We start from the raw sequence: 72,089 nt of genomic DNA on the forward strand, positions 1-72,089 counted from the left end.
GAAGAAGCCAAAGAAAAATTGGCTCCAGATTGGAATGGTTCATTCATTGTAACAAGATTACTGCCAAAAGGGAGCGTTGTATTGGGAGATATCGAAGGAAATGTCTCCGAGACTACTGTCTATACAGACACTACCAAAAGGTATTATGTTTGACCCTTTTTACGCATCTTTAATGTTTTCTGATTGGGATGACGAAGGCTTTCATTCTCGCTACCCAAACTCTATCAACCCTTTGCAAACCCTCTTGAGCCGGATACTTTTTTTTGATTACCCTCTTTGGATCCTAGAAGTTTTTATGAAAAAAAAAAGAGAAAAGAAAATTAAAGAAAAAAAAACAACAAAAGAAAATCAAAACAAAGTGAATTGAACTACGTTCGACTTGATTCTGAAAGGATACATAGGCAGCCTCTCTCTGGGGTTCAGTCACACCAAAATAAAAATCAACATTTCCAAAAAAAAAAATGAAACTAGGGCAGTTGTTATAGATGGTCGAAGATGGTTTCGCTTTAAAGGTTCCAAAGTTGTAATTCAATCCAAATCTTTTTTACCCAAATCCTTTTTAAGTCCTTCCGATCAATCAACGAGAATGTTCAAGAATTGGATGATACAGTTACTTGGATATGATACAACCAAATGAGAGAAATAAAATAAGAGAGTCTTATTGGTGAAAATCCTCACGGCCATCGTAGGGCATTGCAGAGCAGAGAAAATGAAAATGAGAGAGTCTTGTTAGTGAAAACCTGTAAAGGGCACTATAAGGCGATGGTGAGAAGAGAAATGAGAGAGATTAGCTTGTGAAAACCCGGAAAGGGCACTACTGATCGAAAAGAGGATCTTCACAGCCATTGGTATTAATAGTCCTGGGCATTGTTTCTCGGTTTCGAGGCAAAAGTTTTGATGAATTTCTGAGAGTCAGACAGTTTACACAGATCATGCATCCAGCCCAAAAAGTATGTCATGTTCATTGAAATCTGCATGTACTCCAGATAAGTCCTTCTTTCCTTTCCCCGAAAGGGATACCTCTTGTTTAAATTCATTCTACATTCTAGTGTTTGTTTTTCCTTGAATCCCTTTTGGTCTAACTCTGTTTTGAAACTAAGGCAAAGAAGGGATAGCAAGACTGATTTACAGGACTCTGGTTTGATACAAGCTAATATGCAAAAAAGGCACCTAGTCTCGGCACGGGCATCAAGTTGACCCCGACTGGCCATGGCGGCCGATGCTTCAAAATCAAATTAAAAGTGCCTACAAGGGCAAAATAAAGTTGAAAAGGTTAAGTCTCAAGTGGCTAACCGTTTTGGCAAAGTTTGAAAAGCCAAAGGTTCCTCCAATGCTCTGAAATTGAAAGTGTTGAGGAAAGAAGTCGAAAGTGAAATGCCACAAAGTAAAAATAAAGTTGAGAAGGTTAAGTCCCACGCGGCCAACCGTGGTATTCAGGAAGTCATCATAAAAAAGATAGGCATAAAGCCAAGATACCAAAGACATCAAGGCCACAAATCGACCACCACTTTTTAAAACTCACATTTTTTATTTGTTTGCAGCAGGAACAATACAGTGCAGAATGTCGATTCCTAAAGGACGAATGTCACCAAAGGTAAGTTTTTGCAAAATCTCCCTTTTCTTTTATTTTCAGCATGCATCATTATTGTTCATACAGATCATTTTGGTAGCTTAACCCAGGTAGAACCTTTTCCCCTTAGGGGATCCAGCTCACAGTTCCGGGTAGAAGTACTCTTCGCCCAGGTTGTTTTTTCGTAGCTTAACCCAGGTAGAACCTTTTTGCCTAGGGGGATCCAGCTCATGGTTCTAGGTAGAAGTACTCTTCGCTCAGGTTGTTTTACGTAGCTTAACCCAGGTAGAACCTTTTCGCCTAGGGGGATCCAGCTCACAGTTCTAGGTAGAAGTACTCTTCGCTCAGGATGTTTTATGTAGCTTAACCCAGGTAGAACCTTTACGCCTAGGGGGATCCAGCTCATAGTTTCCGGGTAGAAGTACTCTTCGCTCAGGTTATTTTACGTAGCTTAACCCAGGTAGAACCTTTTCGCCTAGGGGGATCCATCTCATAGTTCCGGGTAGAAGTACTCTTCGCTCAAGTTATTTTTTCGTAGCTTAACCCAGGTAGAACCTTTTCGCCTAGGGGGATCCAGCTCATGGTTCCGGATAGAAGTACTCTTCGCTCAGGTTGTTTTACGTAGCTTAACCCAGGTAGAACCTTTTCGCCTAGGGGGATCCAGCTCATAGTTTCAGGTAGAAGTACTCTTCGCTTAGGGTGTTTTACGTAGCTTAACCCAGGTAGAACTTTTTTGCCTAAGGGGATCTAGCTCATGGTTCCGGGTAGAAGTACTCTTCGCTCAGGTTATTTTACGTAGCTTAACCCAGGTAGAACTTTTTAGCCTAGGGGGATCCAGCTCGTAGGTCCAGGTAGAAGTACTTTTCGCTCAGGATGTTTTATGTAGCTTAACCCAGGTAGAACCTTTTCGCTTAGCGGGATCCAGCTCATATTTCCGGGTAGAAGTACTCTTCGCCTAGGTTGTTTTTCGTAGCTTAACCTAGGTAGAGCTTTTTCGCCTAGGGGATCCAGCTCATAGTTCCAGGTAGAAGTACTCTTCGCCCAGGCTTGTTTTTCGTAGCTTAACCCAGGTAGAACATTTTCGCCTAGGGGGATCCAACTCATAGTTCCGGGTAGAAGTACTCTTCGCTGAGGTTGTTTTACATAGCTTAACCCAGGTAGAACTTTTTCGCCTAGGGGGATCCAGCTCATAGGTCCGAGTAGAAGTACTCTTCGCTCAGGATGTTTTACGTAGCTTAACCCAGGTAGAACCTTTTCGCCTAGGGGGATCCAGCTCATAGTTCTGGGTAGAAGTACTTTTCGCTCAGGATGTTTTATGTAGCTTAACCCATGTAGAACCTTTTTGCTTAGGGGGATCCAGCTCATATTTTCGGGTAGAAGTACTCTTCGCCTAAGCTTGCTTTTCATAGCTTAACCCAGGTAGAACTTTTTCGCCTAAGGGGATCCAGCTCATAGTTCCGGGTAGAAGTACTATTCGCTCAGGTTGCTTTTCGTAGCTTAACCTAGGTAGAAACTTTTTGCCTAAGGGAATCCAGCTTATATTTTCGGGTAGAAGTACTATTTGCCCAGGCTTGCTTTTCGTCGCTTAACCCAGGTAGAACTTTTTTGCCTAGGGGGATCCATCACATAGTTTCGGGTAGAAGTACTCTTCGCTCAGGCTGTTTTTTTTGGCTTAACCCAGGTAGAACCTTTTCACCTAGGGGGATCCAGCTCATAGTTCCGGGTAGAAGTACTCTTCGCTCAGATGTTTTATAATAGCTTAACCCAGGTAGAACCTTTTTCGTCTAGGGGGATCCATCTCATATTTTCGGAAAGAAGTACTCTTCGCCCATGCTTGTTTTTCATAGCTTAACCAGGTAGAACATTTTCGCCTAGGGAGATCCAATTCATAATTTCCGGGTAGAAGTACTCTTCGCTCAGGCTATTTTTCGTAGCTTAACCCAGGTAGAACCTTTTCGCCTAGGGAGATCCAACTCATAGTTTTCGGGTAGAAGTACTCTTTGCTCAGACTGTTAAATGTAGCTTAGCCCAGGTAGAATCATTTCGCCTAGGGGGTTCCAGCTCATATTTTCGGGTAGAAGTACTCTTTGCCCAGGTTTGCTTTTCGTAGTTTAACCTAGGTAGAACCTTTTCGCCCAGGGGATTCAGCATCCTTTCAGTAATACAGGGTGCCAGCCCCTGGTTACACTCCTTTCTGTAATACAAGGGTACCAACCCCTGGTTACGCTCCTTTCAGTAATACAGGGTGCCAGCCCCTGGTTATACTCCTTTTGTAATACATGGTACCAACCCCTGGTTACATTCTTTTCGGTAATACAGGGTACCAACCCCTGGTTACACTCATTTCGATAATATAGGGTACCAACCCCTGGTTACACTTCTTTCAGTAATACAGGGTACCAACCCCTGGTTACATTCCCTTTTCCATAATACAGGGTACCATCCTCTAATTCCATTTCCTCTGGTAACATAAGTTACTTTCCCCCGTGGTTGCATATCCTCACATAGTTAGTTTATACTACTCTCGTTGTCTTCATTTCAACAAATTAGATACTTTAGCTTTTTCTAACTCAACAAATTGTAACTCTTAGTTTCCAGACATATGTAGTTCTTTCTTTTTTCCTTTTGATGTAAGCAGCAAGTAACAGTAATAGCAACAACAGTAGCAACAACAGTCTTAAATCTAGTATTTGGTAGTCCCAGCTACCAAATTTTTTCCAGAACTACACTGACCTGATTCCTCTAAACAAGGATATGTAGGCAACCTCGGAAGCAGGGTTCGGTCACCATTAAAAAAAATGCTTTCATTGGAGTGATATGTGAGAAAATATTAGCCATGGCATTCACTTTTCTTTGCACGAAAACTCTTCATGTTCTCGAGCAAAGAGGGGCAGCTGTGAATACCTAATTTTTGTACTATTTTAACACCTCCTAAGTCATTAGTGTTTTGTTGCTTTAATTATATTTCCCAATTTTTGTGTCTTTGATTGCATATTTCCTATCATAAAAATATCAAAAAATAGTTCTTTTTTTATTTGTGCATTTTAGGAATTAACTAACTATTCAATTGGTGAATTAATCTAGTTAATTGATTATTTGAATAAGTTGCTTAATTAATTTATTTATTTGTATAAATTTAGTTTAATAAGTAGGATTAAGAAATAAATTAGGCCAAATTTGAAAGAGAAAATGGCCAAAAGTGCAAGATAAGGGGCTGCCCTTGAAAGGGTCCGAAACGATGTAGTTTTGCCTCAAAACTACGTCGTTTCATTAAGTGACCCAAGATCAAATCTCACCCCTTGATCTAATGGTCCGTATTTTATCTCTCAAGAGGTATTTAAAGCCTCAAAAATCTGAAAAATTACCTCATTTCCCCCATAACTCTTTCTCTCTTCTCTCTCTCTTCTCTCCGCCGCCGCCGCCGCTGTTGGAAATCACCCACCTGCGGAGGCCAACCTCCAAACACCCCCAAATTCACACCATGTAATCTCTACAACCTCCTCTTTCCATATCTCCAAACCAAATCCTTCAAAACCCCCTCAAACGCCTTGAATTTTAGATCTAGGAAACTTTAGCCGCCACTTTTTTGCCCAAAATCTTGAAGTTCCGGCCACTACCACCCCCACAATACCTATATCAACAGATAGAGCTCATCAAGACCTACCTATTGATGTCAATTCCCTCCCGAAAATTCGGCAACTAAAAATCTGGCCAAATTCCGGCGACCACCCCGAACACCCTCGTTTGGTATACCCCTATTCTCATTTTCTTTGTCTATTTTTTCTAATTGTATTGTATTTAGTTTATGTCTAGCATAATTTCTGATTTTTTTTATGTCTAGCATAATTTTTATTATTATTATTTATACTTTTATTATTAGTTGTGTTTAATCTATGTTAGCTTAGTCGTTCATAGTTATTAATCACTGATAATTAGTTATTCATTAGTTTTGAAATAGCTATTTGCTTAGTCATGATAGTTTATGATAGAAGTTTCAAGTGCTTAGTGAATTTGTTTTTATTGGATTTGAGTATTTGAATTTTTGTGTTGATAAAAGCTGAAATTAAAGAAGGAATAGTACAAGTTTGATTGTTTTTACTGTGCAAAGACTTTGGAGTGTAAAACTCAAAAGTCATTGTGTGGTGACAAGTATAATACTTTTTGACAGCTTTTGAACAGTGTTTAGCACACAAAGTCAGTCTTTTGGACAGACTTTTGGTGAACTAAAATCTGTCCAAAAAAAGCTGATTTATTTGCCTATTTAAAGGGCTCTTTACTCAGTGAAAAGGAGGGACACTCTATTACACACTCTATCTTATACTGAGACATATCTTGGAGAGCTGCTTAAAGACATATATCTTTGAGAAAAATCAGCAGCTTAATACATATAACAAACTGAAATTTCAGAGTTTTGTGAGGATTATTTGAGTGCAAAAACCTCGAGAAAAATAGAAAGATCCCTTAGGCAATTTGTGAAGTTGATAGCTACCAGTTTCAACCATCTTTGTTGAGTTTTCTGGGTTGTCTTAACACTTGAGTTGCTGTTGTTTCTACTGTATTTGATGCTGAGTTTTTTTTATTGCTGCACTACTGTATTTTATTATTCTACAAATCAGGTAACTTTCAAATTCTTATATTGCAGATTCTTGATGATAATAAGAAGGATTTGATCCCGGTTTGGTTGATGGAACATATTAGATCTGATTTTGTTTCAAGATGAATGTTATATTAGTGTTATCATCATGTAAATCTGTTAAAAATTAATTAAAGTATCGTTTTCTTCTTTATATATGTGATTGAAATTGCATTCTGTTAAGATTACTTAGTTTAAGGAAAAGATAAAGACCCCACTTTTAACCATGTTTGTTTAATTTGGGCTCTTTTCCGTGAGTTACTCTCATGGTTCATGTATAATTATCTAAGAAAGACTTCTAGCTTCAAATATTTTGATGCTTTGAATTATAGTCAGCATAATGTTATACTTAATATAGTTCTTCTCTTTAGCATTGAAGTATTACCGTTTTTTGTAGTTTTTATATTTAGTCGTATTTTTTATGTTGTTAATGAGTGTAGTTTGATTAGTGCCATGATTGGTGTAGAGGAGTAGAAATATTATGTTAGTCCTCGAGAAATAGTTAGTTAAGAAGATAAAAGATAATAATTAGCATGTAAGTTTCTTTTATGAAAAAAATAATTTTTTTAGTTTGGACATCAATGTAAGAAGCAATTTGGGCTTAGAAGAATACTTGTTATTTTGTGTTGTCTTGGTCATCGAGGCTCTTAAGCAACATGGGCCAAATAAGCTAAAATTTGTAGGCCCAATGACAATAGAAAGTAAGATGGACATTTTCTTTAAAACCAATAAATTATTTTTTGTTAAATAAAATAAGTGGCCCAATACCATGAAAGTTTAATATAAGCTTACCATGGTTTAATGTCTTGCATTAGTAAAAATTGTTTTTAATAATAATATTTTTTTTCAGTCGAACAAGTAAATAAAAAAGAAGCGTTTTTTAATTAATTTAAGCGATAGGCAATTTTAGGCACGTTTGAGATGTAGACCATGTGTTCATACATGGTCCTTGATCAATATTTTTTTTAATAAAGTAGTCATGTGTGCATTCCCGCTCCTTGACTTTTCAATATTAATTGTATTTAAACCATGTGTACCGACACGTTCTTTATTTTAATACATATAATCAAATAAGGACTTTGTGTGCTTGCACGCTCCTAGGCCAAAATTATTAATTATTAAGCAGCACTAGACAATAGTAACTTAAGGCAAATAATACACACTTTATCTAAAAATAATTCAAGCCAAATTTTAGTCAATAAAAGCGACCGTGCTAGAACCACGGGATTCGGGGAATGCCTTACACTTTCTCCCCGATTAACAGAATTTTTTACCCGGACTTTATTTTCGCAGACCAATAATAATAGAGTCAAATCTCCCTTTGATTAGAGATTCAAATAAAAGGTGACTTGGAACACCAACAAAATCAATTCCAAGTAGCGACTATGTAAATAAAATAATCCTTACTCAATTTTGTCACTTTAATTGGAAAAACCCTTTAATCCACATAATATTATTTTACGGGTAAAAAAAGGGGTGTGACAGGTGATTCAATTCGCTAGAAGAAAGAGTACTATATATATACACACATACATACTTAGAGACTATTAGATACATCATACAATAACAAGCCGAGTAGCTTTATTTAGCATACACGTGCTACGAAAAACTAGCACTATATTAAAAGTAAAAACCCTAAAATTTAAAAGTCAAATTACCTAAATATCCTTCTTATTAAACAAAATATCTTATTTAATAAAAATAAAAAACTAATGTCTACCATCTATACTATATTAAAAGCACGAAGGTCCTTAGTGAAATGTCGTTCGCATTTTTTACCATTTATAATATGACTTCACACTGGACAAAATAGACATTTAAATATTTTTTTAATATTTAGGATATTCTACGTAAGAAAAGATCTAATAACCAAAGTTAATTTTGTCCTAAATATTAAGAAAATAATTATTACCTTTACCTACTAACTAAAATTTTGAATTCAAGTTATTCAATTATGATTTTGTTCCTTTAAAACTTGAATTCAAGTACGTATATTTTAATTCAGTAAAAAACGACAATCTAATAGAAAATTCGTCCGGGAGAAGGAAACTACAATTAAAAAAAAAAAAAGAACACTTCAAAAAGCTATGTTTTCTGATTCAAACAGCTATTGAAGTCACAACCGTCCTATTTTTTTATATTTATGCTACGTCAAATTGTTTGGATGAACTTATGAAGATCATCGAGTGCAAAAATCAACGAAAGCAAATTGCCGTAGGGTTTTGTAAGTTACTATCTAATCCTTATGCCTCTTTTGTATTTTAGATTATGGTGTTCTGAGTTGTTAGAAACTTTGGTATTTCATCGAAGTCAACACCGCAACACATAGTTTTAATAAGTTTTTATTTTTAATTTTATTTTATGTTTCACTCCTCATAATCTATGTTTTGCAGCTACATATATGCCTTTTTTTTAATTTACAATATGAAATTTACCAGACTTTGTTTATTAAAACGACTTAAAATTACATAGTAGAATGACAGTAGTACATAATTGCCAGACATAGTTATCTGATATTTAGTCAATTTTATATACTCCTATTTGTTTAGTAGGATCATCACCTTTAAGCACAGTAAATTAAATTAAATCTTAATTTCAAAAGTTTTTCTACTTATATAAATAGTTTTGAAACATTGATAAATTGAAGTATGTCAAAATTTCATTTCACGTCATAGTACTTTATAAAGAATATTATAAACTCTACGGACAGAGCAACAAAAGTGTAATTTATTGAAAACCATGAGGGATTTTGTCTGAGTTGGAAAAATTACATGTAAAAAAGAAAGTTTTTTATTATCTGTTATATTTCTGATTGTGAAAAACAAATAGTAATTTTCAAAGAATAAGGTGTTGTTTTAGAAAAAGATGAACAAAAATAAAATAAAATTAAGTTTTAGAAAAGAAACCTAGCAATCGTAAAATTTATTTATATAAATTTATTTGCAAGAAGTGGGGGGACATATATTCTAATCGAGGGAGGAATCAAAGATTCAAATTTGTACTATCGTTCTTTTTAACTCCTTACTGTTGAGTGCCTTTTCTTCTTTTTGGGTATAATATATAATCCCTTGCAATTGATGCATAATTTTTTCTATGTTCACCAATTGAAGGCTAAAGTAACAATAATATATATTGGTTACTAATTTTAAGTATACACTGACTACCATAAAGATAAAAAAAAAATACAAGACAAGACAAATTTATTGATTTTAGTTCATTTTTCCTTTAAATTTATTTTTAACTAGTATCCGTACCTACGCATTGCGCGGAGAATGTAAAATATAACATTTTAAAAGAAAATATTATTTGAAAATACGGTAGACGAAAAGGAAACACATTAATACATTCAAATCATATGGAAATAGACTTATCCCTTATAATACAGCTAGTGAGAAAAGGACCTAGAAGCTTTCTTGTGCAGACCATAGGCAATGGCAGCAGCTAGCTATAAGCTAAGTAATAATACGCATAACATTCAGCCCATAAATTGTAGAAGCGAAAATTGAAAATAGGGAGCAAAATAAGCACATTCAGATCTTTAGAACCTTATGAAAAGTTTGAATACAAATTCTTAAACTGAGTAAAAGCACTCAACCATTACAAAGTTGTACCTTTAGTCTCCTTTCAACCTCATTATCAATAAGAAAATGCAGCAGATGTATGACTATGACATAACCTTTAGTACTACATGGTTTCACTCTAAGTCCTTTTCTTGTCCCTCCCTTTTCTCAAATTTTGTAAGCACCGCAGGACAAAATTATATTTTAGTCATTGCTGAACTTTGTCCATAAGCAATCAACTGGGAAAAAAGTCATAATTGAAGTTTTGAATTCAATTATATTTTTGAAGCATACCAACAGCTACGCACTGAGTAATTACCTATGAATAAAATAAAAAAATTATAAATTATGTTGAAACTGTTTATCAAATATAAATGTAACTATTGGAAAACCTCAATATTTTTGAGCTTTCATAAGTTGAAAAACAACAATCAAAGGATCAGCTGTAGATGCATTCAAGTGAGGTTGAATTTGATCCACAAGTTCACTCCATAAGGTTGCCGAAATCTTGTTCCTCCTATATGTTTCACAGAAAAAGTACAATAAAAAAAATCCGTTTTACTGCAAAGTATAGTTTCTATTTGTGAATGACTTACTTATCATCTTCAAGTTCAATATTCATAAAGACACTTTTGTTGTCTCCTTGCTTGTAGGTCTGAACAGCTTCATAGGTCACAACCTGACCAATGATATCTACAAATATAAAAGTTAATCACATAATTTTAATAAACGTAGTATTAGAATTAAATGGAAAAGAAAAATTACCGAATAATTCAGCCTCATCGACATCATGTTGATTCGTGAATTGGTCAAAAGGACGCAAGTTAAAGATGTCCATATGAAATAAGTAAGCAATTATCAATCAGATGTTCACAAACAGAAATAAAAATAAGACTACACCACATAATCACTTCAAGTGGGTAGTTTCATCTTTTTGAGGATTGCTGGAAACTAATAAACAATTGCATATTGGAAAATCTATGAACCATAGCAGCAAAGAAGAGGAAGAAAAAAGTGAAAGCAATGATAAATATGTTACCTTTGCATCTGGTAATACCAACTCTATCGAATAAGGTATTTCAGGTTTGTAGCGATCCGGGATTTCTCACATTCGAACTTCTCTAACTTTTAAATTCCATTGCATGGAGTTGCTTGAAATTTGTCTGATGTCATGAAGTTTTGTAACCATATTTGCAAAGTTCGTATGTTGACCAAAGCAAAAAGAGAATAGAAAAGGAATTAAAAGGAGCCGCATAAAATTGTCATGTAGTTATGGAGAAAGTGGATAAGTTATGGAGTTAGGTTGGGATACCCACATTTGGGAAGATGATTGTGGTTATTTTAAAAAAAAATATGTTTCTTCCGGTTTATTTTTGAAATCTATCCATATTGCACATTATCCAATTCCAAACGTGGGAGTAACTCCAGACGTGGTTGAAGTAATTTGTTTTTTAATTTACAGGTTTAACAAATTAAAAAAATTATACCAACAAACGTGGGAGTCAAAGTAGATGTGTACTAAATTGGGAGTTTTAAAGTTTGTGAACTTTTGTAAACCAATTAAAGAAGTTTTAAACGTTTTGAACTTCTTTTAACAAATTAAAAAAATCGCAGAACACATTAGCATATAAGTTCAACTGCATTAGCATATATTTAAATTTCTATTTTAAATTATTTTTGAACCTCCAAATTAGTTGGACGTTTGTCCTAAAATTAGACACATGTTTAATTTATATATTGACACTTGGCACAATAATATGGCTTTGCTTCTCCTATTCTATATAGATAGAAGATTCCACATAGTTTTTATTTATGTAAACTTTTTAAAACTTATATTCATTAATATAGGGATTCACGCATAACGTTCATATTCTAAATCTAGTATTTTTAAAAGTCACAACGGTTACTTATGATAATAGCTAATGGCAAAAAAGAGAAGAAATAGACATCTGCACATTCTTATATGAAATAGTGGCTTCATCATGATATGGAGCGCCGATTTTCAGCATATGTTTCATTGGAAACTTTACTTGGTTTCATGAACTTTAGAATGAGAAAAGAAATTGGTATCATATCTCTCTCAAATCAACTAAGGATTTGTTTTGTAATATAGTTTTTCTTATGATTATCTAACAAAAGTGCATTCGGATTTTGTTAATAATTGTGAAAGGGTCTGCTGCACTTATAACGAATTATCATAGAATTATTTTATTATTGGTAAAATGCCGAGAAAAATATGTTGGATAGGAAGAAAAATTCAAACAGAGTAGATCAGGTTGTTGTCTTGATATCCTCTAGAAGAGATCTTTTTTCTGTAAGGGTGCATTAAAATGTTCCACTTTAGATGAGTCAAATTAATTATAAAGACTGAAAGCTTTGCCTTTCGAGAAGTTGGTTGTGATTTGCTCTAGAGAATGAATTATTTTTCCTTTGCTTTGATGCTGCAAATTCAAGTCAATAAATTCCAATCTAAGACCTGTGATGACCCAAAATGTTATCTTTAAATTTAATAATTAATTCTATGTTCTAAGACCTCAAAAAATACTATTTATCATTACTCGACTTGCGTGTGCAGTCCGTAAAAATTTTCAGAAAAGTTTTTAGGTGAAAAATGAATTAAAATGTGAATTAGAGCTTTAAAACTCAACTGAGTTGACTTTGGTCAACATTTTAAGCAAACGGACACGGATCAGTGTTTTGATAATTTTGGTAGGTCTGTATCGTGATTTGGGACTTAGGCGTATGCCCGGAATCAAATTCCGAGGTCCCTAGCCCGAGATATGGAATTTTGATAAAAAATTAAAAGTTTAAGTTCAAATAGTGACCGGATGTCAAATTATGTGCAAACGGCCCCGGAATAGAATTTTGATGATTCTAACAGCTCTGTATGGTGATTTTGGACTTAGGAGCGTGATCGGAATTTTATTTGGAAGTCCGTAGTGAAATTAGGCTTGAAATACCGAAAGTTGAATTTTTGGGAAGTTTGACCGAGAGGTTGACTTTTTGATATCGGGGTCGAAATCCGATTCTGAAAATTTTCATAGCTCAGTCATGTCATTTATGACTTGTGTGCAAAATTTAAATTCATTCCGAATTGATTTGATGTGTTTCGACACAAGATATAGAATTTGAAAGTTCAAAGTTCATTAATTTTGATTTGAGGTGCGATTCGTCGTTTTGATGTTGTTTGATGTTGTTTGAAGCCTCGACTAAGTTCGTATGGTATTTTGGGACATGTTGAAATAATTGGTTAAGGTCCCGAGGGTCTCGGGTGGATTTCGGAAGGTAAACGGAATGGATTTCGGACAAAGTGCTGAAAATTTCTGTTTGCAGAAATTTCTATTGCAGAAATTTCGTGCGTGGAGCCAATTTTGGAAGCTTATATCTTGCAATTCATAAGGAATCAGAAAATGTTCAAAACATGAAAGTTGTAGTCGTTTGATTATAGGTTCCAGAAAGTTAAACTATGCATTATTTGGACATTTGTACAGAAAGTTATGATGGATTGAATGAAAGCTGGTAGAGCAGTTTTGCCAGAAATTTCGCCAGAAATTCTGATGCATGTAGCCGACTTTGGGAGCCTATATCTCGCAATGCATAAGGAATCAGAATAATTGCAAAACATAAAAGTTGTATTCGGTGGATTCTAGTTTCATTTGGACAATTGAAGTTAAACCATTTATCATTTGGATATTTGTACATAAAGTTATGATCAATTGAAGTAAGACTGGTAGAGCTGTTTCTGGTGGACTTTTAGTGACGAAAAATGGATTTTTAGTGACTGATTGGCAGAAACTTAAGGACCAAAAATGGTCATTTCATTCATTTCGTTTTGAATTTTTGGAGCACGGTTCTTGGGCGATTTTTGGGCGATTTTCACGGAAAAACATTGGGGTAAGTGTTCCTTATCCTATATTGATTATATTTCATGATTCCATACTCATTTACATCATGAATCCGTGAATTTATGGAAGAAAAATCAAGATTTTTATAAAAATCTTCCAAAAATGAAAATTTAAGATTTGGAGGTCGAGTTGTTATCGGATTTTGGTAAAATTGGTATGGGTGGACTCGTAATTGAATGGGTTGTCGGATTTTATAAGTTTCGCCGGATTCCGAGATATGGGCCCCACGGACAAATTTTGAGCTAATTTCGGATTTTAATGAAAATGTAATATTTTCTTATGAAATTGATTACTATAATTTTTGTTGACTGTATCGAATTAATTATGACTAGATACGAGTCGATCGGAGTCGAAAAATCGAGGAAAAAGCATAATACTTGGTTAAATTGGAGCAAGTCGAGATAAGTGACTTGTCACGACCCCAAATTCCCTCCGTAGGATGTCGTGATGGCACCTAATCTCTAAGACTAGGTAAGCCTATCAATGCGGAATAATAATAAATATCTGAAATAAATAAACTACAATTCAAACAATTTCAACTCCCAAAACCCGGTAGAAATAAGTCACAAGCTTTTAAGAATTTATTCTCAATGTCTCTATATGTCAAGGTCTAGATAAAATATAAGAAAGCAACATAAAATGATGGAAGGGGACTCCGGAGTCTGCAGACGCTGGCAGATATACCTCGAAGTCTCCGTGCGCAGGTAACTCAATGACGTCTAGGCTGGTAAAATGTACCTGGATCTGCACAAAAAGATGTGCAGAAGCGTAGTATGAGTACACCACAGCGGTACCCAGTAAGTGCCAAGCCTAACCTCGGTAGAGTAGTGACGAGGTCAGGTGAGGCCCTACTGGAATATAATAATGGCATGGTAAAATGTTTATCAATGTAGTAAAATAAAATGACATTGAAAATGAATCAAATAGTATGTCACATTTAATGACACCAAATAATTGCAAATAATATCTCGTGGAAATCAAAACAGAATTTCCTTCAACTTTATGAAAATCACAATAATAATCAAAGGCAACTACGGCCATAAATCAATATCAACAAGGGCACTCCCGAGGTACCGCCTCGTAGTCCCAAATCATAAATAAATTCACAATATCTCATTTCCTTATATCACCGCGGGAGCCTTCACAATTTATTTAAAGAAAATATTTTTCACGAAATAGCATCCCGCGTTTTAGCCACCCTTATCACACCGTATGACTTCTAGTAGTTCCCCTACTAGCCACGCATATCAAGCCACCCTTATCTCACCGCATGCGTTTCAATACCCAGACCTTATACCACCGCATGCGTATCAATATCACAATATATTATGAAATTCTGTTTTGATTTTCACGAGATATTATTTGCAATTATTTGGTGTCATTAAATGTGACATACTATTTGATTCATTTTCAATGTCATTTTATTTTACTACATTGATAAACATTTTACCATGCCATTATTATATTCCAGTAGGGCCTCACCTGACCTCGTCACTACTCTACCGAGGTTAGGCTTGGCAGTTACTGGGTATCGCTGTGGTGTACTCATACTATACTTTTGCACATCTTTTTGTGCAGATCCAGGTACATTTTACCAGCCTAGACATCATTGAGTTACCTGCGCACGGAGACTTCGAGGTATATCTGCCAGCGTCCGCAGACTCCGGAGTCCCCTTCTATCATTTTATGTTGCTTCCTTATATTTTATCTAGACCTTGACATATAAAGACATTGGGAATAAATTCTTAGAAGCTTGTGACTTATTTCTACCGGGTTTTGGGAGTTGAAATTGTTTGAATTGTAGTTTATTTATTTCAGATATTTATTATTATTCCGCATTGATAGGCTTACCTAGTCTTAGAGACTAGGTGCTATCACGACATCCTACGGAGGAAATTTGGGGTCGTGACAAGTTGGTATCAAAGCACTAGGTTCATAGGTGTTATGAGTCACAAGCAGGTTTAGTAGAGTCTTGCGGATCGGTACGGAGACGTCTATACTTATCTTCGAGAGGCTATGGAACTGTTAGGAAATATTCACCTCTTTGACTCCTTATCATGCGGCATTGATTTAGCTTGAAACATATATCTTATATTCCTTTGTATCCACTCGTGTATGACATTGCGCACTCGGTATCAATTGTGCGTCGACGGTTCGTAATGTCGTATATGGACTATGAGGGAGCCAAAGATGCTCAAACATTGCCTCAACGTGTGGTTCCAACTGAAGATGCGGACGTATTGAGAGATCACCTAGTGAATCATGTGGGGGTGCAACGGACGTTGGCGTCTGGTTGATTTATACAAGCTGTGAAGGTTATTATTGAGGATCATTGGACGTTGTGACCTATGACTTCGCGCCGAGTGGGGGGAGTCCACTACCAATGGGTGGATTGCGGGGCCATGTATTATATCAGTTTTGGCCTGAAATGTATATATGTGGTACTGAAAGGTTCCCTAAAATTTACACATGTTTAAGACCTGAGATTTTGTGGAGGATAAGGTTAGGACTTGCGGTATGTATGCCTCCTTAATAATCATATACTTCAATATTAAAGGAGTTATAGAAACAACTCTAAATTTGTAGAAGGTCTACTCAGCGTGGACGTCACTGTTGCGGATTTTGGGGTGCTTCGGAGTAAGTACACTTGTTGACGAGAGTCTGGACTATGTGGTTCATGACAAGATTTGTCTGTATGGAGCTCTACTTTTGTGATCGTTGTGTATAAATAGGGGTAAGGGTTACCCCAAAGAAGAGTCGAAGAGTATGTTAAGAAATTGGTCAGCTCAATAGTGTAGAGTCAGTATAACAAAAGAAGAAATTTTCCTTGGGAGAGATAATTCTCCGCCGGTGTTCGTGGCAAGCCTATGAAGAGAGCAGACCAGCCAATGCAACACCGCCCACTTGGCTAAGTTCTCAGAAACGCTTTTTAAAGAATTTGTTTTCTGGACTCTCCGTAATGCGTGGCGCATAGGGTTTGAACGGTTGCGTCATGTCACCATTGACGATGTCAAAATATGCCATCAAGTTCAATAAGTTAGCCCGTCATACTCCTACTTTGCTTCCTACAACCAGAGGGCGAGTCCACAGACTCATTAAAAGACTTAATTATGATCGTAAAATTTTGTACGACTTGGGAGCTACAAGGTGATACTTCATTTATGCTAGTTGTACAAATTGCCAAGATATTAGAATGTGTTCGGGGTGAAAAAAAAAAGGAAACTAAGGAGACCAAGACGTCTCAAGGTTCTGGGGGATTCAGTAGATTCTACTATGCAAGTATAAATCATTATGGAGGGGGCTCGGGCTGTCGGCCAGCCCAGTACTCACATCGGATTACTCGGGGTGCTCCAGTAAGTTCTTTTAATGTACTACCGACATGAGTTCCTACAATGGTTATTCCAGTTATCTGCACAGACTCAATATGAGCAGCCTAATCCGCAAAAGGGTTGTTATGAATACGGTGATACTAGGCTCATCATGAGAAAAATTGTCAAAAATTTGGGAGAGACTTATTTCATCAAAGCACTCAGGCTACGTGTTCCATTGCAGTTACTACACCACCCACACGACCAGTTAGGGGTGGAGGACAGACGGGTAAAAGGGGTCCTAGAGGCGGAGACCCAGCCGTTGATATATTTATTTTACGGTATGGCGGAGGTCGCTACATCATATGGTGTCGTTACAGGTACGACCTCGATTTAATATAAAGGAATAATTTCCTTAAGTTGATTCGGTTCTCAATATCGAAACGAGTCTTCCTATTGTGCTCCACTTATGAGTGAGCTTCATAATTCTATAATCTACTTATGTGTTTACCCCTGTTGGGAGATTTTATGGAGATAACTACGCCTATCATTTCGTGTTGGTCACTAATAAGAGCTGCGAGGCTAAATGTGGCTTTCTGTTACTCATTTCGGTAAATTTTTATGTAAATTCCAAATAATTAATTGCAAATTGTGAATTATATGCCCTACCGGTGTGGGGTTCATTATGTGTTGTGATTTGGTGTAACCGAAATTATTTAAAAGGAGAAAATGGAAATTTTCAATTGGCACGATGTGCATATTACTTGTGATTCAGAACTGAGGACGAGATCCTCACATTTTTATATAAATTGATATGTTTAAACCGGGCTACGAGCTACGGTGGAAGTTATATAAGGACGAGATCCTTGTGAGGAAAATTCTTGTGTTTAAGTTCTCCCTTGTGAAATTAAATTTGTACTATAGTACTAATAGGGAGTCATGCATGTTAGGCTTATTTGAAAATTCTTATATGAAATTCTTTGGGCATAGTTGTCAAATTCGTGTTGTAATTATTAATTTTTAACCTACGAGATAGGTGCCCGCCTAGGTGGCGTTAAATGTGACTCGTTAATTCGAGTAAATAATTATGAAGTCTTTATGCCTCACATCTAGTTATCAGTATTGTGAAGGTTTGCAACGAGATTTTTGTTAACATGAGGTTAAATGACGATTCTGTAATTGATTATGAACAACTATTAAGACCAAATTGATACAAGAGGGTGCCTCATTTACAGGGTCAGACGAGTGTGAGTTAAGCTTTCAGAAGCTCAAGATCACTTTGACTCCGACACAAGCGTTGGTATTAGTTACATATTCAAGGTCTTATACTGTGTATTGTGACGTATCGCATATTGGTCTCGGTGCGATGTTGATGCAAGACGGTAGGGTGATTGCCTACGCGTCCAGACAGTTAAAAGTGCATGAGAAGAATTATCATGTACATGACGTGGAGTTAGCAACTATTGTTCATGCCTTAAAAGTTTGGCGGCATTATTTGTACGGTGTCCATTGTGAGGTCTACACCGATCACCGAAGTCTATAATATCTATTTAAACATAATGATCTTAATTTGCGGCAGCAGAGGTGGTTGGAGTTACTTAAGGATTATGATATCACCATTCTCTATCATCCTGGGAAGGCCAATGTGGTGGCCGATGCCTTGACTCGTAAGGCGGAGAGTTTAGGCAGCTTAGCATATTTACCGGTAGCAGAGATGCCTTTGGCCTTGGATGTTCAGGCCTTGGCCAACCAGTTTGTCAGTTTGGATGTTTTCGAGCTGAATCGAGTTTTGGCTTGTGTGGTTTCTCAGTCTTCTCTTTATGATCGTATCAGGGAATGTCAGTATGATGACCCCCATCTACTTGTCCTTAAGGATACAATTCAGCACGACGATGCCAAGGAAATCACTATTGGAGATGAAAATGTATTACGGATGCAGGGAAGGCTATGTGTGCCAAATGTAGATGGTTTGCGCCACTTGATTTTTCAGGAGGCTCATAGTTCGCGGTACTCCATTCATCCAGGTGCTACAAAGATGTATCAAGACTTGAGACAACACTATTGGTGGAGACGGATGAAGAAAGACATAGTGGAATATGTATCTCGGTGCCTAAATTGTCAGCAGGTGAAATATGAGCATCAACGACCGAGTGGATTGCTTCAGAAGTTGTAAATTCCAGAACGGAAATGGGAGCAGATCACTACGAATTTCGTTGTTGGGCTCCTACGGACTCGGAGGAAGTTCAATGCAGTTTGGGTGATTGTGGATAGATTGACTAAGTTAGCTCATTTTATTCCTGTGATTACTACTTACTCTTCAGAGCAGCTGGCTCAGGTATATATTCGCGAGATTGTCAGACTTCACGGTGTACCGGTATCCATCATCTCTGATCGGGGTACACAGTTTACCTCACGATTTTGGAGGGCTTTACATAGAGGGTTAGGTACTCGTGTGGAGTTGAGTACAACATTTCACCCTCAGACGGACGGGCAGTCCGAACGCACTATTCAAATACTAGAGGATATGCTTCGTGCGTGTGTGATAGATTTTGGGGGTGCTTGGGATCAGTTCTTACCACTTGCGTAGCTTGCTTACAACAACAGTTGTCAGTAAAGCAGTCAGATGGCTCCGTATGAGGCCTTGTATGGTAGGTGGTGCCAGTCCCCAGTGGGTTGGTTCGAACCGGACGAGGCTAGGCTATTGGGTACAGACTTGGTTCAGGATGCCTTGGAAAAGGTTAAGTTGATTCAGGATTGACTTCGTACAGCCCAATCTAGACAGAAAAGTTATGCGAATCGGAAAGTTCATGATGTTTCATTCATGGTTGGTGAGCGGGTATTGCTCCGGGTTTCGTCTATGAAGGGTGTGATAAGGTTCGGGAAGAAGGAAAATTTGAGCCCTAGGTATATTGGGCCTTTAGAGATTCTTTAAAGAGTTGGAGAGGTGGCTTACAGACTTGCGCTACCACCTAGTCTCTCTGCAGTTCATCCGGTATACCATGTTTCTATGCTTCGAAAATATCACGGGGATCCGTCTCATGTGTTAGACTTCAGTTCGGTTCAGTTGGACAAGGATCTATCTTATATTGAGGAACCAGTGGCTATTTTAGATAGGCAGGTTCGAAAGCTGAGGTCAAAGAACATTGCTTCCGTGAAAGTTCAGTGGAGGGGTCATCCGGTCGAGGAGGCTACTTGGGAGACCGAGCATGATATACGTAGCCGTTATCCACACTTATTCACAAGCTCAGGTACTTTTTCTAACTCCGTTCGAGGACGAACATTTGTTTTAGAGGTGGAGAATGTGATGACCCAAAATGTCATCTTTAAATTTAATAATTAATTCTGTATTCTAAGACCTCGAAAAGCACTATTTATCATTACTCGACTTGCGTGTGCAGTCCGTAAAAATTTTCAGGAAAGTTTTTAGGTGAAAAATGAATTAAAATGTGAATTAGAGCTTTAAAACTCAACTGAGTTGACTTTGGTCAATATTTTAAGCAAACGGACTCGGATCAGTATTTTGATAATTTTGGTAGGTCTGTATCGTGATTTGGGACTTAGGCGTATGCCCGGAATCAAATTCCGAGGTCCCTAGCCCGAGATATGGAATTTTGATGAAAAATTTAAAGTTTAAGTTCAAATAGTGATCGAATGTCAAATTATGTGCAAACAGCCCCGGAATAGAATTTTGATGATTCTAACAGCTCCGTATGGTGATTTTGGACTTAGGAGCGTGATCGAAATTTTATTTGGAAGTCCGTAGTGGAATTAGGCTTGAAATGCCGAAAGTTGAATTTTTGGGAAGTTTGACCGAGAGGTTGACTTTTTGATATCGGGGTCGAAATCCGATTCTGAAAATTTTCATAGCTCAGATATGTCATTTATGACTTGTGTGCAAAATTTGAATTCATTCCGAATTGATTTGATGTGTTTCGACACAAGATATAGAATTTGAAAGTTCAAAGTTCATTGATTTTGATTTGAGGTGCGATTCGTCGTTTTGATGTTGTTTGATGTAGTTTGAAGCCTCGACTAAGTTCGTATGGTATTTTGGAACATGTTGGAATAATTGGTTAAGGTCCCGAGGGTCTCGGGTGGATTTCGGAAGGTAAACGGAATGCATTTCGAACAAAGTGCTGGAAATTTCTGTTTGCAGAAATTTCTGTTGCAGAAATTTCGTGCGTGGAGCCAACTTTGGAAGCTTATATCTCGCAATTCATAAGGAATCAGAAAATGTTCAAAACATAAAAGTTGTAGTCGTTTGATTATAGGTTCCAGAAAGTTAAACTATGCATTATTTTGACATTTGTACAGAAAGTTATGATGGATTAAATGAAGGCTGGTAGAGCAGTTTCGCTAGAAATTTCGCCAGAAATTCTGATGCATGCAGCCGACTTTGGGAGCCTATATCTCGCAATGCATAAGGAATCAGAATAATTGTAAAACATAAAAGTTGTATTCGGTGGATTCTAGTTTCATTTGGACAATTGAAGTTAAACCATTTATCATTTGGATATTTGTACATAAAGTTATGATCAATTGAAGTAAGACTGGTAGAGCTGTTTCTGGTGGACTTTTAGTGACGAAAAATGGATTTTTAGTGACTGATTGGCAGAAACTTAAGGACCAAAAATGGTCATTTCATTCATTTCGTTTTGAATTTTTGGAGCACGGTTCTTGGGCGATTTTTGGGCAATTTTCACGGAAAAACATTGGGGTAAGTGTTCCTTATCCTATAATGATTATATTTCATGATTCCATACTCATTTACATCATGAATCCGTGAATTTATGGAAGAAAAATCAAGATTTTTGCAAAAATCTTCCAAAAACAAAAATTTAAGATTTGGAGGTCGAGTTGTTATCGGATTTTGGTAAAATTGGTATGGGTGGACTCGTAATTGAATGGGTTGTCGGATTTTATAAGTTTCGCCGGATTCCGAGATGTGGGCCCCACGGACAAATTTTGAGCTAATTTCGGATTTTAATGAAAATATAATATTTTCTTATGAAATTGATTACTATAATTTTTGTTGACTGTATCGAATTAATTATGACTAGATACGAGTCGATCGGAGTCGAAAAATCGAGAAAAAAGCATAATACTTGGTTAAATTGGAGCAAGTCAAGGTAAGTGACTTGTCTAACCTTGTGGGGGGGAAATTTTCCCTAGGATTGGTATTGATGTGATTATTGAAATGTGTTGAAAGTCATGTGCACGAGGTGACGAGTGTGTACACGGGTTAAATTGTGAAAGATTATATTTTTAAATTGTGTAGATCACTGTTGCGCATTTATTAAATTATTTTATCTTGTTATATTCTTCATCATTGATGTGAGATATATACTTCAAATTTGTTTGATCTTTTCTTACTAATTGTTTTACCTGTTTAGTTGAAACTTGGTTTCTTTTATTCTGTGCATTATTTGAAGGTTGATTTTCTTTAAATTAAATATTATTAATATGACGTATTTGATATTTTAAAACTTGATATTGAAGCAACGTAGTAAAAATTTTTAAATATTATTTTCCTAAATTATTTACTCCTGAATATTTTTATACTCATTGTGAGGGAGCCGTGAGCTCTTTATTGTGGAAGAATATTATTGATGAATTATTTTGACATGAGCTGTGAGCTCTTTATTGTGGCAAACTATTATTGATGATTTATTTTGGCATGAGCCGTGAGCTCTTTATTGTGGCAAACTATTATTGATGATTTATTTTGGCATGAGCCGTGAGCTCTTTATTGTGGAAAAATATTGTTGTTGAATTATTTTGGCAAGTTAAATTATTTGAACACTTGAGGTGCAAATTGTGATATATTGTGATATTGATACGCATGCGGTGGTATAAGGTCTGGGTGTTGAAACGCATGCGGTGAGATAAGGGTGGCTTGATACGCGTGGCTAGTAGGGGAACTACTAGAAGTCATGCGGTGTGATAAGAGTGGCTAAAACGCGAGATGCTATTTCGGAAAAAATATTTTCTTTAAATAAATTGTGAAGGCTCCCGCGGTGATATAAGAAAATGAGATATTGTGAATTTATTTATGACTTGGGACTACGAGGCGATACCTCGGGAGTGCCCTTGTTAATATTGATTTATGACCGTAGTTGCCTTTGATTATTATTGTGATTTTCATAAAGTTGAAGGAAATTCTGTTTTGATTTCCACGAGATATTATTTGCAATTATTTGGTGTCATTAAATGTGACATACTATTTGATTCATTTTCAATGTCATTTTATTTTACTACATTGATAAACATTTTACCATGCCATTATTATATTCCAGTAGAGCCTCACCTGACCTCGTCACTACTCTACCGAGGTTAGGCTTGGCACTTACTGGGTACCGCTGTGGTGTACTCATACTACACTTCTGCACATCTTTTTGTGCAGATCCAGGTACATTTTACCAGCCTAGACGTCATTGAGTTACCTGCGCACGGAGACTTCGAGGTATATCTGCCAGCGTCCGCAGACTCCGGAGTCCCCTTCTATTATTTTATGTTGCTTCCTTATATTTTATCTAGACCTTGACATATAGAGACATTGAGAATAAATTCTTAGAAGTTTGTGACTTATTTCTACCGGGTTTTGGGAGTTGAAATTGTTTGAATTGTAGTTTATTTATTTTAGATATTTATTATTATTCCGCATTGATAGGCTTACCTAGTCTTAGAAACTAGGTGTCATCACGACATCCTACGGAGGGAATTTGGGATCGTGACAAGACCATAAACTGATCTTTCCATAAGGTGTGGTTCATTAATATTATATGCTGGAAGTTGCAGGCGCAATATCTCAATCGGAACCAACAAGAGAGAATGGAGTCTCTGCATTTTGTCATGTCCGTAGCCTGTAGACATGGCTGCTATTTTTCTCTTTATAAATAAAATTGGTGTTGTCACAATTTGAACATGTTTCAAGAGCATTGACAGAAGATGATGGCTTTGAACTTTGAAGTATTGCGTATGAAGAAAGAGACAAAAATATCACGATGTGCATCGAAAAAAGCAAAAAATTTAAAAATAATCTGATTTACAAGTGATAATTGAAAAATAGCTACAATTTCAAAAGTAATCGAAATTTAGTCACTTTTCATGTAAAGATAAATCTGAACGAAAACATTATTCAAAATTCAGAAAATATTCCAGCAAAATATACTGGAGTTCGAATTTTTTACATATGAACTTCCAACATAACATACTGGAGTTCTAGCATAATATACTGGAAGTTCATACACATGTGCTCCAATTTTCAGTATATTATGCTGGAACTTTTCGTGTGCTGGAGTTCCAGTATAATATGCTGGAAGTTCATTAGGTGCACCAATCTCCAATATATTATACTGAAACTTTCCGTGTTACAACAAAATAATTACTATTTTTCAATGACTTTGCACATGATGGCTATTTTTCAATTATCATTCGGAAAACTAGCTAGTCCGTGCTATTTTCACTCGAAAAAAAAAAAAAAAAAAAGCTTGCACAATGGATCTGACTATGCACTTAAGTGGAGAAATAGGAAAAGAGAACAAAGGGCCCCAAAATTTGCACAAATTTAGCAACTGTCTGATATAATAAAATTACTAAACAAATGAAGGAGAAAAGGCATGGACAAAGGGGGAAAGTTGGTGGTGAAATATTACTCCTGAGAAATATCCTAATACACCAAAAAAAAATGAGTAAGAGAGTAGTATATATCTCATTACCACCCTCAAGTAAAGAGAGTAGTATATATCTCATTACCACCCTCAAGTATTACAAAGCCAATATATTTAAGAAATGTAAAGAGAAAATTTGAAAAGGCCATGATACAACTTCAATGTTGTGCATGTGAGAATTTGAAGAAACATTACAATTGAGTTCATGATTACCAATTATAAAACATCTATTCCGAAAGCGTTTGATTCCTGAGAGCTTTCAACTTTTTATAATCCTTCTCCACATAGTTTTTCTCATGGTTAAGTAAATCTCAGAAACCGATTGAAAACAAAAAAAAAAACAAAACCAAAATTTGAAATTAGAAAGATTTTGTGTGAAAAAAAGAATAGAATAAGTTGTTAAGTTACAACAGAGTTGGTTCCGGAGGCACTGCAGATTCTTACTGTTGAAGGAGCCTTTCATTACATAAAGGCGCAATTTACTTATGTCTTCTGGGCCTTTTCATGTAAGAGACATATATTGTTTTAACATTTGTAATATAAATACTGATTAACATTTTGCTCATAGTTTTTTAATTACAAAGCGATCACTTTTGAGGTTATACCATTTATTTTTCATGGACATCACAACTTTTTATATTATCTTTGATATAACACTCCACCACGGAGGAAGAGCATAATAAAATAGACACGCGTGCTTGCTCCGGTATTGTACATACTCGAAATCAAAATACAACCACAAGAGCATCAACAATTCAAGATGTTGATGTAACGGATGTGAAGCATCAATAATTCAGGAAGTTGATATAATAGATGCCGATTGATGGTTACTTTTTTCCAACAAACTTGTAATATAAGACCATAAAATATTTTTGTGAAAAAGAAAACTCAAATATAAGAGCATCAAATTTGAAATACTAACCTTGATCAGACTCGGCGTACATGCGGCAAAAAATAGTAACAAAAAAAACTTGTAATATAAGGCCATAAAATGTTTTAAAGAAAAACACAAATATAAGAGCATAAAATTTAAAATACTAACCTTGGTTCAGAGTCTGTGTATGCGGCAAAAAAGAGTAACAAAGACTAGTGTGTAAATTGTAAACCAACTAATAGAGATAATTTAGAGAGAGAAAATAGTAAGAAAAAGGCTGATAATAACTTAGAAAAGAATTAGAATGGTGGTACCCATGAATATGGGATGATAAGAAAGAAGTGAAGTAACGTTTTTGGGAGAAAGACGAGGAAGAGAGCAATGGCAATAAAGGAAATTTAGGACGTGACTTTTCAGGTTTTGGTGTAGAGCACATAAATTGAAAAAATTGAAGGAAAAATAAGAAAATGTAGAAAAAAGATAAATTCAGATAGTTTGAATATGAGAAATCAAATTTTGATATGTGGGGCATATTGCTTTTGCTTTCAATTATTATATTAGGATAAATAATTTTTTTTTATTATGTATAAACTCCACTCACATAAAAATGCAAATACAAGATAGTAACCTATGCTACTCTGCTTTACCACCATTAACAATGGAGTTAATGAAATAAAAATCTTTTTATGTCCTCCAATCATATTAGGTACTCTTCTACTGATTCTAATTAGTTGAATCTGCACATTACCGACTGAGTTCTGTTAAATTTTAATGTATGTCATCAGAAGAGTGTAGTGCATGACTCCGCCTACACGTGTTTGAAATTTTCCAGAAATTTATTACTCATAGAGGAAGAAGGAATCGAATTCCAAAACCAGGAAGGAAGCAAAAACAGCAGATAGAACAAGTTCCAAGAATGGTGGTTCGAAAATTCGCCGTTAGTCACAACGACTCCACCTTCGACATCGACTACGACACTGACGATGGCTTCGAAGTCCTCTTCCTCCTCCTCTCATTCTCATTTCTTCAAATTCATCTTAACCTTTTCATTTACAAACCTTTTTCTCTTCTCTCTTCCTTTTTTTCCAGGTCCTCAAATACCAGCTCTTCTCTCTCACTTCTGTTCCTCCCGATCAACAAAAGGTATAAATTTGTGATGACTTGTAATGTCCACATATTTTGCATTTGCTTGTGAATTTTAGCGTTGATTTTATGTGAGATTGGAACTTCGAGAAGAAATGGGAAGGTTCCGGTGATCTGATTGTATTCTACGATCGTGATCTCGTGTTATGTGTTTGTTTGTGTTTTGGTGTATTTTAGTGTTCGAGTTGCTAAAAACTGAAAATGATGAGAAGATATTGGGAGGAGATACTGATAAGATCTTTATTGGATAATTCTGATCTCTAGTCAATTATGACTGTGATCTCTAAAATTTGAATCTTAAAGAGAAGCGTTTCAGCGAACTGTGTTAATGCAATGTGTGTGGTTCTGTATTTGCCTGTGAATTTCGAAGAGAGATGATAGATTGTATCATATGACCCTGATCTCGAGTAAATCTCTTGATAAGCTTGATAAAAATTGAATTGAAGAGATGTTTTGTTATGCATGTGTCCATATGATATGTAATTGCATGAACATGCTAGCGAATTTGAGTATTCGATTTGTTAAAATTGAAATGATTGTGAACTTGAGCATGTTAAAATTGAAATGATGAGAAGATATTGGGAAGAGATGATCAAATTGTATCCGACGAGTCAGATCTCGCTTCAATATCGGATAAGCTCCGGTTGGTATCACTTGATGGAGATGCAGAAGAAATATCAGCTCAGGAGAAAGAAAGTCAGAAATAGCGATGTCAGATGAAGAGTTGGCTCGGATTCTTCAGGTTCTGCATTGAATTTTTTGGTTTATGTTGTCAAACATTTGTGTTATTTGATGTCAGATGTTTTTTTTCGATCTGCCAATGTGATTGCAATATAAGTAGTTTTGAGCTATGTGCTTCACTTTGAATAAATATAACAAAAATGAATGTAATGATGGTAGTGGGATTCTAAAGGAAAGCAAGAGATGTAAAGGTGGAGCTATAATTAGCTAGAGCATTTTGAAGTCGGAAGTAATTTCTAATTATCAATATATGTTCTGATCATATACCATAAAACACTATGTATCATGTTATGATGTTAACACTTATTTATTATCATGTGATTGTGCATCTAGGCAGAAGAAGAAGCTCTTATGATGCAGCAGTTTGTTGCTAGTGAAAATAAGGAGCAAGTTGAACAGCGGATACGGCCATATGTTAATCAAGTTCTAATGGTATCTCTTGTTGGGTCTGGATTTCTTTTGATCCATCTTAACTTGTGTTGCATAGTTGTTTCTCCCTTTTTAGTAGATGGAGTATGAGATGGTTTTCTTTAGGTATTCTAATTTAGAAGCCTAAAAAATGTGATGCTTTTCCATAAATAATATATTTTTTAAAAGAATTTGAATATACCATAAATACTAACTACTCTATGCACTTTTTTGATGTTTCAAGAATTCAAATGTTCTGCGATTCAACTTTGGTATGCTTCTTGATGCCTTTTTGCAATACCAACTTTGCGCACAAAATCCTATAATCAATTTGTTATTATTTTTTTTCTCTGAATAGGAAGTGTGTAAATTATGCCATATCCTTAATCTCACTTTTCTCTTAATTCTGTGCATGGAGTGGGATGGATAGAGTAATTCATCATTGACTTTTAGGCTGGAAAAGTGGAATGCAGTAGAAGTTGTGGATTGGTTTTGTTTCCCTAGTCTTAGGATAACTTATGCTCAAATTATGAAATAATTTAAAACTAGTTTCCCTTGATAGATAATAAATGTCTCTCCTCATGTTGTAGTATGAAGATCCGCATCGGCAAGAGATGGCTCGAAAGACGGTTCCTGTGGACAAGCTTGAGGAGAAAGCATTGATTTCTTTGGGAAGGGTTGGAACTATCATCTTGCAATTTATTTTTGTGCAGTAATTGTGTTCAATGAGTATAATATTTAACTTTGAAAAAATTAACTTATGAGGTGTGTTGTTTGGTTGGAAACAGATTGAGATGTTGACAATGTATTCATCATGTAATAAGATTTACTGCCCTTTCTTTCAGTTAAAAAAACATTCTCAAGAGTGGCAATCATAGATGTTACTATCTCTTCTGGTGTTTAAGAGAGAAATTTTGTAAGAAATCAATGTTGCTTGATCTGTTGTCTCTGACAACCATTGATGAACTGATTCATGTGCATCTTTTAGTAGGTTGCCTTCTTTTCTTTTCTTCTTTCCTTTTTCCTGAAAGAAAATTAAGTTAACGTTGGCTGTGAGTTTTTACTTGAAACTGAGTTTTGTTACTGACAAGAAGATGATTGTCAATTCAGTTTGAATATGTTATTATGGGCCTCAGACCAGATATAGCTTGTTCTCAAATAATTAGATTTATTTTTGAAATGAAATATAAATAAAAAAGATGTAGTAACAAGAAGAACATGTTTTATTCATACAAATTTTAAACCAATTCAGAATCTACGATACTTCTTACTTGGCATAGCTTGTCACATGGGTAATGAGTGTGAGCTTAGTTTCAGTCTAAGTATGAGATTTTGTAGGTTGACATCTGCCAGAATTTCTGACATCTGTACTATATCTGCTTAGGAGGGAAACTTGAGACCATCAAAAATTGAACAAGATAATGCTTTCCTATTACAACTGCTATTCTGGTTTAAACAATCATTCAGGTAATTTCTTGACTTTGCCGTTAATTCAGATTTTCATCACTAAGGAATGAATAAATTTTCATTTCATTCTACTTCTGTGCAATGGCGTTGTTGTGTGTATCTATATGCTGAAAATGCAGTACAAGAACTAATATGAGTTAGTACATCATGGGCTCTAAGTCATCTAAATCTTATGTTTTAATCGAAGTATTCTTCCAACACTTCTGATCTGGTTGTGGATTTTCTTCTATTCCTTTAGTTTTCCCCGAAGACCAAGCCTACAATGAGCCTCTAACCGGGACCTTGACTTCACTATTCATAGTGAAACAAATGATTTCACCTCATCTGAAAAGCTTAATTATTTAAGAGGAAAGACATTTGGATATTTCTTATAATATCTTCTCTCCGTTGCTTGAGCTTGAGTACTTAGCTGGCGGAGGACCAATACCCTATCTATGGTTGCAGTCATTGAAGTCATGTCTCCTTGGTGGCTGTGTTGAACCTACTTCACCCAATAACTAAATTATACTGTCCGTAAACACTTGACAGTAAATATTTTTCACCTGATGGCCTCAGAGCTTTGGTCTAGTGGTAAGAGCGCAACCCTGTTGCAGACAAAAGCCTAGTATTTAATTGGAGAAGGGTAGATGGAAAGGCCCAAGAGTTTCGAAACTTGCGCCACTGGTCCTCGGCGATTTCTCGGTTATCCAAAGAATAAATATTGTCACTTGATTTAAGAGACTTTCTTTCCTTGCCAACATTGCTTTTTGAGAAATCAGCTATTAAACCCGACTTTATTATTTTAAATTTAACCAATTTGATGAATTACTCCTAAAGGTTGACATTAAGCTAGTGCTGACTCACCTCAAACTAGTGCTAGTTGATGAGAGTTACTTCGGCATTGGAAGATCGGGGAGAGAGTAACTCTGATCCGTGCCCGTATCGGATACCTGCACCCGAGTCCGAGCAACTTAGTCGTTGTCTACTCTCTCCCCGCCTAATCAATGAATTGCTTTTATAAAATGGCTTTGATACGGAGCAGCTGTATGTTGCTTTTTAAAAAATAAGAATCAGCCAATTAATTATGCATCAGTCCCAAACTAATTGTGGTCAATTATATGAATTCTTTTATCAATTTCGCTCTATTCAAGCCCATTTCGTTTCAATACTAAATACTATCTTTTAGGGTAAATTTGGGGTTCATTTTTTTTTTTTTTAAAGAATGGAATTTTGGTGTTATGTAAGACAAGAGGTTCTCTAAATCTCACATTTATCCTTACATGGACATAGAAGTCTCTAACCCTGACAAACAATGCACTAATGTAAGTGTAACAACAACTAAACTGAGCTTGCAACTCGTTGCTGTTGGCTTTATGTACCCTTTGCTATGTTGTGTTCTACTCTTAGCTAAGTTTGCATTGATTGCAAGAGCTCATAAGCCTTTCCAGATTATTTCCTCCACATGATTTTGGGTTATCTTGTACCCTTTTATAATCTTAAATTGTCATAGTACTGCACCTACGTGTTAGTGCACATGGAGGTTTATGTAGGATCTGATCAGACCATCTCAGGCGAGCTTTCGTTTTATCCTCTATGTGTGTCGTGTACTACTTGCACCTTTTGCCGGACGTGATCATTTTTTATTTTGTCCAAATGACTGCACATCGATTTAGCATCCACTTTTTAATGACTTCATCTTGAGGATATGTTGGGCCTTTAAGGCCCAATGTTTACCCCGCAAATGACACTAATCTCATTTTATTTTTCATTGTCATTGTAGGTGGGTAAATGCGCCTCCTTGTGATAGTTGTGGCAATGAAACCAGAAGTCAAGGCATGGGAGTTGCAAATTCTTCTGAAACACAATATGGTGCTTCTCGAGTTGAACTTTATCGGTATGTCTGGAAAAGATATTTCTTCTACATTCTATCTGGTGTTAGATAGGCTCTTAGGAAGATTATCCCTCATTTCTCTCGGTTTCTAGTAACTAGTTGGTAGTTCTAAAAAGAAAAGTATATTTTTGTAACAAGCTAATTAATATCAGTGAGTTTCTTCCAGGAATCCTTATCAACTTTTACTAAAATCGTGGTCTTTTGATAAGTTATTGCTCAAAGTGTATTTCCCGTGATATAGTATAGTCTCTCAGAGTTCTATGCTGGTTTTCTCGGTTGAAATCTTTTGAGACCATTGCTAGCTCTATACGACTAAAGGGGTAAATGTAAGATTCCAATGCCTATTCCAGTGATATAGTAATGCTCTTCGCTTACAGTTGACAACCCAAATGATGCCTCGTTTGAACGAAACTCACATGTGAGGATCTCTTGGAGCTCTGCTTTGCTATTCTGACACCTCTTTAAGCATTAGAATTTTCTCTCTGGAGGGATATAGGCTTCCCTCTTCTCTTTGATTAACCGGAAAATAGCAAAGTTGTCTTATAACATTTATCTCTGATGTTCGCAGCTGCAATTCATGTTCAAATATCACCCGTTTCCCAAGATACACTGACCCATTGAAGGTACTAGATACATCTGCCACTGGAAGAATTCTTATCACAAATTCTGACTGACATTTATGCAGCTTCTGGAGACGAGAAAGGGGCGGTGCGGGGAGTGGGTCAACTGCTTCACGCTCTATTGTAGGGCTTTTGGTTATGATTCTCGTTTGGTAAGTCTCTTCTCCAAGAAAACATATTTGATGTCAAACATGTTTAGATGCTCGCCATTGTGCTCTACTTCACTGCATGTTGGATTCAATTTTCATCAATATTATGTAATTGTTCAGTTCTTAGTTATGTCTTGGAAGCATAGTGACTGGTGAATTACTCATTATGCATAAGATTAAAATTAGGAAATTGACAAATATGCAAATAAAAATATTGAAGAACCTGCAGCAACAAAGTGTCATTTTAAAATGATGATAAGAAGACCAAACTTCTATAAAATGAAGAAATATTAACAAATAGCTGGATAAAAGGCGAATAAATTTGGAACATATGTTATTTGTGTGAAGAGCTTTAGAGAAGCCTAGAGCTCCTTCCACCCAGAATACTGATTCTCTAAAACAGAATTCACAAAAGACTTGCATCATATCTTGCCACCAACTTCCTCAGAAAATACCGCCAGCACTTTTTGGTTTTTAATCTTTTTGTGTTGGTATAAGAAGCTTTACAAAATACAAAGAGATACTTAACTCGAGAACCAGATAGGAGTGCTATCTCTATTCTTTATATCCGCCTGGGTGGATTTAATCTTTTTCCTTTTTCTGTTCAGAAATCCAAATTAGCAGTAGATAATTAAAAGATGTATTCAGTTTTACCAGTGGGAAAGAAAAACAAATAAAATGGGTAACAAACTCCCTTAAAATGCTAGAAGAGGCGTGCAAGGAGGGACTACCCTCGACTATGGCTGTCCAACGGGACGGGACCAAATAAACGGGACGGGACGACATTTAACTGGGACGGGACGATATTTAGCCGGGACGGTGGCGAGATGGGCCTAAACGGGACGAAACGGTAGGCCCATCCCATCCCGCTAACAAACGGGATAGGACGGGACGGTTCGCGGGCCTTAAAGCGGGCCTTTTTTTATAAAAAAAATTAATTATTTAAGCATTAAGTTTGGCGACGGCTAGTTTTTTGACAATGACTAAGTTTTTAAAGTTTGCAACGGCTAGTTATTTAATAAACTTAAAACTTAATAAATTATAAAGAAACTAAGTAAAGAATTATAAAATATTTTAAAAAAAGTCTTGTAATGAAATATTTTAGTAATTATAATAGAGTTGTAATATATTTAATATAATTTCAAGCCATTAAGTAACTAAGTAAGAATGTAAGACAATTTATAAAAAAAATTCAAGGCTTAGAGCCTTTTATTTTATTAATAGAACTTTCAAATTTCACATACAAATATAATTCTTTTGAAGAGCACCTAATCTACGCAGCCACCTTCTAGGAAGGGTTCTGTTTGAACTAGGCCTCTTGTAGCCAATTACAAATCATCATACTAATATTTGTAAGCTCTTATATAGCTTCGTTATAACTTATCTATAATTTCTCTTGGACATTATTCTGGAATTGGCAATGTTGATTAATGTTCCTTGAGTTCCATGCCGTCATCGCTCCCAGTGCTAAGTATCTCATTGTATTCCTCTTCTTCCCTAGTGGTTAATTTTTCAAAACCAAGATTTTTTCTTTCTGAATTAATCCAATCTCTGAATAATACGGAAATCTCTAGGCTGTCCTCCACTAATGAATGTCTATGATCTCCGATTTGAAATCTTGCCGCGCTAAAAGCGCTCTACGATTTCAAAAAAAAAAATTAAATAGCACGCGGGACAGGACGGGATAAACGGGACGAAATGGGCAGCCCGTCCCACCCCATGTACCATTTAATATGGGATAAACGAGACGGGACGGGACGGGACGGCCCGTCCCGTTGGACAGCCTTACTCTGGACACTGGCCTAAAGCGGAAACGTTGAAGATATCTACTTGCCTGAAATACACTGCATTTTGCTTCAGATTCAATTGCACTCTTCATTGTTGCTTTTAGCAAGAAACCATCTTTCATGGCCACATGATTGCAGTCTTCTCTTATGGTGCTTTTCTTTATTGTTTTTACTTAGGTAAAAATTATGTGCTACAGTGCTAAAAGTTAATTTCTGATGGTTTCAAGGAACCTCTGACAGCCATCCAATTTGTCAAGTTTATTGACTTAATCAGGGATATCTCTAGGAGCCCATATTACTGTAAAATTTGAGAGCCCCAAAAAAAAGTCTTGTAAGGGAATCAGCTGTTTTTACAGAATAACATTTGACTTAACTACTCCTATTGTTTCACTTTCCAGATTTTGGACTTCACTGATCATGTCTGGACAGAGTGCTTTTCACCATCTCTGGGAAGGTAATATCTTTTTCAATGGGCTAGCTCTATAAATTTATTACAATGATCCAGAACATGAAGTGATGGGGCCAAATCGTGCAGATGGATGCATCTTGATCCTTGTGAAGGAATATATGACAATCCTCTTTTATATGAGAAGGGGTATTTTCTCTTTGCCAATTTTACTCTTGGTAGATGTGATTTCTTATTGTAACTAATGTAGCAATCACATAATTCATGACGTGATCTTGGTTGTATTAATATAAAATTTGCTCCGGAAGCTGACTGGTGGACTATTGTACCCCGTCATAGTGTCATATATAGTGACATGCCTGCAAAATGTAGGAATTTGCAGGCATGTAAAATCTGTTGCAACTGTAACGGTCAGGAAGTGATGGAAGATTTAAAAGAAGCATGTTTTGAAATTGTGAAAGTGTGTCTAACTTATTGACAACAGAACCAAACCTCAATTTAGCAATGGTAATTTTCAGTATACCTTTGCATATATTTAAGTACTATCTTTTTATTGTGGCTAGCACTCCACATGTTCACGAAATATTTAGGAGAACAAATTCGCACTGGTACTATGATCCCACTGTGTCTATTGTTGCCATTATATGATACACTATTTTTGTACCTGCCTTCTTAATTTTGGTGTTTCAACCTTTTCCTACCTGCCTTCTTATTTTTAGTGTTTCGACCTTTCTCTGAAGATGGAAAAAGAATTTGAACTATGTGATTGCTATTGCAAAAGATGGTGTGCATGACGTCACTAAGCGTTACACCAGGAAGTGGCCTGAGGTACTGTTAGTTGAGTGTCCCTTTATTGATCCTTCTATGAGTCGTGAGTTTCTGCAAGTGAGATAAATGTTCTTTTATCATGAAGGTTCTTTCTCGGCGAAACATCACTTCAGAGACTGCTCTCTCAGCTGTTCTTTCTGATATAACTAAAGAACTGCGGAAAACATTATGTGCTGAAGTGATTTCAGCACTGGAAGATCGGAACAGAACCGAAATGGATGTCATTGAGCGAGAATTGTATTCTAAAGATGATGCTGCAGTCTCATTACCTGGAAGACTGAGTGGAGATAAGGAGTGGCGCATAGCAAGATCGGAATTTGTCTCTGATGAAAAGAACTCTCTAAGCTCTTCATCTTGTCCAGTTCGCAGATGCATAGATGACCATGTTACAAAGATCTACAGTGCCTTTTCCCCTGTTCTTACAAAGTTAATAGAGTACTCGCCCTCTAAAACAACAGCTATTCAAGTTCTTGAGATTTTCAGAAAGATATTGGTTGATCTAAAGAGTTCCCCTTTCCGAACCAGGAGAACCTCTGTGAAATCAGTTTCAAGTAGTTCTGGTGAAATTTTCAGTAAGACGTTGGCATCTTTCGGCCAGTTACTTGATGCTCTTTCTTTGAAGAGTGAGTTAGGTTCAAATGGGAGTATTGATATAAGTTTAGCTTCTGATCCTGTTAAAACTTCTGTTGCTCTGCCTGTCGTGTTCCACGCAGTGGATGATGTGATTTACAATATTGGACAATGTGCTAGACTAGATAGCAGGTCCCTCGCTTGGCCACTGCTTAAGTTGAACAGATTATGTTCTGGTCTAGTCCTTGCTAGCGGGGAGGAGCTTCCTTTTGGAATTGTGAGTAACATTGGTTTGTATAATAAAAACTGTTACTTTCAAGAAATTTTAGTCATGTGGAAGAGAAGTTCCTGATATAGTTATGTTGGCGAAGAATCTTAATTCTCTTGTTCGAAATACATCAGGCTACATGTGCATTTGATGGAACACGGATGTCAAAGTGGGAAGAACCAAATGGTGCAGCAGGTAAGCTTAAGCAACATGTAACTGTAGCATAGCATCATTGTTTCTCATCTATGTCAACTGCATAAGGGTATATCTCCAGTTCTTTTCGATGTGTTACTTCTTTATGTTCAGCAGTAAATAGGTCTGCTATGATGGTGAATATCGCATAGTATAGTTTGTAACTTTGCTTTAATAACTTGAATTTAGGACGTCCTTTCTCTAGTTTTTAAGTTTACATCTGTAAGGATCATGGGTTGTGATGTATGCGGTAAGCACACGTCATGGGTTTGAACCCTGCCTCATACAAAAAGCCTGGTATTTAAGTGTAGTTCGGCAGAGGGACGGCCCACTATCTGATAGGAGCAAACCTATTGTTGTATGTGAAAGAAAGAAAAGTAGACAAAACAAAATAAAGAAAAATAAAAAAGAGATGAACTTATGATGTAAGCGCTTACATCGGCATTCTTATGATGTATGCTCTTACATCGGCATTCGTATGATGTAAGCGCTTACCTCTGCAGGGCATTCAAATGCTTATAAAAGGGGTATGCATTGTCATTTGCAAATCATCCATCAACTTCTTCTTTCTCTTTTCAATTAATAAAGAGTTATTCTTTGTGTGGCCATGGAGTAGGCAAAATTGCCGAATCACGTAAATCTTGTCTTGTCTTGTGTAATTTATTTCTTCTCTCTTTTAAATATTTTTCCCTTCTATTAGCCTGACACGTTTTCCAGCAACTGGTATCAGAGCACAGACAGAGTAATTCTGGTAGAAAAGTATGGTACTGATGCAGGTACTATTTACGAGAATAGTGCGACACTATTGATCATCGTTACTATTCACATGCACTATTCACATAAATATTTTTTGTGAAAAATGACATCGGAAGAAGGGAAGGTTAGTTCAATGGCAAAGATTTTGGATTCTGAAAAATGCAAATAGAGGATTATTTGTACCCAAAAAAATTACACTTACCTCTGGCCGAGGTAAAACCAGAGACTATGGCCAAAGCGGATTGGGATCTATTAGATCGCCAAGCTCTTGGTATGATTCGTTTGACGCTAACACGAAATGTGGCGTTTAACATCATTAACGAGAAGACCACTGCAGGCCTGACGAAGGCGTTATCAAATACGTACGAGAAGCCATCTGCTTCAAATAAAGTCTATTTGATGCGTCGATTGTTCAACTTAAAGATGACAGAAGATGGATCTGTTACGGATCATATCAATGAGTTTAATGTAATATTAACTCAGTTGAGTTCTGTTAATTTAACATTCGATGACGAAGTCAGGGCATTGATTCTACTATCATCTCTATCGGAGAGTTGGTCTGCAACAGTAACTGCAGTTAGCAGTTTATCGGGAAGTACCAAACTCAAATTGGATGATATTAGAGACTTGGTTCTAAGCGAAGATATTCGCCGGAGAGAATCAAGTGATTCCCCAGGATTTGCTTTGAATACCGAAAGCAGGGGGAGAAACAGCCAAAGAGGACAAGTCACGGTCGTGACAGATCAAAGTCAGGGAGAAGAGGGCAATTCAAAAATCGCAAAGACATTATGTGTTGGAATTGCGATAAAAAGGGCCACTACAGTAATCAGTGTAGAGAGCCAAAGAAGAAGAAGAACGATCAATACAAGGATGATAATTCAGCAAATGCAATTGTTGAACAAGTCGATGATGCACTAATTTGTTGTGCAGATAGTGCAGTCGAATCTTGGATTCTCGACTCAGGTACATCCTTTCACTCTACATAATGCAAAAAATTATTGCATAATTATATTGTTGGAAAATTTGGGAAAGTTTATCTAGCAGACGGCGAACCTCTGGACATTATCGGGAAAGGTGAAGTTCATATAAAGACTTCACAAAGCACGCTATGGAAATTGCAAAATGTCTGACATGTTCCTGGCCTCAAGAAAAATCTGATATCTATGGGTCAGATTGACAGTGAAGGATATACAACATTCGGTAACGGATCGTGGAAGATAACCAAAGGAAATTTGGTTGTGGCACGAGGTTTCAAGAAGGGAACACTGTATGCAACTACAATACAGAGAGATACTATAGCAATAGTTGATCATGGTCATGATACAACATTGTGGCACCGGAGGCTCGGGCATATGAGTGAGAAGGGAATGAAGTTGTTGGCATCCAAAGAAAAGTTGCCAAACCTAAAGCATGTTGAATTAGGTTTGTGCGAAGATTGCATTTACGGGAAACAAAAGAGAGTTAGTTTCTCAAAGGTGGGAAGGACGCCAAAGAAAGAGAAGCTGGAACTAGTGCATACAGATGTGTGGGGACCAGCTCCTGTAACTTCTCTAGGAGGCTCACGCTATTATGTCACCTTCATTGATGATTCCACAAGAAAGGTATGGGTTTATTTTCTGAAAAATAAATTTGATGTGTTTGTTACCTTTAAAAGATGGAAAGCTGAAGTTGAAAATTAGACAAGTCTAAAGTTAAAGTGTCTGAAGTCTGACAATGGAGGAGAGTATGGTAGTCAAAGAGTTTAAAGCATTCTGCCCTGAGAATGGGATCAGAATGATCAAGACAGTTCCTGGAACACCAGAACAAAATGGTGTTGCTGAGAGGATGAACAGAACCCTGAATGAACGAGCTAGAAGTATGAGAATACCTTCTGGATTGCCGAAGTATTTTTAGGTTGAGGCTATTAATACAGCAGCTTACCTCATAAACAGGGGACCCTCTGTACCGCTGGATTTTGAAATTTCTGAGGAGATATGGACAGGAAAGGAGGTAACTCTCTCACATCTCTGAAATTTTTTTGTCGTGTTGCTTATGTGCATGTAATCTCTAATGATAGAGATAAGCTTGATCCTATAAATGTTTCTTTATTGGCTATGGTGATGATAATTTTGGTTATCGATTTCGGGATGATCAAAATAGAAAGATCCTAAGACACAAGAATGTCACATTTAATGAAAATGTGATGTACAAAGACAAGCTTGAATTAGAACCAACCACCACAAGTAGACAGACATCTGAAACAGTTGAGTTAGAAGAAATCTCAGAAAATGAAGTGGCTAGAGAGACTATAACTGGATCTGAAATTGAAGATGCCGAATCTGGATCAGAATCAGAACCAGAACCAGAGATAGAATCACATAGAGAACCAGATCTAGAGTCAGGACTTGAATCAAATTCGGGATCAGTTAATCTTGAACCTACATTAAGGAGATCTAAAAGAGTCACGAATGCTTCAGATAGGTTAATTCTCTCTCTCCACTATGTACTTTTGACTGATGCTGGAGAATCAGAGCATTTTGTTGAAGCAATGCAGGTGATAAGCTCTGATAAGTAGAAGCTAGCCATGAAAGTAGAGATGAATTCTCTTCAAAAGAATAAAACATGTATACTTACAGAGTTATCAAAAGAAAAGAAGGCATTGCAAAACAAGTGGATGTACAGGGTCAAGGAAGAGCATGATGGTAAGATGAGATACAAAGCACAATTAGTAGTAAAAGGCTTTCAGCAGAAAAAAGGGATTGACTACACCGAGATCTTCTCTCCTGTAGTCAAATTAACTACTATCAGGTTAGTGCTAAGTATCGTAGCTGCAGAAAATTTGCATTTGGAGCAGCTAGATGTTAAAACTGCTTTCTTGCATGGTGACCTTGAAGAAGACATCTACGTGAATCAACCTGAAGGTTTTCAAGTTTCTGGTAAATAAAACCTTGTGTGTAAGTTGTAGAAGAGTTTGTATGGTTTGAAACAAGCACCCCGACAATGGTACAAGAAATTTGATGGATTCATGCATAATAATGGTTTCACACGATGTGAGATGGACCATTGCTGTTATATCAAAAATTTTGATAAATCCTATATCATTTTACTGATGTACGTTGATGATATGCTAATTGCAGGATCTAGCATAAATGAGATCAACAGGGTTAAGCAACAACTGGCAGAGGAGTTTGAAATGAAAGACTTAGGACCAGCTAAGCAAATGCTTGGGATGAGGATTAGCAGAAACAGGTCTGAAGGAACCTTAAAATTATCTCAAGAAAAGTACATACAGAAGGTACTAAGCAGGTTCGGTCTTCATGATGCAAAGACCAGAAGCACTCCACTCGGAAGCCATCTTAATATGTCGAAAGACCAATCATCTAAGACAGATGAAGAAAGGAAGTACATGTCCAAAGTTCCATATGCTTCAGCAGTAGGAAGTTTGATGTATGCTATGGTTTGCACTAGACCTGACATAGCCCATTCAGTTGGAGTTGTCAGTAGATACATGTCAAATCCAGGAAAGGAGCATTGGGAAAGTGTAAAATGGATATTGCGATATCTCAAAGGCACCTCAGGTATGGCACTTTGTTTTAAAAGGAGCAATATTATCTTACAAGATTTTGCTGATGTAAATTTAGGCGGCGATCTGGATAGTCGAAAAAGTACCACAGGCTACGTGTTCACCTTGGGTGGTACTGCTGTTAGCTAGATGTCTAAACTTCAAAAAAGTGTTGCTCTATCTACCACTGAAGCAAAGTGGCAATCTCAGAAGCTGGAAAAGAGATGATTTGGCTCAAGAATTTTCTTAAAGAGCTAGGTAAAGAGCAGGACAATTGTGAGCTTTTCAGCGATAGCTAGAGTGCAATTCATCTTGCCAAGAATCCAGTGTTTCATGCAAGATCGAAGCATATCCAGTTGAGGTATCATCATATCTGAGAGTTGATAAGTGAAGAAACTCTTTCCCTACAGAAGATACCAGGATCAAAGAACCCGTCAGACATGTTGACCAAAGTTGTTGGTGTTGACAAACTGAGGTTGTGCACTGCCTCAGTTAGCCTTCAAAACTAATAGCATGAAAGCGCCACCAGAGAATAGCAAATCTTTTTTTAATTTCTTTCTTGATGTAACATAGGCTTGAGGGGGAGATTGATAGTAGCAAACCTGTTGTTGTATGTGAAAGAAAGAAAAATAAAAAAGAGATGAACTTATGATGTAAGCGCTTACATCGGCATTCTTATGATGTATGCGCTTACATCGGCATTCCTACGATGTAAGCGCTTACCTCGGCAAGGCATTCAAATGCTTATAAAAGGGGTATGCATTTTCATTTACAAATCATCCCTCAATTTCTTCTTTCTCTTTTCAATTAATAAAGTGTTATTCTTTGTGTGGTCATGGAGTAGGCAAAATTGCCGAACCACGTAAATCTTGTCTTGTCTTGTGCAATTTATTGCTTTTCTCTTTCAAATATTTTTCCTTTCTATTAGCCTGACATGTTTCCCAACACTATCCACCAAGATTTAAACCGTGCACCACTGATCCTCGGGGATTTCTTGGTTATTGAAAAAAAAAAGGAAAGATCCAAGTCTTCATACCTTAGGAAGCCCCGAAAATCGAAGGACATCATTTTAACAACTTAGGGTGAAGAGGTCCCTAAACAAGAGGAAAGAAAATCATAAAAGCATGTAACTCATGGATGGAGTTATTGTGAAGTTTATAGCTAAAGAGCAAGGAGAAATTAATATAATAACTTTGATGTATTGGTGCCTGCTGATATTGGTCACCTAAACCCTGGGGTTTGTGTTTTTCTTCTTCCCCAAATGTTTCTTAACATAACAAGCAGCTCGTATTGCAACACAATCTTTATGCATCTCCTTCTGGTTGCAGTAAGTCCTTATTTCCTTTACGAAGCCCAATATTTCCGAAGGCCAAAGAGATCACTGTTATCTCAATGATGTTCAGGTAGATAATTAAAAGTCATATTTAAGCCCATGGTTTGGGCCCAACGGCCAAAGATATCACTGTTATCTAAATGGTGTAGATGTAGATAATTAAATGTCGTATATTGACCACCAGACATTACTGTACTAAATTCTTTGATATCTTCTTGATTCTGATGGATGTTTTCTACTTGGTGGTGAAAACCGTATCCACATCTCGATGCACTAACCCTGGGGCATTTATAACTGAAAGAGATGAAATGAATCAGCCTTTAGTATATTCAACACAAATAATTTAAAGGGTGAATGAGTTACTAGCTTCTCATTACAGGTTAATGCAAAATTTATTATTAAGCAATTGTTGCTAGTTGAGAATATGAAAGAGGAAAAAGATGGAAAACATATCTAATTACTGAATTGCTTTGTGGTATCTCTTGTTTCTTGATGTTCATAAACAAGTGAAGGCACCAAAAAGATCAGATTTCCCTCTCTGGAGAATATTGCACTTAGGACGTCATCAAGATGACAATGACTCGTACAATCGTTGCAATAGTCACTCCTGAGATGAAAAGATGATTTATCTGCAGTTTAGAGTAATGGAGAGGAAATCAGGCTGTTTAAGCAATTTAACCTGCACTATATCTCAACTTTCAATTCATGGAGTGAGGGCAGCAAGGTTTTAGGTATAACAAAATGAGAAAAACACAACGGCACTTGGAATTTCGTGATACAACTATAGTCACCAAACTGTCCTCGCCTTCAGTTTGAAGATGTTGTATGGAGGAAGGTGCCTCTTCAGGTATCGCGATAGAATCACTACACTATCATCGCCAATTATACCAAATTCTTAATTTAAGACCCTTTGCACACGGTACTACTTCCCTATCGGTCACCTAGGAGTATTTAGCCTTGCAAAGTGGTCCTTGCTGATTCACACGGGATTTCATGTGCCCCATGCTACTCGGGTTAGAGCATAAGCCGGTGATGCTTTTGGCTACTGGATTTTCGCCATCTAGGGTGCAGCATTTGGGCTGCTTCGCCTAGCAGTGCGACGCTTCAAGTCAAGGAATTAAAAGAGAGGAATTTATTTTGGAGGGAAAAGATAAACAAATACACATTGATTTTTAAGGGATAAACACATGCTTTTGCATATACATTTTCATTTATCCTTCTTCTTTATGGTTGTTTTTCTATCTGATATTTACTTGTATTCTGCCTTATAGGTTGTTGGATCATATATCAAGTAGCTGGTAACCGGATGTTTGAGCTTGTGGCATATGAGTTAATGTCTGCTAATAATGCTCCAGAGAGAGATCCAAAAGACTGGTATGGCATATTGGCTTCAAAGTGTAGTTCTGAATATATCTTTTCTATCCAGCCAGCAACTTCACATGTATCACTGTGTATGATAACATAGTAATGGCTGGTTTACTATCGCTTCTGTATATGATTATGTGGTTTGTTTATTTCTCCTCTTTAATTCCCTGTTCTCATATATAATTTCAACTAATAGAACTGGTTTCTGAATAGTTGCCAATTTGTTATAGCTTTGGTGACATTTAAGTGATCATTAGAAAGTTGGCCATTTTAGAAAAGTTTGATCAACTTATGGAAGTAATGCAATAGAAAACGTTACTATCATTGTGTATAGACTGATGGACTCATTAAATACTTTAGGGTGGTAGAAGGAAGTGAAAACGGAGGTTCCAGCTGGCATCTCTTGGATAAACAAACTTCCCAGATGTTCGACAAACGTTTCCAAAGAAAATCATTTACAGTTACTTCACCAGGCTATTTGGCAAATGCATTCAGGTAAAGCTATATCAGAGTCTCTCAACAGATCACTTCTTCGTGATAGGACAGTTTCTGATCACTGTTAGTTATGGCAGGCTAAGGTTTCTAGCAGTTCGAGATGCGAATGCAAATTCAAGGTTTCAGATTGGCAGCATTGACCTCTATGCAAGCAGCAATTGATGTCCCTAAACCATAACACACCTTCCCCTTTCTCTGGCTTAGGCTTCAATTCGAAGCTTCACCAGTTGACACATTTCTATGTGCCCCATTTAATTATATAGTAATGATCAGGAGCGTCGTTCTTAAAAGTGGGGAAATAAGATTTAATTTTTAATAATTTATTACCTATAACATGTGTACAAACATTCTTTGGGGCAATGCTAAATTGTCAATCTTTACCATAATCATTTCCTTTTCCCTTTATCTATTACTCTTTTTTCGCTGGCCTATTGACTGATTCAGGACCTGTATTGTTTGGGGATGATTAGGATCGATTTCTAGATATTAGTCTTATAATCCTATTAGTTTTAGGACATAATACTACACATTAGGAATCATATATGATTACCTTTAGGAATCCTATTAGTATAATTACTTTCGGACGGTTTAATTCATATAAAATTGAACAAGTAAATATCTTTAGTCATATAATCACATTACTTTTAGGAAATACTTCTTAAAAATTTCTATTACTAATTTAATTCGAGAATGTATTATAATGTCCTATTACTAATTTAATTTGAGAATGTATTATATTGTTCAAGTCTATTTAGAAAAAGGAGAGTCTATTTTATTATAAAATCTATAACACCCAGGAAACTTTTGAAGTATTTCAGTGTAAAGCCTCGTAAATTTCGCAAGTGAATTCAAGGTTTCGTGGTGCCGGAGTAGGCTTACGTGTTTGAGGATGGTATACTCGCCACGGTTCGTACTTTTTGGGTTGAATAATGCGCCAGAAAGTAAAGAAAATTTTTTGGCGGAAAAGCGCGTTTATGCGGTCCATTATGCAACCGCATAATCACTCTGTGGGCCACATAATGGCCGCAAAAGTGAGCGGGAGAAGGGCCAGTCTGGGGGCAATTATGTGGTCGGCTATGCGACCGCATAACTGTTATGTGGTGCATTATGCGATCGCATAACAGTTATGCGGACCGCATAGTGACCGCATACACGGACAGCTTTTTGATCGTTTTGGTATGTAATTATGCGACCGATATGCGGTCCGCATATCCATTATGCGATCGCATATGCAACCGCAGAACCTGTTCCGGAGCTTCATTTTTGGGTTTCTTAAAACCCGACCCTACTTCGTTAAATACACGCAAAGGGTCATTTTTGAGCAAAACTTCTGTTGTTTTAGAGAGAAGGGAGAGTGTTTTAGAGAGAGAGGAACCCTAGGCTAATTATTCATCAAGTCTTGCTCAAATCTTGGAAGATTAACAAGGAAAACCCAAGAGAGAGGAACCCTAGGCTAATTATTCATCAAGTCTTGCTCAAATCTTGAAAGATTAACAAGGAAAACCCACAAGTTTTTCATCTAAGAGGTAAGGTTCCATACCCTAATTTTTAATTTCGAATTTAGGTAGAAGATGATTGATTAGGAGTATGATTCATGGGTATGAGACTATTATTTATACATGCATGTATCAATAAGAATTGTGGGAAGATTGTTGAGCCGAAATAAGTAAAGTATTGGGTTGTGGAGTGAAGAAAATCTTGTAGAAGAACCTTGTAGTTAAATTTGCACGCCTAGTATTTGATAAAATGCTCAAAAGAGCTGAGACCGTGAATATCTTCCTAATTATTGTTAAATTTTGTTATGCCTCAAAATAGATCGGGATTGCTAAGAATTCCAAATCATTCTAGAGTTAAGGAAGCTTGATTGAGGTATGTTGGCTAAACTTTCTCTCTTGGAATTGAATTCCATAATGTTTCCGTAAGTTTCAAAGTATGGGTTACGTATTAAAAGGTTATGGCTTTGAGTCGTGTTTCAATGAAAGATAGTATGCCAAATTGTGTGAGAAAATCTCAATATTCTTAAGACTCTTAATTGCTCGTATGTATACCTAAAGTCTTGATTTGGAAATGTCTTATTGTTGATAATCTATAAAGATGGTTGGAAGTGAAATAAGTTAATTGGGGATATAGAGTGTGGCCAACGTGCCAAGAATTTAAGTTATGATTGTGTCTAGTAGTGCAATTGATTTGAGAAGAAGCGATAAAGAATGTGAAATGAGCCTCGACTCAATTGTTTAAAAATGACTTCGAAGATAGAATTGTCTAAAAGCTTTTGTACTAAATTCATGCCCATTAGTAGCTGCTTTAACTAATGTTTTGATTTATAAATATATCTAGTGTGATTCGAGTTCTATATACTCATGTGTTGAAATTGTACATTGTCATTTCTGGGGAAGAGTATTGCAAGAGTAAATGGTGTATTGACTGTTTATGATTTTTCATGTGTGTTTCTATTGTTTGTTGGTATGCCTCATTCTTTGGGAAGAAACCATTTGTGTTTGAAGTTTTCATTTCAAATGGATTTAAAGTATATAATTTCTGAAATATCATATATGTTGATACTTGATGGTGATCTTTGAAATTGAAAGAGGTGAAAGTGTGGAATATGAAATACGGCCATCGTGCCAGGAATAAAGAATCTTGTGAATGGCCTAATGAGCCAAGGAAATAATGTCGTTGTGAATGACTGGAAATACTAATGAGAATTTATACAATGTGAAAGATGTTGAGGTGAGTACAATTATATTTATGATATTTCTGTTTGAAAATCAAATCAAAACTATTTTTGGGAGTATCATTAGCAATACCAAGGAAGGGTGGGTCATAAGACCCACACCTGAAACTACACATACCGGTGTAGGGTGGATTGGGATTATTCCCCTTATTTGGGATAAAATTGGAATCTTTGGAAATTATGATATTATTCCCCTTAATTGAGATGAAACTGAAACCTTTGTGGATTGGAAAAGTCAACCCACACGGCATATGTGGGAAGGCGGCCTAGCTGATCGGGTGGAGATCAGACGCTATATTGCGCATATGGTGGTATTACTCTTGGTAACAATTTTCTTTCGAATCACATGTCAAACCACATTGTTCGTGGGGAGATGGCCTAGCCGATCAGGCGTGATCGGACTCCGTACTAACAAAGACGGTGGTATATCGATGATAATGATCTCCCAACCAAAATTATATATGAAGTTCGTATTTTGAAAATTTTTATGTTTTAACTGGACGTTTGGATATTGTTGATTGTTACTTGCTGTTTCTATGTGTTGCCTTTTCTTATATGGGCATTCTATTTTGACAGAGGATTTTTAGCTATACATACTAGTGCTATTTGACAGTACTAACATCCCTTTTGCCGGGGGCGCTACATCTTTAATGGATGCAGGTGGTTCTTCAGCAGGCGGTATTGATCGATGATAGCAGTACACTTTTTTCAGCTGATTTGGTGAGCCCCACTTCATTTCGGGGTCATGTAACTTTTATTTCTCATGTATTGTGTTTTGAGGTATAGTCAGGCCTTGTTGCCGGCATTTCCATATTACTCTTCTATTGTACTTAGAGGATCCGTAGACAGGTTGTGGGTTATGGTTGATGTTGGAAATTGAACTAGAAATGTTGGTACTTGAAAATTATGTTTTTCATTAATTCTATAAACTCGTAATGTTTTGGAAATTATGAATGAAGCTGCTAATCGGAATGAAAAGGAAGTTGTTAATAAAATCTTTTCAGTGATTGATTAATGAAGTACATCTCCTCTTTATTCATGGATGAGTTTGGGTAGAAGGAAGTCTAATAGGCTTGCTCGGCCGGGTTCTCTTGGTTGAGCGCCAGTCGCGCTCCCTGAGTTTGGGGCGTGACAAAAGCATAAATACAATATTAATATACCAAAATAGCCCTAAAATATCAAGCGGAAGAACTCATAGGGAAAGGACATAACTGTAATAACCTATTTTTGGACTATAGTACCTTCTTTGCTAATTTTTAATATTTAAGATATTAAAATTAATAAAATTTTATCTATTAAATTCTTATTAAAAATATTTAGGAAGGTTTAGTAAAATCAATTTCATAAGAATCCTCTGTATTGACAATACATTATCACTCCATAATGTCCAATACCAAAAAAATAATACTAAGTGGACTGCATAAAGAGTTGAAATTGAAAAAATAAAATACCCCCATAATAATATATTTTTATACTATTATATATGAACTATTTTCCTACTCAAATAATAATTTTTAATCAATTTTTCGTATAATATTGAAAAATACCTAATTATTAAACAACAACTAAGAAAATATTTAAGAATATAAATGTGTGAGAAAGAGAAAATAAATGGTTGGTAAGAGTCAATACCACTAATGATTCTTCAAACATAAAGATCTAAAAGTGAAATGTCATATCAATCTTTTACTCTTTGAAAATAAAATTTATAGTGGATAAAATTATAATTAAGATTAAATATTCAAAACAAGAGATGAACTAATATTAAGATCTGAATCAACATAAAATAAATTATTTTCTATGTTAAACCAAATAATTAAATCTTTTAATTAATTATTTAGCAAGAGAATCCAATTTAATTATTTTTTAATTCATCATAAGAGTTAAATTCTTATTCAAGTTAAAAAAAATCTTAGGATAGATAAATGTATTACATAAAAAGAGTGTTAGAACACAAAGTAAAAATGTTAGTATATTATTAAGAATCAAATTGCTATACAAGTGACTAATGAAGCACAATCAAAGCTAAATCCTAATCAAGAATAAGCTTTCAAGACTATATTATAAAGAGTCGACTCTGGCATAACAGGATTATTCTTTGTAGATGCCTCCTACGAAATCGAAATAATATTTCTATGTCATGCATTACTTGCAAATATCATATCAAGATGCATGACACTGTTAGCAATAATAGCAAGTGGTGTACCAACACCAATTTTATTGTGAGGCCACCCACTTTAGATTTAATATACCTCTTCAAACAACTTAAATAACCATCACAAATATATCAAAGCACAGCAATGGTGCTAAATTTATAAGAAAAGAAAAATTGATAATATGGGATGAAGCACTTATGGCAAAGTGTCAAACGATCGAAATAATTGTCCGAAGTTCTTATAAATGAACCGTTTGGTGGAAAATTAATGGTTTGGGAGATGATTTCTGTTAAGTACTACCAGTAGTTCCAAAATCGACAAAAGCAGAGACTGTAAAAGCTAGCTTGCCAAAGTTATACTTCTGCCTCAAATGAAAAAGATTCAACTGACAAGAAATATAAAGTAAGAACAGATTCAGTATTCTGTGTCTTTTTGCTTCGTGTCGGAAATAAAAAAGAGCATCCAATAAAAGATGATTTGATTTTTTATGAACACTTGGTTATCAATCTCAATGGTAATAATAGTGCATTTAATAAGAGAAATATTTCTATCATTAGATTAAAACGCAACTTGTGCAAATCATATGATAGAATTAAAAAGATATTTTAGCTAGAAGAAATGAATATGTTGATCAACTAAGTAAAAGATTGATTGATTATAATAAAAATAAAATATTTTTCAGTTTTTGACTCAGTAGAAAATGATACCAATAATTACTACCAACAAGAATACTTAAATACTTTAATACCAAGTGGCCTTCTACCATACATGTTTGTTGTCAAATTTATTATTTCTTGCGTATATTAGTATCACCGTATATATAATAGACTAAGTTAAAATTGATCTTCCATTGTATATAGGTTAATTTTGAAAAAAAATATGTCTGTCATGCTACTGAAAAACTTAGATACACCGAATAGCTTATGTAATAGCACACATATGGTATATAGAAGTTTTGACAATAACGTTATACATGAAAAAATTATGATACTGATCAATGTGCTTCTAAGTATATTCTTATCCCTGAATTCAATTTTCGTCTGCCGAAACCAAGGAATATCCTTTTAAATTTGTGTGAAAATAATTTTTAGTATGTTTATGTTTTGCAAATATAACAAATAAAGCACAAGTACAAACATCCTAAATATTAAATTATTTTTATCGCAATATGTTTTCTTGCACAAATAAACGTATATTGCACTTTCAAGAGGGATATCGAGATCAACAACAACAGTTTTGGTTAAGGTAGAGCAACCAAAGCATTAGGAGGAAACATACACAAAAAATATATTGTCCACAAAGAAGTGTTCGTTAAGATACCATCACATTAAATACTTTTATACTATAATACATAATTATCTAATTAACACGACAAAATTGATCATTTGTGTAAATTTTGATGATGTCCCTTTATTTTAAATTCATGTATTATGCTAATGTAAAAGATTATTGTATTATTATACATGAAATTTCTCCCATTAATTAATTTTTTTTGTTCCTTCATAGAAATAAATGTTTGAATCATCACGTGTCATTATTAACGTGCAACGCATGTTTATAGATACTAGTTAACGACAAAAGGTAATATGCTTTTGTCATTTAATTGTGATTAACTATTTGAGTTGAGTAAGCTATTTCTTTCCTTTCTTTTTCGTTCTATTAACCGTTACCTAAATTGAAAAGAAGAAGCGTGTCTAAAGGGATCAAAAGAAGGAAAAGACGGTCTCAACCATGAAATTTGATATCCTCCACTAAGATCACTTTATACAATAAAACACAAATTATGAGCTGCAAAAATAAAATAAAATTGTGTACTAAAATGCCTTTTTTTCCTCACGAAAAGGTCAAATTATGTAATAGATTATAGATAGTGAAGTTATTAAGAGTTTCAACGCTTTTGGAATATGGTTAATTGAAATACAACTAACCGTTGAAGATTATATTTAAAATTATCGGGGTTAATAACATATTTTTAGTTCAAAGTTTAGCAAGAAACCCAAAAAGAAAATTGTCGTGGAAACTTGCAATGACCAATCAAAAAAATATATATTTGTCATTGAAAGTTTTCAAGGAGAAAAAACAGCCTAAAAGCCCATAAGCGCTGCACGCCCAAGTCCGTTGCCCCACAGTCAGACGCAGCGCAGAAACACTTTTCTCTCCTTTAGCGTACAAGTGCCGTCAACCATGTCTGCCGAATCTGCTTCTGCAATTCCCAAAGGCCAAGTATGATTTAACTCTTCTAATTAGAGATTATCGGTTTCTGCACCAATTTTCTGTTTTTTATTAGTACTTGTTACTTATAACAAAATTTAAATGGTTGGAGTTGTGGGTGATGAACAGGTTGATTTGTTGGACTTCATTGACTGGTCTGGGGTTGAATGCCTTAACCAAAACAGCAGCCACTCTATCTCCAATGCCCTCAAACAGGTAAAAAAAGAAACAAATTATTCCCTGTGGAAATTAGGGCTTATTTATCCTACTTTTGCTTTAATATCTTAAGTCGGGGAATTTAACATTGAGTTGTGAATTTCGGATACTGCAGTATACAAATTTTCTGAATCCTAATCTATTTGTAATTATTAAACTTGTTAAAGTAACAACTTCTTAATCCAAACGAGCAGTCAACTAACAAAACTCATAGGAAAAGTAACTAACTGAACTGAGCACTAAATACTCCAGCAATAAGACTTTAGGATGGATCTCTTGGAGATCTGTGCCGTTGGCTGTCGTTACCCAGAAGAAAGGTCTGTATCCAAAAGGAAAACAAAAGATAAAAGACTTTAGGATGTACAAACTACAAAGGATTTAATCTGTTCTTGAATTGCTCAAGTCCATGAAGTTAATTGGTTGAAGGAATTCTAGCTAAGGAAAGAAAACAAATGAGCTAGAGCACTAACAGTCTAGTTACTTGGGGAAAAGGACAGAGAAAAGTAATAGTAGGAAAATTTGAAAGAATAGAGATGAATTTTGTACAATTGAAACGTAGTCTTTTATCCCTTATCTCCATTTGGTGTACCCATGAAGCTCCTCTTTGTATAGAAGATTGAGTGTTGTTTGTAGAGAATCATATTTTTATGTAGGACTCTACTTTTTTGGTATACCTCTTGTATGTGGATTTTACGCCCAGAATTTGTCAATAAAATTTATTACCTTATCAAAAAAAAAGGGGACATAGAAGGGAATAGAAGGTAAGGACACAAAATTAACATTCCTATAAGTAAATACAATTGTATAGCTGGCGCAACATATTTTTATAGTTCCTCTTGGATGTATTTGTTTTTCGAATTGTATAATGATGGATAAATCTAAAATTAACACGCCCAGCATGTGATTTGTACACCCTTTGTTCCTAAATCCTTTTTTTGGGTAACTGAGAAATCTGTTGTCTTCAGCTTTAAAACTTGGTAGATAATGGGTCTGGCTTATCCTTTTTCCAGTGATCTTCTCTGTTCAATTGTACATTTATACTTGTCAAAAGATTAATATCAGAAGTTGGATTCACTGTACTTATGTATATCATGATGCATAGGCTTTTGCTTCTTTAATCTTGTAGTCTGTTAGGTTTGGTGTGTACAGATGGCTGACACATGGAAGGGTCAGGGATGGTTAATTCTTACTTTTTAACTGGCCTAAAGTCAATTGAGAGGGTTTGCAACTGAATTTATTTATTGAACATAGTGGCAAGCATTAATCTTTTAACATATTTTGTCAAGGGCCTTCTTTAGTGGTCATGGTCACTTGATTCCTGCTTTGTAAGGAATAGCGCTGTGATAGAAGTTCTTTAATTAGAGGATGAGTCAATTTGATATATCCTAAGAGCAAGGAAGAACGAGATATAGCTTCTTTTGCTCTTAAATGATGACCAACCTCTTAGTCCTATTACCATAATGAAATTTGTTACTACCCTTCTATCTGTGACACAATGGCTATTCAACAATTGGGGATTCTTTTCCAATTGTAAGCCCCAATGTCGGTTCGTTTATTTTAAAGTCATCCACTTCTGCTTTCCGTAATGGTGTTGACTTTATTTGAATGTAAATCAGGGTTACAGAGAAGATGAGGGCTTGAACCTAGAGAGTGATGCAGATGAGCAGCTATTGATTTACATACCTTTTAATCAAGTTATCAAACTGCATTCTTTTGTTATCAAAGGACCTGAGGAAGAAGGTAGTTAATAGATTTGTAATGTCTCTTTCTACCCCCAGTGATCTTTTGCAAGGTGTACAGATTCTTGGTGTTATTTCATGCAGTTTCTGCTATCTTGTTGGTTTCTGAGAGTGAATTGAGTGTTTTTTGAGCTTCTTCAATACCTTTCTTCATTGCTGCGAAGAAGAAAAATCACTGCACAAACCTTCAAATTTAATCCCCAAGTTTATGTGATTTAGCCAACAGTTGTTTTTTTAATTTTCTTTCTGATTAGTAAAAGTAGTTCTCTTTGGTGGATGAAATGTTAATCCCATGACCTGTGATGATTTCAGTAAAACATTTATGGAAGAATTACGCTAGTACACTTGTTGTCTAAGATATATGAATTCTTGAGCTGGCTTTCTCTAAATCACGGATTAGTAGATAGATGATGCAAGAGCATATATTGAACCAACTGGTTAACGGGCACACCATTGTGTCTGCATAACAAAATTTTGTTGAAACTTAATCAAAATTATGCATAAAGCGGTCTTATAAAAACATATCATAAAGCGAGAGAAACTGAGGGGCAAAAGGGATAATGAGGATAACTACCAAGTTGGCACAGTGACATTTTAAACCTTTTTCTATTCTTCTTAATGGGGTAGTTAGAGGAGCAATTTAGGATGAAATTGTCACAGGCTTCATAGGCATTAGGTGAAAGAAATGTGTCAAACATGTATACAGTTGAGAGAGGTGGATTATCTGTTGCATTTTGGGTATCATAAAGCAATGCCATGATTACGGTGCCGTTTTTTTTATTTGTTAAATCTTGTCTTCTTAATCTTTCCTGGTAGACTTGTTCTGCTTGATGTCTTCACTTTGTTGTCACACATGCCATTTGTCTCATTAAAGGTCCTAAAACTGTGAAGCTGTTTTCTAACATCACTTTGTTGTCACACATGCCATTTGTCTCATTAAAGGTCCTAAAACTGTGAAGCTGTTTTCTAACAAGGAGCACATGGGATTTAGGTAATTTTTTGAGCTTTCATTACTTTTAATGACCTTTTCTGGACTGATTATTCTGTGGGAAATTTTTCCAAATCTGCTATGTATATTTGCTAATTTGGTTGGACGTCTCTGCAGTAATGTCAGTGATTACCCTCCGAGTGATACAGCAGTTTTATCTGAAGATAATCTCAAGGTAAGGAAATGTTGATACATGAATTATGGTTCTTGGCTGTGTTAACTTAATGATGTTTTGCTTGTATAATTCTCAAGTTTCCCTGGATATTCATTCTTCAAAACTCTCGTTCTTTTGCCAGGGAAAACCAGTTATCTTGAAGTATGTTAAATTTCAAAATGTTCGCAGGTATGCAAATATCTGCTGGTCTTCATACTTTTACAATAGTAGTGTGTAAGATGGGAATTAATCTTTTCTATTGCTATTGGACCAGTGTGACCATTTTTATTGAGGACAATCAATCTGATTCTGAACTTACAAGAGTTCAAAAAATTGTCCTGTATGGAACAACGTAAGTTTCTTATGCCCTCATTCCCTTCACACGATATCCTATCATTTTTCCTTCTTTTTATTGCCTTCGTTCTGATTTGCTTCTTTTTAGTATTACCAATTTCTTTATTTCTAGTCAATATCTACTTTTTCAGTTCTCTCTTTTAGGTGTTCCATGTTTACATCTCGAACAGTTTAAACATTAAACTTGGAAAAGCATGAGACCATGCGATGGTGTCAGATGACCTGACTGCTTACTCGATGTGCTTTGTTACTGACACTTCCTTTTGTTGTCCCTCATAACATAATCACGTGTGCTTCCATTGGCTCTTGAAGTATCAGGGGCCAACAACCATGTAAACATGCTCTCCTTAAGTTAATGCTACCAAAAAACTGATAGACTAAAGTGCAGAGACCGCTTGCCCAGCAGCGGTGGGTGCCACCAAAAAAACCGTTCAACAAAGTTTTCTTTTATTACTTCTTATCAGGCTTGACCAAAATTGTTTGGAGAAATGTTAAAAAGATCAAAGTGCTTTACAAATAGAGCCTATAGAGGTGCACGTACATGTTTATGATATTGTCTCCTTTAATAGTTTATGTATCACTCAAATATACCTGAATAATCAATAATCTATTTCTGATGTTAGAAAAATTTTATGCTTTCTGCTGTCAAAGCCCATTTTACTCCACCTAGACATTGCAGAGGAAAAGACATTTAGATCCTATGGTTTCACTAGTTGTAACCCTAAATAACACATGATACCCCAACTTGTGCGGATGATTGGAAAGATTTTGGGGATTCCTCTGATGTAGATCCTCTTTCATACTGGTTCACCCTTTTTGTTAGCTTAATTTATTTACTTATCAATAAAAAATTTGGACCCTCATATTTCTAAACTAAAATTGTCTTTAACCTCAAAAAATGTGTACACTTTTACAATCTTGGCAAAAGATTAGCCGTCCTTTACCTTCTCTTAAAACTGGATGTCAGATTCTACGGTATATATCCTCTTCGTCGTTTCTTCTATCCTCAATCCTATCGCAAACAAAATCATTCTTTTGCACACCTGTATTAATAAGAGAGGAAAACTACAGAAGCTAAAGTAGTGTTTCTTTCTCCTGCAGGGTGGAGACGACTGATATGAAAGGTTTAAAGAAGATTGAGGACCATTGACCAGACTGATCAAAGAAGATTGAAGACCGCTGAACCTGCAAAAAAAAACATTTTAGTCGTTCAGTATGATTTTAAGATTTTTTTTCTTGACTTTTGTACTTTGTAAACAGAGGTAATTAGAAACCTGATCTGGATATACCAAATGTCAGGGTGAGTTATCCGCTACTATATTCAATGCACATGTTACTGCCATTATTTGGATCTTAGCTTCTCATCGTTACCAAGTTAGTATAAGAGGTAAACTCTAAGCTACTCAGATGGTTCTGGAATGTGATGGTAAATACCTTTCTTTGTCCTTTGGCCTGTTAGCCCTCAGTGAATTGTCTGATTTTAGTAAGTAGGAAACATTCTAAACATGCTGAAGCCTTTTCTATAAACACTTGTGTGTGTGTTGGTTCTATTGATTTTGTTGAATCACACGTGTGTGTGGTTCTAAGTGAGCTGTCAATGCTACTTATAAACTTGCTACTAGCGTATATTTCTGTTTAATTTGATGTATCAGAGCTTCTGGAATAGAATGATTTTGTTGAACAAGGTTGTAAGTTGTAATAAACTTATGAATATAGCGTCTGAACACTTGGGTGGTCACTTTTGATCCTTGCACTGTTAGACTGGCTGTTGGTGTGAAGGGTATATAGTTAATGTCACGACCCAATTTTACTTATAGGTCGTGATGGCGTCCAACACTACAACTAGGCAAGCCAATTAATAAGTCAAACATACATTGGTTAAACTTTTATTCCAAGAAGATAATAAAATACAAATTTCTACCAATGTGTGTGCCAAGACCCGGTGTCACAAGTGCATGAGCATCTAATAGATTATACATAACTCCAAATACTGTCTGAAATAAAATGGACAGAATATAAATATCAGAAGAGACATTGGTAGCTGCAGAACGGCTCAGAAAGGCAGCTCGCCACTATGCCTCGGGATGACGTGGGTATGTGATGATAGGTCCTCCACTAGTACCTGTCTCAGATCCTGCCCAAAAAGTGCAGCAAGTGTAGTATGAGTACGTAAACAACGTGTACCTAGTAAGTATCAAGCCTAATTTCAAAGTGGTAGAGACGAGATGGTCGACTTTGACACTCACTATGGGTCAATAATAATTGAAATAAAATTAGGATATTCAAATTAGCATGATTTACAGAATTTACAAATAATTTATTTAATCAACGAAAATAATCAAATTCCTTCAAATGTAACAATTCTCAATATATTAATTAAATTCCTTCAACTCAAATAATTTCTAATTTATCAATTAAATCTCATTTACAGGAGTAACAATTAATTCCTTAACAAGCAAGAATAATAATTTATTAAATTTCAAGGACAATTTATTAATTAGCTTCACAAGCTGAAATAATTTATTAAAGTATCGTGTAATTATTATTATTAAGCACGATTTCTGTCGAGGACGTACGACCCGATCCAGAGTGTCGTGTACACTGCCGAGGGACGTGCGGCGCGATCCATAGATGCATCTATCCTGCCGAGGCGTTCGGCCCGCTCCACAAGAAAGGAGGACATTTTCTTATGTGCCTCCGGAAGGAGAGTATATTCATTATAAGATGAATTTGGGAGGAGAACAATTTCTTTTAATAATTAATTGATTTAAACAGACAATCAAGCCTATGAGATTTCCATCATTTAATATCTTTATCTAACAATTCACAATATATTCATATAGATATCAATTAATATAAATAAATCAAAGAATACAATTTACACAAGTAAGGCATGCTTTGAGTCCTAAACTACCCAGACATTAGCATTAATAGTAGCTACGCACGGACTCTCGTCACCTCGTGCGTACGTAGCCCCCCCCACAATTAGCAACAATTATTTAATTTTAATCACTTATGAGGTAATTTCCCCCTCACAAGATTAGACAAGAGACTTACCTCTTCTTGCTCCAATTTAATCCAAAATTCTGCCTTTTCCACGATTATCCAACTCTGTCTGGCTCAAATCTAGCCAAAATAATTCGATACAATCACTAAAAATTATAGGAAATAAATTCTATAAGGGAATACTACATTTTTGATAAAAATTCCAAAAATAATTAAAAATTCGTCCGCGGGACCCACATCTCAGAATATGGCGAAAGTTACGAAATCCGACAACCCATTCAATTACGAGTCCAACCATACCAGTTTCACTCAAATCCGACTCCGAATCGATATCGAAATCTCAAAATTTCGTTTCTATGAGATTTATAAACTTTTCCAAATTTCAATCTCAGAACACTAATTAAATTGTGAAAACAATGATATACTTGTATATGTAGACCAAATCCGAGTTAGAATCACTTACCCCAATATTTTTTCCTTGAAAATCTGCCAAAAGTCGCCTCTGCTCAAGCTCAAGTTCGTCAAAAATGGCAAATGGGACGAATGTCTCCTGTTTTTATAACTTACAGCTCTGTCCAGTTCGATCAAGGAGCTCGATCAGGAGAGCTCGATCAGGGAGCTCGATTTCAGGGAGCTCGATCAAGGAGCTCGATCTCAAGGAGCTCGGTCTCAGGGAGCTCGATCTCAGGGAGCTCGATCAAGGAGTTCGATCTCAAGGAGCTCGGTCTCAGGGACATGGTCATGGCTTCGATCAAGTTCGATCTTGGGTCTTGACCCTGGCCCTCGAGCCTTGCCTTCGATCCTGGCTTCGACTCAGTCCTCGATCGTGGGCTCGATATCTGGGTTCGATCTGGGGCTCGATCACAGCCTAGAATATACACTAGAAGGGAAAATTGCAGCAGCTCTTTATGTCCAACTTTTGATCCGTTAACCATCCGAAACTCACCCGAGGCCCTCGGGACCTCAACCAAATATACCAACAAGTCCTAAAACATCATACGAACTTAGTCGAACCTCTAAATCACATCAAACAATGCTTAAACCATGAAGCATACCCCAATTCAAGCTTAATGAAACTAAGAGTTTTCAACTTCTACATTCGATGTCGGAACCCATCAAATCAACTCCGATTGACCTCAAATTTTACACACAAGTCATAAATTACATAATGGAGCTATGAAAATTTTCAGAACTGGATTCCGACTCCGGTATCAAAAAGTCAACTCCCGGTCAAACTTTCAAACTTTTAAATTCTTATTTTAGCCATTTTAAGCCTAATTTCATTACGGACTTCCAAATAAAATTCCGATCATGCTCCTAAGTCCAAAATCACCATACGGAGCTGTTGGAATCATCAAAATTCTATTCTGAGGTCGTTTTCTCAAAATATTGACCGAAGTCAAACTTAGCACTCTAAGGCCAACTTAAGGAACCAAGTGTTCCGGTTTCACCTCAAACACTTCTAAATCCCGAACCAACTATCCCCGCAAGTCATAAATCATTACAAGCACCTACGAAAAGTTTTATTTTAGGGAACGGGATTCTAAAAGTTAAAATGACCGGTTGAGTCATTACATTCTCCACCTCTTAAACAAACGTTCGTCCTCGAACGGGTTTAGAATTATACCTGAAGTGCTGAATAAGTCTGGATATCTGCTCTGCATATTTTCCTCGGTCTCCCAAGTCGCTTCTTCGACTGGTTGGCCCCTCCACTGGACTTTTACTGCAGAAATCCTCTTGGATCTCAATTGGCGAACCTGGTTATCAACAATGGCAATTGGCTCCTCTTCATAACCCAAGCTATTATCTAACTGAACTGTGCTTAAGTCTAACACATGTGATAGGTCGGCATGATACTTCCGGAGCATAGATACGTGAAAAATCGGATGAACTCTCGATAGGCTGGGAGGCAAGGCAAGCTCATAAGCAACCTCCCCAACTCGTTTCAACACCTCAAATGGGCCTATAAACCTTGGGCTCAACTTGCCCTTCTTCCCGAATCTCATAATTCCCTTCATCGGCGAAATCTTCAAGAGAACTTTTTCACCTACCATAAATAATATATCACGCGCTTTCTGATCCGCGTAACTCTTTTGTCTGGACTGTGCTGTACGAAATCGCTCCTGAATCAACTTTACCTTTTCCAAGGCATCCCTTACCAAATCAGTACCATATAACTTAGCCTCACCTGGCTCAAACCATCCGATAGGTGAACGACATCTCCGACCATATAAAGCCTCAAATGGAGCCATCTCGATGCTGGATTGGTAACTGTTATTATAAGCAAACTCGGCCAAAGGCAGGAAACGATCCCACTGACCTCCAAAGTCAATCACACATGCCCTGAGCATATCCTCCAAAATCTGAATTGTCCTCTCTGACTGTCCATCGGTCTGCGGATGAAAGGCTGTGCTGAGCTCTACACGGGTCCCCAACTCACTCTGTACTGCTCTCCAGAAATATGAAGTAAACTGAGGGCCTCTATCTGATATGATGGAAATTGGCACACCGTGCAATCGAACTATCTCCTGAATATAAATCTGGGCCAACCTCTCTGAAGTATACGTAGTCACAACAGGAATAAAATGTGCCGACTTGGTCAACCTGTCAACAATCACCCAAACTGCATCAAACTTCCTCAAGGTCCGCGGCAACCCAACTACAAAATCCATAGTAATTCGTTCCCATTTCCACTCTGGTATAGTCATCTGCTGAAGTAGGCCACCTGGCCTCTGGTGCTCATATTTAACTTGCTGACAATTTAGACACCGAGCTACATACTCAACTATGTCCTTTTTCATTCGTCGCCACCAATAATGTTGCCTTAAGTCACGATACATCTTAGTAGCACCTGGATGAATAGAATATCGAGAACTGTGTGCCTCTTCTAGGATCCTTTTCCTTAGTCCATCCACATTAGGAACACATAGACAATCCTGGAGTCGTAGAACACCATCCGCTCTAATAGTAACTTCCTTGGCATCACCTCGTAGTATCGTTTCACGAAGAACCACCAGGTGTGTGTCATCATACTGGCAAGCCTTGATCTGCTCAAATAGTGAATATTGGGCCACAACACATGCAAGAACTCGGTTGGGCTCTGAAATATCCAGCCTCACAAGTCTGTTAGCCAAGGATTGAATATCTGAGGCTAATGGCCTTTCCTCTACTGAAATGAAAGCCAAACTACCCATACTCTCTGCCTTTCTGCTCAAGGCATCTGCAACCACATTTGCTTTGCCCGGATGATACAAGATAGTAATATCATAATCTTTTAGTAACTCCAGCCATCTGCGCTGCCTCAAATTTAGATCCCTCTGCTTGAACAAATGCTGCAAACTGCGATGATCAGTGTAAACTTCGCAAGACACCCCATAAAGATAATGCCTCCAAATCTTAAGAGCGTGAACAATCGCAGCTAACTCCAAATCATGTACCGGATAATTCTTTTCGTGGGGCTTCAGCTGAGGTGAAGCATATGCAATAACTTGCCCTTCCTACATCAATACACAACCCAAGCCAATGCGCGAAGCATCGCAATACACTGTATACATCCCCGAACTGGAAGGCAACACTAGCACTGGTGCTATAGTCAATGATGTCTTGAGCTTCTGAAAGCTCACCTCACAATCATCGGACCATCGGAATGGAGCACCCTTCTGGGTTAATTTGGTCAAAGGTGTTGCAATAGATGAAAAACCTTCCACGAACCAACGATAATAACCTGCCAAACCCAGAAAACTCCTGATCTCCATCGCCGAAGTGGGACGATGCCAATTCTGAACTGCCTCAATCTTTTTGGGATCAACTTTAATACCTTCGCCCGATACGATATGTCCCAAAAATGCTACAGACTCTAGCCAAAACTCACATTTAGAGAACTTAGCATATAGCTTTTGTTCCCGCAATGTCTGAAGCACTACTCTCATATGCTGTTCATGCTCCTCCTTACTACGTGAGTAGATCAAAATGTCATCAATGAAGACAATGACAAATGAGTCAATATATGGCCTGAATACCCTGTTCATCAGATCCATAAACGCTGCCGGGGCATTAGTTAAACCAAAAGACATTACCAGAAACTCATAATGACCATATCTAGTACGGAAAGCAGTCTTCGGAACATCCGAATCCCGAATCTTCAACTGATGGTACCCCGACCTCAAGTCGATCTTAGAGAATACCCTAGCACCCTGCAACTGGTCAAATAGATCATCAATACGCGGCAACGGGTACTTGTTCTTAATAGTGACTTTGTTCAATTGGCGATAATCAATACACATCCGCATTGTTCCATCCTTCTTTTTCACAAACAATACTGGTGCACCCCAAGACGATACACTCGGTCTGACAAACCCTTTGTCTAGTAACTCTTCAAGCTGTTCTTTCAACTCTTTCAATTCTTTCGGAGCCATGCGATACGGTGGAATAGATATAGGCTGAGTATCCCGGCAATAGATATAGGCTGGGTATCTGAATCCAAGTCAATACAGAAATCAATATCACGATCAGGTGGCATACCTGGAAGATCTGACGGAAACACATCGGGGAACTCCCGAACTACAGGCACTGAATCAATAGCTGGAGTCTCTGCAGTAGTATCCCGAACATAGGCTAGATAAGCCAAACAACCCTTCTCAACCATGTGTTGAGCCTTTATAAAAGAAATAACTCGATTAAATGAATTAACATACGAACCCTTCCACTCCAGCTTAGGCAATGCTGGAATAGCCAAGGTAACAGTCTTGGCATGACAATCTAGAATAGCATGATATGGAGATAACCAGTCCATACCCAGAATAATTTCAAAATCGATCATCTCAAGCAATAGGAGATCTGCTCTAGTTTCATAACCACATAATATAATAATACAAGACCGGTAGATCCGGTTCACAACGACAAAATCGCCCACATTAGTGGACACATAAACAGGAGTACTCAAGGACTCACGAGAAACACCCAGGAATGGAGCAAATAGAGATGACACATATGAATACGTAGATCCTGGATCAAATAATACTGAGGCATCTTTGCCACAAACAGAAATAATACATGTAATCACGGCATCTGAGGCCTCTACATCTGGTCTAGCCGGAAAAGCATAGAACCGAGCTGGAGCGCCAACTGGCTGGCCTCCGCCTGGCTGACCTCCACCTCTAGGACGGCCCCTACCCACCTGTCCTCCACCTCTGGGTGGTCGGACTACTGGTGGAGCAACTGGTCCGGTAAGCATAGGCTACTGACCCTGCTGTACTGGTCTACCCCGAAGCCTGGGGCAAAACCTCCGCATGTGACTGGGATCCCCGCATTCGTAACAACTCTTCGGTGCGATGGGCTGTTGACTAAGTGGCTGGCCCTGGGGACCTGAATACCCACTCGGAGGACCCTGAATAGCTGGTGGGTGGTAAGAACTCTCTGGGATAGCACTGAGATAAGTTCGCACTGGAGCACCTCGAGGAGGTGGTGGTGCTGGATATGGGGGTCTGCTGGACTGTCCCCTCACGAACTAACCTCTGCCCCCGGACGGAGCACCTCTGAACTCTCCAGAGTACCTGAACCGCTTATCTCTCATAATCTGCTCTCGGCTCCGCTGACGTACACCCTCAATCCTCCGGGCTATCTCCACAACTCGCTCATAAGAAGTACCCATCTCAACCTCTTGAGCCATAGTGGCCTGAATACCAGTATGTAAACCGGCTACAAACCTCCGCACTCTCTCCGCCTCAGTAGGGAGTATTATTAGTGCATGGCGAGATAATTCAGAAAACCTCGCCTTATAATCGGTTACTGACATCTGACCCTGCTGGAGCTGCTCAAACTGAAACCGCAACTCTTCCCTCTGGGAGGGTGGAATATACCTGTCCAAGAAGATACGGGTGAACCTGTCCCAAGTCATGGGAGGAGAATCTGTTGGTCTGCCAAGAGCATAAGACTGCCACCATCTACGGGCTCTACCCTCTAGCTGAAAAGTAGCGAAATCAACCCCATGGGACTCCAATATCCTCATGTTGTACAGTCTATCCTTGCAACGATCAATGAAATCCTGTGGATCCTCATGTCGCTCACCCCTGAAGACAGGAGGATGTAGCCTAGTCCATCTGTCCAATAGTTTCTGAGGATCCGCGGCTACAGCTGGCCTGGGCTCAGGTATAGCTGCTGCCACTGGCTGGACTCCACCCATGGGTAGTGCACCCTGGGTCTGATATACAGCAGCTGCTTGTCCATGAGCCTGCGCGGTAGGGGTGTTCTCCCCCGCCCGCCTGAGATGTGGCTGGGTCTGCCGGAAATAAACCGGCCTGAGTCATATTATCCATGAATCGCAGCATACGACCTAAGACATCCTGAAATCCCGGTGTAGATGTGAAGTCCACCGGAGCTGGCTCTGCCATAGGCACCTCACCCTGCTCCTCAATAATGGGATTCTCTGCTGGATCCACTGGCGGCATAACCGGAATAGTCCTGGGACGTCCTCGCCCTCTACCACGGGCTGGAGCCCTCCCTCGGCCTCTAGCAACTGGGGGAGTAGCTCTTCCCTGGTCTGGAATCTCATTAGAGTGTGTTCTCACCATTTGTAAGAGAATAAGAGAAGGATATTTAGTACTACATCAATTGCACGATAGAATATGAAGAAAGGTAGTTTCTTAACACCATATAGCCTCTCGAAGATAAGTACAGACGTCTCCGTACAGATCCGCAAGACTCTATTAGGTCTGCTCATAACTTGTGAGACCTACGTGAACCTAGTGCTCTGATACCATGTTGTCACGACGCAATTTCACCTATAGGTCGTGATGGCGCCCAACACTACAGCTAGGCAAGCCAACTAATAAGTCAAACATACATTGGTTAAACTTTTATTCCAAGAAGATAATAAAATACCAATTTCTACCAATGTGTGTGCCAAGACCCGGTGTCACAAGTGCATGAGCATCTAGTAGATTATACAAAACTCCAAATACTGTCTGAAATAAAATAGACAGAATATAACTATCAGAAGAGACACTGGTAGCTGCATAACGGCTCAGAAAGGCAGCTCACCACTATGGCTCGGGATGACGTGGGTATATGATGATAGGTCCTCCACTAGTACCTGTCTCTGATCCTGCACAAAAAGTACAGCAAGTATAGTATGAGTACGTAAACAACGTGTACCCAGTAAGTATCAAGCCTAATCTCAAAGTGGTAGAGACGAGATGGCCGACTTTGACACTCACTATGGGTCAATAATAATTGAAATAAAATTAGGATATTCAAATCAACATGATTTACAGAATTTATAAATAATTTATTTAATCAGCGGAAATAATCAAATTCCTTCAAATGTAACAATTCTCAATATATTAATTAAATTCCTCCAACTCAAATAATTTCCAATTTATCAATTAAATCTCATTTACAGGAGTAACAATTAATTCCTTAACAAGCAAGAATAATAATTTATTAAATTTCAAGAATTTTTTAATTTATTAATTAGCTTCACAAGATGAAATAATTTATTAAAGTATCGTGTAATTATTATTATTAAGCACGATTTCTGGCGAGGACGTACGACCCGATCCAGAGTGTCGTGTACACTGCCGAGGGACGTGCGGCGCGATCCATAGATGCATCTATCCTGCCGAGGCATTCGGCCCGCTCCACAAGAAAGGAGGACATTTTCTTATGTGCCTCCGGAAGGAGAGTATATTTATTATAAGATAAATTTGGGAGGAGAACAATTTTTTTTAACAATTAATTGATTTAAACAGACAATAAAGCCTATGAGATTTCCATCCTTTAATATCTTTATCTAACAATTCACAATATATTCATATAGATATCAATTAATATAAATAAATCAAAGAATACAATTTATACAAGTAATACATGCTTTGAGTCCTAAACTACCCGGACTTTAGCATTAATAGTAGCCACGCACGGACTCTCGTCACCTCGTGCGTACATAGCCCCCACAATTAGCAACAATTATTTAATCTTAATCACCTATGAGGTAATTTTCCGGTAATTTTCCCCTCACAAGATTAGACAAGAGACTTACCTCGTCTTGCTCTAATTTAATCCAAAATTCTGCCTTTTTCACGATTATCCAACTCTGTCTGGCTCAATTCTAGCCAAAATAATTCGATACAATCACTAAAAATTATAGGAAATAAATTCTATAAGGAAATACTACATTTTTGATAAAAATTTCGAAATTAATTAAAAATTCGCCCGCGGGGCCCACATCTCGGAATACAGCGAAAGTTACGAAATCCGATAACCCATTCAATTACGAGTCCAACCATACCAGTTTCACTCAAATCCGACTCCGAATCGATATCAAAATCTCAAAATTTTGTTTCTATGAGATTTCTAAACTTTTTCAAATTTCAATCTCAAAATACTAATTAAATTGTGAAAACAATGATATACTTGTATATGTAGACCAAATCCGAGTTAGAATCACTTACCCCAATATTTTTCCCTTGAAAATCTGTCAAAAGTCGCCTCTGCTCAAGCTCAAAATCGTCAAAAATGGCAAATGGGACGAATGTCCCCTGTTTTTATAACTTACAGCTCTGCCCAGTTCGATCAAGGAGCTCGATCAGGGGAGCTCGATCTCAAGGAGCTCGATCTCAGGGAGCTCGATTTCAGGGAGCTCGATCAAGGAGCTCGATCTCAAGGAGCTCGGTCTCAGGGAGCTCGATCTCAGGGAGCTCGATCTCAAGGAGCTCGGTCTCAGGGACATGGTCATGGCTTCGATCAAGTTCGATCTTGGGTCTTGCCCCTGGCCCTCGAGCCTTGCCTTCGATCATAGCCCTCGAGCCTTGCCTTCGATCATGGCCCTCGATACTGAGTCTCGTCCCTGGCTTCGACTCAGTCCTCGATCGTGGGCTCGATATCTGGGTTCGATCTGGGGCTCGATCACAGCCTAGAATATACACTAGAAGGGAAAATTGCAGCAGCTCTTTATGTCCAACTTTTGATCTGTTAACCATCCGAAACTCACCCGAGGCCCTCGGGACCTCAACCAAATATACCAACAAGTCCTAAAACGTCATACGAACTTAGTCGAACCTCTAAATCACATCAAACAACGCTTAAACCATGAAGCATACCCCAATTCAAGCTTAATGAAACTAAGAGTTTTCAACTTCTACATTCGATGTCGGAACCCATCAAATCAACTCCGATTGACCTCAAATTTTACACACAAGTCATAAATTACATAATGGAGCTATAAAAATTTTCAAAACTGGATTCCGACTCCGATATCAAAAAGTTAACTTCCCGCTCAAACTTTCAAACTTTAAATTCCTATTTTAGTCATTTCAAGCCTAATTTCACTACGGATTTCCAAATAAAATTTCGATCATGCTCCTAAGTCCAAAATCACCATACGGAGCTGTTGGAATCATCAAAATTCTATTTCGGGGTCGTTTTCTCAAAATGTTGACCGAAGTCAAACTTAGCACTTTAAGGCCAACTTAAGGAACCAAGTGTTCCGGTTTCACCTCAAACACTTCTAAATTTCGAACCAACCATCCCCGCAAGTCATAAATCATTACAAGTACCTACGGAAAGTTTTATTTTAGGGAACAGGGTTCTAAAAGTTAAAATGACCGGTTGGATCATTACAGTTAAGAGGCCATTCACCTTCTGCAGATGGTTCCGTGAAACAACACTGTTGTCAGTGGTTAGCGTCTGTGCAAAAATGGCATAGCAAAGCCACAAAACACCTCGATTCCCATCTTTGGAAAGAGATAATGTTTAATTGAATGGCAAGAAATTGACCTGGAATGTTTTTCTCGTGGCAGCTGGATGCATGGGTATGTGTAGTAGGTTTGCCCTTCCCTCATATTCTACCGCACACAAATCATGAATTGGATCTGTTTGGTAGAGAAATCCTTCTTTGCTCTTTGTTGACAAAGTCAGCATTTTCGAAGCCTTTACTGCAGCTTTATTGTAGTTCTTAAGTACTTGTCTTATGCTGTGCTTCCTTAAACATGATGTTACATGATTCGTTTCTATGTCTTGCGTTTTATCGTTTTGATCATTTTGCTTGCAAGATTTTTAGATCTAAGTTCTATCTTTATATACTAATACAACAAAAAACCTAGTAAAATCCCACACGTGAGGGTCTGGCATCTTTATATACTAATCAGAACTAAAATACTTTTTCTTAGTCATCGAAATGGTATAATTATAAATGATGAAAATACTTCATTTGCATTTCATAGTTTTGATCATTTTTATTTTTCAAGAGATTGTAAATTTGATTTTTTCAAGAGATTGTAAATTTGATTGAAATAGTTTCATCCAGAGTCAAATTTGACTTTAAAAAAAATGTTACTCACGAAAAATTGACGGGAGTATAAATCTACACAAATAGTAAACTTTACAGGACAAATTGATTGGATTATCCCAAAGTGAAAGATAACTTTTAGCTGATAGATGAGGATTTAATTTATTTCAAATCCAAATATCAAGTATAACATCAAGAAAAATTTCACAAGTTAGAGAATTCAATATTATATATCTTGAGTACCTCCCGTTTAGATAATAGTGAGCTTAATATGACCCATCTATTTTTACACAGTTAGCTCCCTTTTTAAAGAATTTTCTCATAAATAATAGTATTTTCTGTTTATTCCAAAAATAGCAAACTTTTTTTTTACCATTTTAGCAGATCTATTTTGAATTTAAATTTAAAAGTTTGACCAATTCTATTAGGCCCCTAAATAATCTCCCGAATTTAAAAACAATCTTTCCTTTTTTCTTTCCTATTTCCATTAGTTATGTACTTCCTTCTTTATACTTTACACATCTCTTTGCTCTTTACTTTCTCATGGAGGGTTTTGGAAGATCTTTCCTTCTCTTTTTTTTCTTTCAACTTGGCTAGAAGGGCTTGAAGCACATTAAAGAGGAACTAATATGATAAAATATAAAATTAATTTATTAGAACACCACTGTTAGTTATATATAATACAGTGTATATAATATAGTAGAATATCACTGTAATTTTTACAGCGTTAAATACCATTATTATATCGTGTATATAAATATTTATAACGTTAACATATTTATTTCACGTGTATATATATGTATATATATATATATATATATATATATATAAAGTTAATTACTTCACTATTATTAATATTAATACACATTTTATACATACAATGGCTGAAAAAATTTATGAATAACTGTAATTATATTGTATGTGTATTATCATAAATACGTCATACATGATAGTATTATATATTCATATTCATATATAACATTACTATTCATCATGTATTCAATAATTATATAACACAATGTATTATTAAAGTTAATACTATTATTATAAAAGTATGAATACAATGTCGGTTTACAAAAATAACCTATAATATTAAGCATAATAACTCATAATAAAAGATATTAGCCTTGTAATTCTATTAGTTTTAGAACATAATACTACACGTTAGGAATCCTACATGATTACATTTAGGAATCCTATTAGTATAATTACTTTCCGGCTGTCTAATTCATATAAAATTGAACAAGTAAATATATTTAGTCATGTAATCCTATTACTTTTAGGATATACTTCTTAAAAATACCTATTACTAATTTAATTTGAAAACGTATTATAATGTCCTATTACTAATTTAATTTGAGAATGTATTATATTGTCCAAATTCATTTAGAAAAAAGAGAGCATATATTATTCTAAAAGTATAAATACAATATTAATATACCATAATAGCACACAAATATTAAACGGGAGAACTCATAGGGAAAGGGCATAACTGCAATAACTTATTTTTTGGACTATAATACCTTATATGCTAATTTTTAATATTTAATATTTTAAAATTAATAAAATTTGTTTATTAAATTCTTATTAAAAATATGTAGGAAGGTTTAATAAAATTAATTTCATCAGAATCCTCCGTATGGGCAATACGTCACCACTCCATAATGTCCAATACCAAAAAATAAAAGTAATATTAAATGGACTGCATAAAGAGTTGACATTGAGAAAAAAAGATACGCCCACGATAATATATTTTTATATTATATTTGAACTATTTTTCTACTCAAATAATATTTTTTTATCAATTTTTCGTGTAATATTTAAAAATACCCAATTATTAAACTACAACTAAGAAAATATTTAAGAATATAAATGTGTGAGAAAGAGAGAAAAAAATGATTGGTAAGAGTCAATACCACTAATGATTTTACAAACATAAAGATCTAAAAGTGAAATATCATATCAATATTTTACTCTTTGAAAATAAAATTTATGGTGGGTAAAATTATAATTAAGACCAAATATTCAAAACAAGAGATGAACTAATATTAAGATCTAAATCAACATAGAATAAATTATTCTTTATGTTAAAATTAAATAATTAAATCTTTCAATTAATTATTTAGCAAGAGAATCCAATTCAATTATTTTTTTAAATTCATCACATGAATAAAATTCTTATTCAAGTTAAAAAAATCTTAGGGTACATAAATTTATTCCATAAAAAGAGCGTTAGAACACAAAGTAAAAATACTAATATATTATTAAGAATTAAAATGCTAATACAAGTGTCTAAGGAAGTACAATCAAAGCTAAATATTAAACAAGAATAAACTTTCAATACTATATTATAAAGAGTCGACTCTGCTATAACGGGATTATTTTTTGTAGATGCATCCGACGGAATCGAAATAATATTTCTATGTCATGCATTACTTGCAAATATCATATCAAGAGGCATGACACTGTTAGCAATAATAGCAAGTAGTGTACCAACGACGATTTTATTGTGAGGCCACCCACTTTTGATTTGATATACCTCTTCAAATAACTTAAATAACCATCACAAATATATCAAAGCAGAGCAATGGTGCTAAATTTATAAGGAAAGCAAAATTGATAATATGGGATGAAGCACTTATGGCTAAGTGGCAAACAGAGTTCTAGAGATATATTGGATATTAATGAACCGTTTGGTGAAAAATTAATAGTTTGGGAGGTAATTTATGTCAAGTACTACCAATAGTTTCAAAATCGATAAAAGCAGAGACTGTAAAAGGCAGCTTGCCAAAGTTATACTTCTGACCTCAAATGAAAAAGATTCAAGTGATAAGAAATATAAAGTAAGAACAGATCCAGTATTCAGTATCTTCTTGCTTTGTGTCGGAAACGAATAAGAGCATCCAATAAAAGATGATTTGGTTCTTCCTGAACACTTGGTTATCAATTCCAATGGTAATAATAGTGCATTTAATAAGAGAAATATTTCTATCATTAGATTAAAATGCAATTTGTGCAAATCGCATGATAGAACTAAAAAAATATCTTAGCTAACAGAAATGAATATGTTGATCAACTAAATAAAAGGTTGATTACAAAATTTTATAGTAAGAACAAAATGTTTTCCTGTTTTTGACTCAGCAGAAAATGATACCAATAATTACTACCAAGAAGAATATTTAAATACTTTAGTACCAAACGGCCTTCTACCGTATATGTTTGTTGTTAAGTTTATTATTTCTTACGTATGTTAGTGTCACCATATATTAGACTAAGTTGATCTTCCATTATATATAGGTTGATTTTGAAGAAAAATATGCCCGTCATGCTACTGAAAAACTTAAATACGCCAAATAGCTTATGTAATATCATACAGATGGTATATAGAAGTTTTGACAATAACGTCATACATACAAAAATTATGATACTGGTCAATGTGCTTCTAAGTATATTTTTATCCCTGAATTCAACTTTCGTCTTCCGAAACTAAGAAATATCCTTTTAAATTTGTGTGAAAATATTTTTTAGTATGTTTATGTTTTGCAAATATAATAAATAAATTACAAGGATAAAACATCCTAAATATTGAACTATATTTACCGCAATATATTTTTTTGCACGAACAACTGTATGTTGCACTTTCAAGAGGGTTATCAAGATCGACAACAAGAGTTTTGGTTAAGGCAGAGCAACCAAAGCATTAGGAGGAAACATACACAAAAAAATATTGTCCACAAAGAAGTGTTCGTTAAGATACCATCATATTAAATACTTTTAAACTATAATACGTAATTATCTAACTAACATGACAAAATTGATCATTTGTGTAAGTTTATGATGTCCTTTATTTTAAATTCATGTATTATGCTAATGTAATAATATTTTTCGATATTTAGATGATTGTTGTATTATTATAAATAAAATTTCTCTTATTAATTAAATTTTATTGTTCTTTCATATAAATAAATATTTAAATCATCACGTGCTATTATTAACGTGTAATGCACATTCATAGATACTAGTATATTATAAGTATAACAATTAGAATTAAAAGCAGTTAATGAGAGCAGATAATGCATTAATTGAGGGAGAGAAAGTTGTGGCAATGGTTATTTCAGCATTATAGGGTTGTGTTAGAAATGTAGTTAATTAGCTGTCATATTTATTAATTACTTATTAGTGCTAGGATTCTATAAAATTTTCTTAAATATTGGCTAAATATGTTTTTTCCACTAGCTTATTTGACGCATTCATGCAACAAATCTTCAACATCTTTGGAAACAAAAGTTCTAATTTGAAACTAAAAGATTTGTTCTTCATATTAACATATTAAACGTTTCTTTAAAATTTCTATTCTCCATGGCCAATGAATAAAGAAATCTCAAATAAATATCATGTTGTTATGAAAATATTATATTGTGGATGTCCATTTATTACTCCGCTATAAATAATCATCCTGAAGAAGATTATCCGTTTAGTACTCTATTGAAGTTTATCTACAAATAGCTGATGCAGACAGGTTGCAAGCAACTCAATGAAATGATTTGTAGCAGCTTCTTATTAAATAGGCAGGTTGCGAGCAGCTCATGCAGACAACTTACAAGCAGCTCAAAAAAAGCCTCGCAGTTGCTTCCTAAAAAGACTTGCAGCTGCTTCCTGAAAAGCCTGCAGCTGCTTCCTTTCTTTTATAAATAGATGGGTTTTCAGTTCATTATGTACATCAATTTGAAGTTGAAATAAAATATAAATTTTCCTCTATACTTATCTTCAGTTTATTTATTCTATAG

The 72,089-nt window shown here is 36.2% G+C and overlaps 2 protein-coding genes across 2 annotated transcripts; both read left to right on the forward strand.

Annotated features, from left to right (window-relative positions):
* Positions 1–26,114: 26,114 nt before the first annotated feature.
* On the forward strand, positions 26,115–43,749 carry LOC107780610 (peptide-N(4)-(N-acetyl-beta-glucosaminyl)asparagine amidase-like). Its single transcript, XM_075238438.1, is given in 18 exon segments — positions 26,115–26,514; positions 26,610–26,663; positions 27,239–27,356; positions 27,359–27,405; positions 27,738–27,836; positions 28,403–28,489; positions 29,197–29,279; positions 31,039–31,152; positions 31,718–31,772; positions 31,835–31,921; positions 34,104–34,159; positions 34,241–34,300; positions 34,852–34,939; positions 35,025–35,786; positions 35,912–35,972; positions 42,871–42,973; positions 43,325–43,459; positions 43,537–43,749. Coding segments are annotated over 18 exon segments (2,172 nt in total). The 5' UTR covers positions 26,115–26,436; the 3' UTR covers positions 43,622–43,749.
* Positions 43,750–50,415: 6,666 nt separating this feature from the next.
* Positions 50,416–55,411, forward strand: LOC107772749 (PITH domain-containing protein At3g04780). Its single transcript, XM_016592226.2, has 8 exons — positions 50,416–50,572; positions 50,690–50,776; positions 52,393–52,516; positions 53,458–53,506; positions 53,621–53,678; positions 53,800–53,846; positions 53,932–54,009; positions 55,113–55,411. Exons 1-8 carry the CDS (start codon positions 50,534–50,536, stop codon positions 55,159–55,161), a joined length of 531 nt encoding a protein of 176 aa, XP_016447712.1. The 5' UTR covers positions 50,416–50,533; the 3' UTR covers positions 55,162–55,411.
* Positions 55,412–72,089: the final 16,678 nt, after the last annotated feature.

Source organism: Nicotiana tabacum, chromosome 19 (assembly GCF_000715075.1).
Source record: "Nicotiana tabacum cultivar K326 chromosome 19, ASM71507v2, whole genome shotgun sequence".
Lineage (NCBI taxonomy): Eukaryota > Viridiplantae > Streptophyta > Magnoliopsida > Solanales > Solanaceae > Nicotiana > Nicotiana tabacum.

Coding starts and splice junctions, on each gene's coding strand:
- LOC107772749 (XM_016592226.2), top strand. CDS start 50,534: ATGTCTGCCGAATCTGCTTCTGCAATTCCCAAAGGCCAA. Junction 50,573..50,689: donor CTGCAATTCCCAAAGGCCAA/GTATGATTTAAC, acceptor GGTGATGAACAG/GTTGATTTGTTGGACTTCAT. Junction 54,010..55,112: donor ATTGTCCTGTATGGAACAAC/GTAAGTTTCTTA, acceptor TTTCTCCTGCAG/GGTGGAGACGACTGATATGA.